General features: G+C 41.4%; 4 protein-coding genes across 5 annotated transcripts; all 4 read left to right on the forward strand.

Annotated features, from left to right (window-relative positions):
- The first annotated feature begins 1624 nt into the window (after positions 1 to 1624).
- On the forward strand, positions 1625 to 9151 carry LOC137912734 (1-aminocyclopropane-1-carboxylate synthase-like protein 1). Of its 2 annotated transcripts, none has more exons than XM_068756869.1 (15): positions 1625 to 2270; positions 2383 to 3104; positions 3209 to 3268; positions 4012 to 4082; positions 4166 to 4235; positions 4909 to 4975; positions 5361 to 5458; positions 5850 to 5927; positions 6337 to 6437; positions 7245 to 7334; positions 7432 to 7477; positions 7616 to 7757; positions 8060 to 8202; positions 8319 to 8472; positions 8769 to 9151. In XM_068756869.1, the coding sequence occupies exons 1-15, from the start codon at positions 1625 to 1627 to the stop codon at positions 9149 to 9151; spliced, it is 2871 nt and encodes a 956-aa protein (XP_068612970.1). The 2 variants fall into 2 exon arrangements, with proteins under 2 accessions (XP_068612970.1, XP_068612971.1); XM_068756870.1 differs by having other exon boundaries at positions 1625 to 2267.
- A 1200-nt stretch (positions 9152 to 10351) lies between these two features.
- Positions 10352 to 14025, forward strand: LOC137912735 (uncharacterized). The gene is made up of 4 exons (XM_068756871.1): positions 10352 to 10482; positions 10652 to 10850; positions 11944 to 12135; positions 12459 to 14025. Exons 2-4 carry the CDS (start codon positions 10664 to 10666, stop codon positions 12725 to 12727), a joined length of 648 nt encoding a protein of 215 aa, XP_068612972.1. The 5' UTR covers positions 10352 to 10482; positions 10652 to 10663; the 3' UTR covers positions 12728 to 14025.
- A 9409-nt stretch (positions 14026 to 23434) lies between these two features.
- Positions 23435 to 28588, forward strand: LOC137912720 (V(D)J recombination-activating protein 1-like). The gene is made up of 5 exons (XM_068756854.1): positions 23435 to 23467; positions 23994 to 23995; positions 24459 to 24794; positions 24882 to 25993; positions 26850 to 28588. The coding sequence occupies exons 3-5, from the start codon at positions 24466 to 24468 to the stop codon at positions 28586 to 28588; spliced, it is 3180 nt and encodes a 1059-aa protein (XP_068612955.1). The 5' UTR covers positions 23435 to 23467; positions 23994 to 23995; positions 24459 to 24465.
- A 4822-nt stretch (positions 28589 to 33410) lies between these two features.
- Positions 33411 to 35009, forward strand: LOC137912727 (V(D)J recombination-activating protein 2-like). The gene has a single exon (XM_068756861.1). It carries the CDS (start codon positions 33411 to 33413, stop codon positions 35007 to 35009), a length of 1599 nt encoding a protein of 532 aa, XP_068612962.1.
- The last annotated feature ends 37080 nt before the right edge of the window (positions 35010 to 72089 follow it).

Raw genomic sequence — 72089 nt, forward strand, 5'->3', positions numbered from 1 at the left:
TCACGCTGACATGGACACGCAAAATGCAAAGTAAACACGGGAAGACAAAGAGGAGAATAAAAGGCGAAACGAGCCAACACACAGTCTGACGGCGCGCTCCTTGATGGAGAGATGAGAACAAACTGCCCACAACAAGCCCCTTTCCTCCAGGAAGCGCGTCACCGTTTGAGCCGACTGGACTGTGGCGTTCGCTTGATTCGCAGCACCGTTTCCGTTTTATTTATTTTACGTTATTTTTTTTAAATGCACCAGGATCGTACATGAGGTGATGTCAATGTAACTGCAATTTGACTTTACCTTAGGCTAAGCAAACAATTGAAATACATGTATTTGTGACACCGCGTACACCGACGTTCCCTCTAAGGTGCGCTCGAGCGTAATTACGCACAGCTGATACGGTCTTCGCGCTGCGAAAATCTACGTTGCGCACAAAAAAAATAATCCAACCTAAATTGAAAATAAGATAAACACGTAAAGATTCATTCTGTGCTATTCTCCACTGTGCGTCAGTGAGTGTCCGGTGACTGGCTGCTCCGGCTAATGATGAGATTCACATGTTTTTACGCATCTAATAGACGCCATTGTAATCGGAGTTCCAGGACTCTCGCCGGACCACAGGACACACATCCTTTGCTTGTTGGTTTTATCTGTTTTATTTGTTGATTTTTATCACTTGTTTTTATGATATTTATTTTTATTGTGTACTTTGAGATTTGCTTTCAAATGTAAAGTGCCTTTAAAATAAAATGTATTATTATAATGTTGCTCAAAGTTGTCCAAGGGACTGCTCAGGGAGTTTGTGTGTTTGCTCAGACGCATGAAAAATTAGAGTGAACATTGGCGTACACCTATAAATGTATCGTTCGGGATAGTACAACATTTTACAATCTGTACATGAAAATATATTGAAGGCTGAACTACATTAAAAGTTTTTTTTATATGTTAATCAACATGTTTCTATTAAAGTTATTATAGTTTTGTTATTTTTTAAACCACTGGAGAATGCTTAGTTTATCGCTTACAAATCAATTCCGGGTTACCCCGACGAACAAAACCACACATATCCGGCAAGCGCCCAAGCGACATCATTTCTCCCTGCTGTGTGCTATCCCCATCTTCTGGAAATCTATCGTAACTACATGCACAAGCGATTCAACTCCACCAAAAGAGGGCGCCATTGCACAAAGTTGGTCCGACTCGGCCAGGATACAGACTGGTGCGGGTAAAATCCCACCTCGCCTTGAGCGCAGCTCCTCCTGTTGTCACGGACCAAAAGTTATCCCGGAATAAGGACAAGCACGCATGTGCCGTCAACCCGGATGTGATCATTTTGGCACAGGCGAGATGTCGCGGTTTGGAGGATGTTGTTAACAATCATTGATATATTTTGCCACAGATTGGATAAATGTTCCGCTATAATAAACACATTATAATCGGGGCCATGAGTTAACTGTTTGACGAAGATTCACGGTGAGAGAATATTAATTACGGAAAATGGCTTCGGGATATTTATTGTTTACGTGACTTTCCATTTGCTTCCTTAAAGTTCGGATGGCTGCGGGCGGGCATCGAACAACTTGCCTCCCCGTCTGGTGGAGAAATCCGCCCCTTTGAACGCAAGAGGATGGACTTCCGCGGCAGGAGACACGAGCGAGGCAGCAACTGGACCGACCCGGAGATCGTGGAGCTGCTCCAGCTGTGGTCCGACGAGTCCGTCCAGGTCGAGCTGGAGAGCTCGCTGCGCAACCAGCGCGTCTTCGACCGCATCGCGCACGTCCTGCGGGAGCGCGGCATCTACCGCACGGGCGACCAGTGCAGGGAGAAGATCAAAAAGATGAAGCTGGAGTACCGCCGCATCAAGGACAACCACAAGATGAGGTCTTGGAAGTTCTATGATGTGATGGACAGGGTGCTGGCGAACCGACCGGCTGTTACCTACTCGTCCCTGGGGGGGGCTGTCATAGCTCAGCAGCAGGTGCTGCAGAACCAGGGGCCCCCCGACGCCTTCCTGCAAGGAGGGGGCCCGGCGAGCTCCTTCGGCCCCTTTTCCTCAGGCGGGTTTCTGTTCGGTCAGCCGCCGAAGACGGGAGACCTGCTGGACATCAAATGTGAAGATGTCGGGGAGAGTCTGCCGAACTCAGGCGCTGCGCCCGAGATGTACTACGGCTCTGGAGATGAGCAGGAGGCCGCGGGGCCGTCTCTGCTGGGACCAGGGGAGGCTTCGGCTCGAGGAGAGAGCTCAACCACCGCAAGAATCTCCCCTTCAGGTTGCCAGTCCTTATTTTGCTTTTTTTTTTTTTTTTTTTTTATTAAAATGTTTCATTTTGCAAATATAAGGTGAGAAAAATGCATTCTCTTTTCTCTCTCCCCCCAAATCAACAGCTTTTAGTGACCTGAACCTCGCTGACTCGGCCACAGCTTCCACCCAGGACACGTCTGAGCAGCCCAGGAAGGGCCGTTGGAACCGCTTCGCCTCCGCCAGGCAGAGGAAGCACCATCAGGGGGGCAAAACGGCATGGAGCCGCAGGGGAGTGAAATGCTGCAGCCAGGGGCGCCTGGACAAAGCGCTGGCCAGCTTCCTGACGTGGCAGCAGTCGGCAGAGGAGCGACTGCTCTCCCTGGAGGAGGCCAGGCTGGAGAGAGAGTTGCAGACTGAGGAGCAGAGGGAGCAGCGGGAGGAGAGGAGGGCGGAGCGGGAGCGCCGGCACGAGCTCCACCTGTTCAGCATGCTCACGGAGGCGTTGGCTGCTGTCAGACGGGGCGCTCCGACCGCTGTGAAAGCACAGCCTGACCCCTCCTTCTCATCTCCTCCTCTGTCCCCTTCATCGGCACCCGATGCCAACCCCTCCCTATCGTCATTCTTCTCTCAGCCACCATCAGCAGTTGTAGCAGCAGAGGCCACTTCCAATCAGGAGTCATTAAAGGCAGTGGCGTGCACGCCTGTCGGCCAGAAGAGCTCTGAAGCGATGGGAGACGCAGAACCTGCTGGCCCCGGCGGGTACCTGTCCAACCGCGGCAACGGCATACTGCGGCAGGAACGCATTCTCCAGCAGGGCTTCTCTGTGTACGATAAAGACAGATATCACAGCACGGAGAACGCCGAGGTAAGCGCGTGTTCAAAGCGCGTGTTCAATCGGGCTGTTCGACATGTCACCGTTCTCTAATTGTACTACAAGCGCCTGCTGCTTTCTGTGTGTGTTTCTTTTAGGGTATAATCAACTTGGGCACCAGTGAGAACAAACTATGCTACGATCTTCTTCACAAACGGGTAAGATTAATGCAATATAAATCCTGCTACCAATGAAGGAAAGCTGAAAGAAGTGGGTTTAAATTAAAATTCAGGGAGAATCCAAACAGGAAAAAAAAAAAAAAGCAGTTTGCACTGAAAAAGATCAAAGAGGGCAGCGGCAGCTCAGCCCTGCGGACTTTGCTTGGGGCCCAGACCTTGTTTGAGACCACGTCATCACTTCAGCTGCTCCCCATCGCATGTGTATCAGCCCTTTGTGTGTGTGTGTGTGTGTGTGTGTGTGTGTGTATTTAGGCCCATTCTCATTATTTTAGTGGTTGATGATTTGCTTTGTCCGTTAAGAACTATGAATGTGAAATATAAATATGAATACAAAACTGAATAATAAATATGAGCTGGCAAAATAAGTTTCTTTCACAGTTCGTCTAAACTTTTATTCATGAGGATTTTTTTTTTTTTTTGAAATGGCTTAACGTTTTTATTTCAATTAAGTCACATGACGGTATTTAAAAACCATTCGTCTTACATTCAGTCTGTTTGGTGACCTCTGCCACGGTGATCGTTTATCTGTTTGTTTGGTTTTACTTTTTAGCAAGATAACTCAAAAATAATTGATGGATGGATGTCAATCCAGTTTTCTAAAGTAATAAATGTCGGACTATTTCTGGTGCAAATCACAATATGGTGAAACTGAAGCGGTTGACCGAGGCCAGTGCTCTCCCAGTGCGTTTCTATTTTTTTTATTTTTTTGTTTGTGTTTACAGCTGACCAAGCCTGACATGTTGCATGTTGAGCCATGCTTGTTGGAGTATGGAGACTGGAGGGGACAACTGTTGTGAGTAATAAATGAAATTTACCAAGTTGGATCACAGTTGCATCATAACCAGAACTGTAAATTTGCACTTTGCTCTTTTGCAGCCTGAGGGAGGAAGTTGCAAAATTCTTAACCTATTACTGCTGTTCTCCAAATCAGCTAAAAGCTGAAAATGTGAGTGAAGATGAACGCTGGCAATGTCTAATTCTAAACAGTCATTTGACTTTAAATCATATAAGACTTTGACACTATAGCATTTGATCTGATTGATCATACAGAGAGAACAATCTCTGCCTAGAGGAGAGTAAATCCAAGAATGTTACTTCTAAAAATGGATTTTACTCGAACAAGAATTCCGAAGCTTCATCGTGAGCATGATAAATAAGGAAGCACTTTACACACATCGTTCAACACGGTACCACCACCACCACATTTTTCAATAGATATCTTTGACTTGTGTTAAAAAAATAATAATAATCCTGTTCCCGTTATGATACTGAGGTCTGGCAAAAATTACGCTGATGTTGCCGCCGCACCCACTCTGGGTTAATCATTCATTTTTATTCCCCCGGTCACACCCGCAACATAAAAACAAAATAAAATCCAGCACCGATTGCATAACCGCCTACTCTCTGTGGCAGAGGTAAACATAAGTAAATGTATTTATGAAGTAAAGTGAGACGTAATCCAAATTCTAAAGCTGAACTAACCTCAGGGTAATAATGAAGTTACGGTGTGGCTATGTGGCTGGTACGTAATGAATTGCTGTCTGAGTAGTTGGATGAATTGGCTCTGTTCCCTGTTTAGGTCTTTCCCAACACTATTTTTTATGTGTACGTTTGTCCAGGTTGTGGTGGTGAATGGCTGTTCATCCCTCTTTTCATGCATCGCTGCTGTCATTTGTGATCCTGAAGGTATGCTAATTAAGCGCTGCTACCACCAAAAACACCAATTTATGTGAATTGGTTAAGCTGAATTGTCCACGGGTGTGAGTGTGTGCGTAAATTATTGTCTGTCTGTGTGTGTGTGTGTGTGTGTGTGGTCCTGCGATGAATTGACGACCTGTCCAGGGTGTAGCTGGGATAGGCTCCAGCATGACCTCCGTCCCCCGGTAATGGACAAAGCAGTCAGGAAAATGAATGGAAAAAAAAATCAACCCAAATTTTATTAGCAAGTTTTATTAGCAATGAGCTCGGGTGATGATTTTGTCATGAAAACGCTTCTGTGTGAAACATTAAGTGTAAGGAGGGGGGAGTGCAGTGAGATTTCATGTGGCCCTCTTGTTTGTTCATGTTGTAGATGCCTTGCTCATCTCCACTCCTTTCTACGGGGCTGTAACTCCTGACGTTCGTCTGTATAGTGGCGTGAGACTCTTTCACATTCCTCTTGACTCTGAGGTAGGAACTCAAAGCATGATTTACTTGCAGTTCTCACGTTGCTCTTGCGTGTAAAAAGCTTTATTCAATATGGCGTGGCTCGACGGGTCGGGGCATGGGTTGGAAACTGAAGGGTTACTGGTTTAAGTCCCGGCCCAGACAAAACGTGGAGTGGGGCCAGTCTACTTACAGAGCGCTGCCAAGGTGCCCTTGAGCAAGGCACTGATGCCCCCGTACCCTGCTAGGGTGTAAATGTAATTTCATTGCTGTGTGTGCCGTGTCCACCATTCAGTGACAGTAATAAAGCTTCTTATTTCACTCACTAATTGTATTAATTCAGTCTAAATATTATCATGCGCATCAAATCATGTTATACTGATCATTTGTTTTGCTTTTGTTGATTCATTTATAGACAGATGGCAAAGGGATTGGTCCATTCCACCTGACTGTATCAAAGCTAGAAGAAGGTCTGAAAAGGGCTAAACGGGAGGTAATTTGCAAAATCGTTTTTTGGGGGGGGGGGGGCAACAACCCTTCATCTTATGGATGCCAATGACTCCAGGTTTCATGACTGCCAGGGAGCATTGTCATTCATAAAGGAAATGCTAAGACTCCTGGGGTGTCTGATTGTCTTGGTGGTTTCGGTACCTTCTTTGTTTTCTGCTCCAACAAGAGTATAAGAGTCTAAACCCTCTAGCAGTCTCTCAGAACTGAAGAAGCCTCTAGGATGAGAGGTGAAACGTCTTCGATCTAACTTCAACGAGTCCAGTTGACTCTTCTTTGCTCTTCATGATGTGTGTAGGATGTTCTACTTGTGTGTTCTTTTTTTTTTTTCTTCTCTAAGACTTGATGACGGTGTTTCTTTTTGCATTAGATCAATTTGAAAACTGTCTTTTTAGGGATTGACCGTCCGAGGACTTGTACTGTTGAATCCACACAACCCTCTGGCTGACATCTATACGCAGGAGGAGATGGCTGGCTTTTTGGAGTTTGCTAAAAGGTATATGTTTACTTCACTGTTTCATCCTGCTGTAATCTGACAATGTAATCAATGCAATCTCATGACTCCTTGATGCACTTTGGCTTTATGCACGTCTCTTCAGACATTTCCTTGTGTGAAATTGGCGTTTGACACCTTAGAGCTCTGGCCCATGAGTGGAATATTAACTGTTAACTCTACTTTGTAATATGTTGACGTTTATGTGCCAATGATCTGCATCATCCATCATTTTCCAAATTATGCTGCCAGATTTATTTCCCCTAGAGACCCTTGCAGGCGCAGAGATCTTGCATCCATAAACCACAGTGGTTTTACACTGTTCAAGGAGTTATTGTTACATCAATGTTGCATTTGTTTTGTCATTGACAACCCTAAGCAATATGAAAATTGAGGATTCTTAATGTAGAACAGGGTGGGGGGGGGACTTACTTGATTGAGTTTGATATTTGCTGCTTCTGTAAAAACCATGTTCAGTCTGAATTGTAGCTTGAAATCCCCTGAGTGAGCATCAAGGTGCAGCATTTGTAACCAACTCTGGGCTTGAACCGGCACTGGTGCAGTACATTATTTGTATATTCTACACCTGGTAAAAAGGAAGTGTGCTGAAATCTTGGCTGATTTGTCATGTTTTTGCATGTTTCTTTTACATGCAGCCATACTTCAAACGTCACTCTAAGGTCCCTCTCCTCGTGCTTGAATTCTGGATGCTCAAGCACTTTGAGGAAAGGTTAAAGTAGGATGTTGCCCTTTCAAATGATTGGACTCTGACTTCAAATTATTATCTTTTTCTTAACTTCCTCCCGTTAGACATGAACTCCACGTCATCGTTGATGAAGTGTACATGCTGTCGGTGTTTGATGATTCGGTCACCTTTCACAGTGTCCTCAATATGGAAAGGTAATGCATGAGCCTATTGGCTTCATGACGACTCTGCTGCACCATTCATCATAACAATAACGACAGAAAACTGCTAACGATGTGCTGTGTTTCCCAGTTTGCCGGACCCGCAGAGGACCCATGTAATTTGGGGACTCTCCAAGGTACGTAGTTCTGGGCCTGGGACATTTGACCTTGCCGCTGATGGCACAGAGAAATGTAATTGTTCTTCCGGTAAGCGTGTTTTTTTTTTTTTTTTTAAACACAGATCTTCGTCAATGACTTCATTTTCTCATTTCTAGGACTTTGCAATGTCAGCAATCAGAGTTGGAACTCTGTACACTGAAAACAAGCGCGTTGTGGAGGCAATAGACTGCTTGGGTATATTCCATGGTATCCCTGGAACCACCCAGCACCAGGTAGCACAACTGTTTAAGGACAGAGGTATGGACCCATCAGATTTGCTTTTGCAACCACATTGCATCGGGATACTGAGCCTTACATTTAAGCACCTCTTCCAAAAAAACCAATCAGCTCTAGCCATTGTTTGATTAACTGTTAATTCACGAGGAGATATATTTGTATTTTAATTCAAGACCTTTTGCAGCTCAGCTCCGCTCAGGAAGCTAGCGACTCCTTTTTCAATATAACTGGTGTACAGCATGGGGCTCTGCACATTCCGCTGCACAAATAGCCAACGCTTCACTTGGACTCTTTCATTGCCTCTTCATCCTGTTCCGCACCAGAGTGGATCGACAAGGTGTTTTTGCCTGAGAATAGATCCAGACTGAAAGCTGCTCACAGCTACCTGACAGGTGAGCTGAAGAGCATGGGAGTCCCCTTCCTGAACAGGCCTGCTGCATTGTACGTCTGGGCTGACCTTAGAAAGGTACCGGGTCACAATCACTAAAATGCCAATATCTCAGTTATTGTTTGAGCATCACTAAAAGCAAATGAATTTGAGCTTGGAAGTGTCACCTGTAACTTTTTGTTTTGTTTTGATAGTACCTCAGAGAGCCTTCGTTTGAGGAGGAGTTGTCTCTGTGGAAGTGCTTCATCAGACACAAGGTGATTGTGAGCTGTGGTCAGGCCTTCTACTGCAGCACACCTGGCTGGTTCCGCTTTATCTTCGCGATACAGCAGGACCACCTTCAACTCGGTCAGTATTGAGTGTGACTACAAGGAAACCTGGTTTAATGACGAAATACGGGTAGAATTTGTTCCCGGACTGAGCTCGTGACTCAAATCACTCGTATGTCAAATCAAAATAATTTTAATCCAAATAATTTGGATGATAAGTAGACATTTTATACCGTAACTGTACCTTACTAGTATACTTGCATAAACTTAGACATAATAATTACACCTTTGGAAGGCTTAAATGGCCTATACAGTACGTACGCAAATATAAAAAATGTTTGACTATTCTGCTAATGTTTTGTGTGTTTCTTTCAGGCCTTAAGCGAATTAGGGAGACTCTGAAAGAAACTGAAGACAGCATTAAGGAGCACAGGAAATCAGTGAAAGCGAACAGCGGCGATTCAGACAATGCTATGGTTGTCAATTCAAAATCATCACCCGCGAGCAAGTCATCTGACCAGCTGACGGAGAAGGATAACATTGTTCCTGACACAGCCTCAGTGACCACTGAAGAGTTCGTGTTGCTGAGCAACCAAGTGGCAAAGCCCACAGAGAGCATGGAGTCTCTGGTCGGGATTCTCAGGAACCAGATCCGCTCCTCTGACTGGCTGGAGCAAAACACTCCAGAGCTGCCTGGGGGAGAGGACCCAGAGATTCTTGATGTCTTCAAGGATTTATTGCAAAGAGCTGCAAAGTAAATTTAGGATATGAAGGCTTCACATGAGATAGCTATCAAAAACGTATTGAAGGATGTTTGGGTGCTGTCTTCTCATCTCACAGCATTTACCTTTTATTGATCTGAAAGGATAAGTTAAGATAAATTATGACATTATGTTCATGTAGGTTTAGATAAATTGGGATACGCCTAGATCAGATGAGATTCAAGTAGCATGGGCGTATGTTTTTTCACTTGAAGCAGGTGCTGCGTTATTTTGTTTATTTTATTTATTACGTTTATTTTGTTTGGTTTTTGATGGCACTAATCACAGCTTCTGTCTGGGACTACTGCTGTCTGGCTGGTGGCTTATGGTCTGAACCATCGTGTTTGTATTATTTTAGTTTCATAAATTGCTTCCAAATCCCAGGTGTTTATCCAAATCCCTCTTCCTTTCCCTGTTAAAAATAAATAGGTCAACATATTCAATCTAAACAAGGATGGCATTTTAACTCCTTTTTTATTTTTATCAACTTCCATATGCTAAAACATCACCATCACGGACCCCCCCCAACACAGTTTATTAAATCAAGGTTTTAGTGAATGTTGAATGTTAATCAGGCAAAATCAGCCGCATTCTTTTTAAAGTACTTTATGTAACGAACCATAAATAAAGAATTTGATTATTGTATCTGTTTATAATGGTCTTTCTTACAGAGTAAATGTGAAACTAATATTTTCAACTGACATGCAATCAATTTCCATGTTCATATGTACTAAGAAGGCATTGCAGTGGAATTGTGTTAAAGCATTCATTCCATTTTCTGAACTGTGGGCAACTTTCCACAGCAACAGAGGAAAGTGATGGAGGAGGTATTTGTGACGAAGCGGAGAGACACCTGAGACAAAGTGGGTTTCCTCAAATGTCTTAAATAATGTCAACCTCCATACCCTTTGTGGTTTTTATATATAAAAACAACTCAGAGTGGTATATTTCTGTTATATTAAATGGTACTCTAAGACATCAAGCAATTCTAAGTAGTTTAACTCCAGTTTAATGTTGACACTCCTTTAATAAAGACAGTGAAACATCTGCTTCCTCTGATATTGAACAGGCGTTATCGGTGCTTTCACTTTGCACACAGTTTGTGTTGGTGGGTCTCAGTGGAGGAGAGCTTCCTGAAAAACTGCTGGCTGGGGAGTTTCCATAAAAGCAGAGGCGGAGAAACACTGATCCACGAGTGACTACGTGTGGTCGTGTGCAAGAGGCAAACTTCTGTTGTACAGAAGCAAACACAAAGGCGTTCCTGAGTAAGCCTGCCATTATTTGCACACAGACGAGCTTCACAGCTGTGCTCTTGTCCTGCAACAAAGGTAAGCTCGTACTTCAATTACAATTCTGCATTCTTAAGGATAATAGAACCAAATTTGAAAAAAACGAAACAAAGATTGGTTTTGGGGATGACATTGCGTCTGGTAATTCAAACTAAAATAATGTAATTTACATCTACGATTGTTCTCTCTGCCTCTTTCTCTCTCTCAGTGGTGCACAAACATGAAGGTGCTGGATCTGGGAGACTGCGTCAGCCGCTTTCGGTTTTCCCAGGCCTGTCTGGGCTTGGCAGGATGCCTCTGTGTGCTGTATGCAGTCTGGACACCATTCTGGCTGAAGGAGAGGGGGCTTTGGACAGACTGGAATAACACTAAAAGTGACCTGAAAAATCACAAAGCTGTCTTCAATGGTGAGATACGAGCCGAATCATCGATGCTGGTTTTTCCTCTTATCTAAAGCCATCACTCATGGCTGAGGGTAAAGGAATGAAAGGCATGGGCAGAAAGATGGACAGCGCTGAAATGAAAGTAAACTTAATGTTGCATGAATGTCTTCGCTGTGCTGTGCTGGGCTAATATCGGCAGGTTCGCTGAGAGATCAGCCTTAATGAAACTATTTTACATTCTCAACATCAGGAGGTGGAACATTTGAAAATACACTCCGGGGATAACAAAGAAAAAAGAAAAGCCTCCACCGTGTTGAGCTGGACAGTGGCTTGGGTGCATTCCGTGTCCTTGCCAATTTTGATTTTTCCTTATCGTAGGTGTGGATGAAAGGGATGGGGGGGACTTACTTGAATGAGTTTGATATTTGCTGCTTCTGTAAAAATGGTATGTTCAGTCTAAATTGTAACTTGAAATCCCCTGAGTGAGCATCAAGGTGCAGCATTTGTAAACAAGTCTGGGCTTGAACCGGCACTGGTGCAGTACATTCTTTGTATATTCTGCACCTGGTGAAAAGGAAGTGTGCTGAAATCTTGGCTGGTTTGTCATTTAAGTGCTTTTCCATGCTGTTTTTATTTCTTTTACACGCAGCCATACTTCAAACACGGATCTAAGGTCCCTCTCCTCGTGCTTGAATTCTGGATGCTCAAGCACTTTGAGTAAAGGATAAAGAAGGATGTTTGCCTTTCAAATGATTGGACTCTGACTTCAAACTGTGAAAGGAGTATTTAACAACACATTCAATGTTAGTCTTTATAAAAGAATAATTTTTTGCCTTGGGCACTATTTTGTCCTCTGTCAGTGTTAGTTGTATTATTATGAAAATACACTTTCTGAATGCATCTAATGTGTTAAATTATCTTAAGAAGCACGGGAAGTGCACAAGCCTTTGGTTTTACTCTGCCAGGGGCTTTTTCTAGGAGTGGGCCTCACTTTAACATGTTTCACTTTGCCACATTCTCTTAAAACCGACAGCATTGCCAATCCTGAGTGAATCAGCCACGGGCACATGTTTACCTTTCATATTATAGCCTTCGTTTTTGTGTCTGTGTTTTGCAGCCTTGGAAGCAGAGAGAGTGTTTGCGGTTCTTGCTTCCTTTCTGGCCCTGAGCACCGGGGCGCTGTGTGTGGTGTTCGCCCTCTGCTGGACGCGTGAGACGGTGCGCTCCTACTCCAACACTCGTGCTCTCCTCATGGCGGGACAGGCGCTCTACCCCTCCACCCTGCTGCTGCTCACCATGGGCTCCACAGGTAATGTCAGAGCAACACATTGTGTTTTTGTGTTTGGCTCTAATAATAAGTGGTTTGTCATTGTGGAAGTTTTTAAATAATATATTAATTCTTAATAAAGTGAAGAAACAATTACCCATTTCCATTTGCCCTCCATGCAGCCTTTGGTTTTTGTGGTTCAGGTAATTGTGTTGCTCATTTACCCCGCAGGGCTGTGATTTTTACAGTTCATATTGCATAAGCTTCAGATATACTCTACACACTAATTCAATTGAATGCCCCCCCCCCCCCCCCCCCCCCCCACAATTGTACTTGCTATAACTTGTTTTTGACTCTATCTACAGGTTTCTTCTTCCTCCTCAGTTGGTCTCTTTTCACTTATCAGCACCAGGAGGAAATCAGTCAAAACGTCTTCAGCCTTGGCTCTTCCTACTGGCTGGGGGCTTTAGGATGGGTTCTGCTATTGGTTGTGGAGGTAATAGTATTTATAGCTGAACAAGCTGTTGTGCCAGACATCCTGCCAGACTTAGAGAAGGCTGTGGAGTCATGGCGGATTTCATCTCGACTTAAAGCTGCTAAACACTCCTTTAGTGATTGTTATCACCCTGGGTAGAGCACAAAAATAATAAAAATGACGCAGCTCTGAAGAGCTATATGCCACCTTGAGAGGATTTCAGAAGTAACATGATGGAGAAAATGTATTTGAATGTGTATCAAACACATTATTGCATGCAGACTCAATTAGAACCCAATAATTCCATGCTGCTTTATAGATCTATTTGACCAGGCTGAATATTGATTGACTATGTTTGGAGAACAGTGTTGGCTTGACAATTTAAGATCTGAAAACCTGGAAAATGATTGTGCCTGAATGCTTCAGTGTTCTGAGCAGCTGATTGTACTTGTCATTTTCCAGTTTGCTTCCAATGTCGACTGAAATGAAATAAAAAACAAAAAACACTACAGACGGGCAAAGACGAGACCCACTGACTCAATTAAGACCAGATTTGTTTTTGTTTGTTTTTGTTTTCCTTTAACCAGCTTGGATCAGTCTCACATATTAAACTGATGCTGTATATTCATTAACTTATAATTTATTAATTAGTAGACTGATTAAAATTGTTGTTTCTCACATTGTATAAGGTATTAACTGGATTGCGATTTTCATGAAGACTGTTTTTCTGAGTTCTACTACTCTTGTCTTGCTCGTTTTTTTTGTGGATAGTTATTATTATTTTTTTACTAGTGAATATGAATGTGTTTTTGGGGTTGGCTTGAAACATTGCTGACCGGTTTGGATTGATGCAAAGGTTGGAATTCTGGTCCTGTGAGGGATTCTGTATCAGCTGGAATGATCCTTCCATCTATGCTGTAGCCGCTCATCCTGTGCAAGGTCATGGGGGTTGGGGGGTCGAGGGGGGGCTGGGGGGGTAAACCACCAGTTCACCTGTTTATGGTGGTTGGAGGAAGCGGAATAACCCAGCGGGGAACCCACACACACGGGGAGAACCTGCAAACCTCCCACAGATAAGCTGCAGACCCACAGGTGCTTTCGAAGTTTGTCCTTTGTTGTGTTTCTTTTGTAAAAAGTTCAAGATATTCTTAATCTTTCTCTGAAATGTTTTAACAAATGCTGCAATGCAGTGGACGAATGTTAAAAACGTGGAGAAGGCGAGTGAGATTGTTGTCGAGTACGAATAACACATATGCATTGTGCTTCAATGTTTTAATTTAAAACCTAATACACATCCTATTTGCTGATGGATAATTCATTGTGAAAATGATTCCACTGTTTTTAAATAATCCCTTATTACTAGTCAATATTTGGAGAGATTGCATAAGGTACAGCATGTTTACCTGAAGATACATTTGACTATGAGGGTCATTCAGACACTTTCATAGCTGAATAAAAGTCACTTTAATATCTGTGTCAATGTTTGTGTGAACGGCAAAAGTGTTCTGTGTTAGAATAAGAACAGTACGAGTTCATATTTTGTGCCAAAGCTCGAAGGCTTGGCACTTGGAAACCTTCACCTCATGCATTTTAAAGGATCCTCTTCCCAGCTCTGAACAGCATTTGGACCAACACACGACAGACTTGCTCCAAAGTCGTGATTTACTTTTCTCTCACACAGTCCCTGGAGGAGAGGAAGCACTCAAATGCAGGACTGCTTGCATTTATGCTCTCAACCTGCCAAAGCAGAGGAGAATTAAGTAGCTCTGGCTCTGTTAATTGGGCGTTAATCAGGTGTTGCTCTAATTAAAAGGCAGTTCCGTCCTGTTGGGCTCTGCTAATGAGTTTGTTATTAAATCCACAGAGAATTTTTGTCTCTTTTTCAATTTACCAACAGGGTGCTGCTAAACTACTGTGCAAATGAGGGTAATGACCTTGAAGGTCGACATGCCCCAGAATGCAATCCAGGAACGGAATTTTTCAAAAAGAATGTTACCACCCAAACTTCACATCCATTCCATCTACTGTATTTTGCCCTCTTGAGTCCAGCTGTGTCTTTCAGCAGTGACATATATTCCCCTCACTCCCCTGTTTTCATCTTTTTAATGAAACATCTTCAAAATCATCTATTAATTTTGAAAAAAAAAGCAAGTGGCCCTTGATATTTTATAAATAAAGTACATAAATGGATTTCTTCCTCTTCTTCAAAAGCTTTTATTTCCCCCAGGTTGAAGTTGTCTGGGCCAGTGAAAGGACAGCCTTCTGTGGCTACTGTTCTTTCACCTTCCAGTGAGAAGGAGACCAAAGGTTAAGAATGCCCCGGAGAAAGATGGACCAAATCAATGCGCAGATGGAAAGACAAAAAAAGATAGCGAGACGTTTAGGCACAAAGATGACAGATGAATGGTGGAAGATGTTATACACAGATAGACAGCTGGCCCGATGGACACAGAGAGATTGCGAGTACTGATTGTTGAAGGACATTTTCTACAGAGACATCAATCGGAATGTTGGCGGCGCCGTCGTTTCCTGCCTGTGACAGGCATCATGTGTCGAGCACAATCCAGGCTAACTGCTGCTCTTCCCGTCTATTAGAGAGCAATTATTCAGGCGTATCTGACTAATTAAGCCACTATGCTGTTCCAAAGTATCAAGCATGTGTTTCTCCCATCACCTGCGTTTCCGTGGTCATGTTAGTTGAGATACCAAAAAAATCAAAATAAAATAAAACTGTGCTGAAGCGTCCTTAATCTGATTTTTAATGTTGTAAATTTTATTTATGGAGGCAAAGAAAAAGAAAGGAAGAGCTGTAAAAACCTGTTGTTTACTACTTCTCCTTTTGGTGGCGCTGGTGTAACATCGACTGCTTTTTCTTTGCTCAGAAATCTGGAGAAACATGGGAGACACTGCTCCCATTTCTGAGCAATAACGCAAGATAGAATATCTGTGCATGCATGCGAATGTCTGTGTGTGTTGGGTTCGTATTTGCAAGTTAGATAAAGAGGGCTTGTGAACATATTTCAGCGGATTCTAAACCAGATTGTGTCAGACTACTTATGAACTGAGTTTCTTTTTAGTTTGATCCAGAAGCGTGATGCATTATGAGCTGAAGCAGGAGCACATAGTTTTTTTTATTTGTTTTATTAACAATGTGGTTTACATTATTCACTGTTAAATTGCTGACAGGATAATGCTGTCAGGTTCAAAGTGAAGGTACAGAGGAAAAACGCAGAGGACAAGACAGCAGGGGGTGGGGGACATAGAACAAAGGTGGAAAGAGGATTTTGGATGTCACATAACAGTTCTGTACTGCAATTTTTGGCATCATATTTTGTTGACATTTGTACCTTTCTTTCTCTTCCATGCCATTGCTTAGCACCGGTTCTCTATTGCCCTGCAATGCCCCTGATGTAGTAAAAGTCTCTAAGACATCTGACCACTGCAGCGTTGTGCACACCAATGTATTGCCATCAGAGCGCCATCTTCGAAAATGGAAAGGTCAGGCGGTGCAAATTCCGCAGCTTACGATCAAACATGGGAAGGAGAGCCGAGGAGAAAATATGGGGAGAGTGCTCCTCGTGTCCTTCAGTCATCTTTCTTGCGGGGATAGAGCGCATCTTGCCTGTGGAATCTGCAATGAGCCATTGCTCTTTGTGATTGGCATGCCACCCAGGCCACTATGGATAATTGCGTTTGTTCAGCAGAACTATGTACAAAGGAAATGGACCGAAAAGAAAGAGACAGTTTGGAGGAAGGAAAAACAAGTTTCTTGATTTTTCTGCACTTACATCCAACCGTTCGATATGAATGCGCATGTTCTTTTAGCTCAGTGGAATGCTCTCTGCTGCCTCTGCTAATAAAATAATATATATATATGTGTATATATCCTGTGTCTGTACCGTATCTACTCAACAGTACCTTCTCCGTGAGGGGTGTCGTCTCGGACATCTCAGTGCAGACAATGAAGCTGCAGTCCCATTCTTGTCAATCCATTCATTCCTGGCCAGCTGCAGCCGCTCCTTCCTCTTATCGCTGTGTGACCAAGGAAATTAAATTACAAATATAATCAGTTGGCAGCAGTTTCTTTAACAGGGCGCCTCTGTTTTGCATATTGAGTAGTGTGCTTGCTTTGGAGAGACACCGTGTGAAAGTTACTTATTGGCCTATTTACAATAATGGGCTCTGCTCCACAAGAGGAGTCAAACACACCTTTTCACAACAATGGCATGAAAAAGTGAATCATGATGCGACTTGTGAAAAAAAATAACATAAAGAGACGTAAAGACATGGAGCAATCTTGAGAGAAGATTCTTGCACTCACTTGACACATTATGTTTTATAATGAGAATCCATGCGCTATTATGCACCTTTAAATGGGGGGAAAATTCCTGAATTCATAACATAACATGCCTGCACTGGTGTGTAAGCATGGATAAATAGTGAGCACAATATCAGCCTGTCTATATTCTGTTAAGTTTATTTTCACTCTAATACTGAGATTGGCCTGAAAATGTGATTTTGACATCCATGGTTCCATTCCATTATTGGATCGATGTTGTGAATCGGCACAGACATTTACATTTGAATTTAAGATTCAAAATATTTGTCAAGATGCCTCTAAAAATATATTTATTTAAAATCAACTAATAAAACATATTTATTATTTTTTTTATTTTATGTCCTTGTCACTAGTATTTTGAGTTTAGTGTTAACAAGGAAATGTTACCTTAGCTGTAGACATGGTAAACAGGTACTCTTAAAGTTAGTATATTTGCTGTGCTTATTGTTGTTTATTATAGAACACAAGGTAAACACATACATGGGGCCTAGCTTTCCCTCTTACCATCCAATCGTACCTCTCAAGCATGCAGTCATGAGGCTGATTGAGATATCAGGTGGTAACAGATTGGTCACATCTATTGATTAGCACAGCAGATGTGATTCTCTCTGTAGCTATTTAGTTCTATAAAATACCAAATACGTGTCCCTGCGATAAACTGACAACCTGTCCAGGTTGTACCCCGCCTCCCGGCCAATGCCAGCTGGGATAGGCTCCAGTGTAAGTCCGTGACCCGGATTCAAATCTGTGGCTGAAGACACAGATTGTCTTGCCTTTCTGAAAATGAATGAATGAATAAAATACTAAATACCAATGTTATGCTTTGCCTTAATAGATATGCTATCATCAGAGACCATGATTTATAAAAATCCCAAAATCCTGAATTAATTTTTCAACATCGAGTAACTTAAAAGAGTGATTGAGGGAAGGGTTTTGGACGCAAAACCATTCACTTACTCAGCAGTGCCAGTTCACATGATGTAGACAACTTCCTCTTCGGTGAAAATTTATTCCAAACACGTTGGACCATCTGACAGAATAAACAGTCCCTCTCCCTCTCCCTCTCTCCCTGCCTCTCCAGCAGGACACCCACAAAAAAGCAAAGGGATGAAAACCTGTGCATGTACGAATGACGCATATCCCACAGGAACCAGAAGGGAAGGGAAGAGTAAGGGGAGTGTGAATAGAAGAATATGATTTTTTTTTTATCATTCTTATTATGTGAAAGCCATCACAGGCCTCCCTTGGCCCTTTCATTATTCCCTATTCAGTTCCCCTTTCCATCTGCTTATGCAGAAACTGTTTCAATTGCTTGTACAGGCAGACAGGGAAATGCAAATAAAACTGTATCAATGCTTTCCAATCTTTCCGGGCCCCAAGCACTCACCAAAGCAGGTGGATGGGTATTTATTTGTGAACCTTATGCATTCTGTGTTACCCTCCTGTCCAACAGCAGGGACCAGTCCCTTCCCGAGGCACGTCTGTGTTCTGTTGCAGTGACGAGACACCATCTGCACCCTGACTAAGACTCAACTGTCTGATTTATTCTCAGTACAGTCCAATCCACAGATCATTTATGACACTGAGAATTCTCTAAAAAAGAAGGGACTCAACCAAACTAGTTTTCCTCAACCAATTACTAAAAGCGTTTGCTCCCATGCCAGTGGGGCATTAAAAAAATGTCTTCCCTCTGGATTGTTTGAATCATTGCACATCGCCACTCAGGGTCTGGCTCCTGTAATTATTTCTCTCTCCAACTAGACCGGCTGCCAAATGACAATAATCTTCCTCCCCAAGCCCCTACCTACCCAGAGCATCCTTCACATCCTTCACATCCCCTCCCTTCAACTCCTATAATTACTATACTCTAAAAGTCACTCTAAATCAGCTCTAAATCTTTGCATGTTACTGGGCCCATTGTTTCCTTGTCTGAGCTCTGGCAGAGCCAGAACAGAAATGGCCACTGGTGTCCTGGCGTTTCCTGTAATGGACTCTGTATAGTGGAACGACATGGATATAATAATAAGCTGATCTATGTCTGGGAAAAGTTGTGTTTGGTGGGAAGCTAAGACCATGGACAGTCGGGGGGGGGGTTAGAATTGACAGACAACAGCACTGCTCTTTTCACCCTCCTTGACACATAGTGGGACAAAATCCTCTATTACATCTTTCCCCAGAGATTACAATTTGCACATTACATTCATAGCATGGGACTGATGGAGGGAGCAAGGAAGGGAAAGAAGGAACATGATTAGTTGAGAGAGAAATCGTGGTATTTAGGATTATAATGCAGTATCACTCTTAATTTGAGAACTGTGTGCATGCAAGACACTTATTAAGGTGTTAAACAACTGTCTAAGATGTACCGCCATCCAAAATCCTGAATGTTTGGAATATTTAGGAGTCGTTTTTGAACGATTATCCTTCAGCTGACAGACATTCTGTGTAAACCAGCACCAGGCAGGCAATACGGGAAAAGCTGGCTAATGCCTGATTAAACACAACACGATCCAAATCCAGGGAGCGGATGTTTATATGATTGGAAGTCCCTCAGCATCAATGGGCCGACTCCTCAATCAGGGAAAGCTGCCTTTAATTAACACATAATTAAATAGTATTGTTATTCTGATTGAAGACACTGGTCTTGATTCTCTGCTTTACTCGAGAGCACCTGAATCGGGATTAGGGTTTCATTTCATTTTGTTTACTTTTTTGAGATCCAAACTGCGCAAATATTCACTGATATATCTACATGTGATTGACATATGCACAACTCATCTTGCTTTTACAATAGGATTTGTTGAGTGGAGTTTTTAAAATAAATTAATAAAAAAAAGACAGGTGCTTACATGAGTCACCGCAACACAGAGACCAATGCAACTGGCCCAAATACAAAATAACTCTGCATTGCCTCAGGGAGTTAGAAGACAAGATTTTAAATAAATGAAAGTCATCCAAAGGCAAGTGAGATCCAATAAATTGAAGATTTGGATTGCTGAGCATGAAAGCTATTGTGGTGTCAGTCCGTCCGTCAGTAGGTTGTAGGGGTTGTTTTTGGTAGCAACTGTATTTGTGTGTCTGTGTGTGTGTGTGGGTGTGTGTGTGTGTCCTGTCTGTTAAAGCCCCATCAGTCAGGATGAGTCAAAAACGTAGCTGAACCCGTGGCTATCATCGTGTGATTGTTATACAAATGCTAACCTGTGCTCAGAGAGAGAGAGAGAGAGAGAGAGAGAGAGAGAGAGAGAGAGAGAGAGCAAGCAATTAATCACCTCATTGGAATTACACCTAACTGATTATTGACAAAACCTGAGGTGAGGCTGAGCGAAGAGGGGAAAGACGATGGGAAACAGGACGTGAGCGTGGGAGGCAGGGCAGAGGAAGGAGTGTGGATGTGAGTAGTAGGATAAGAGGTTTGTTCTGGCAGGTAGCTTTGACAAATAGCTCAGTGCTGACGCCTACCTCTTTGAGTATTGATCTGTCAAATCATGTCTTGCGGATGAAGGATAAAAGAAGAGGTGAACAACGGGAGGCGACTCGCTGACTGGATGGGGCTTCATTTAAGAAGTTGCTGAATATGTCAGGAAAATGCAATTAAAAATGAGCATACTGAATGCTCAATGTACTGCATAAACATCCTGCAAAAAACAGGTGCAGCATGCCCTCTTTACCCCGAATGGAATTACAACGTTCATCTTGACATTTTGAAGCACGTTGTCGCAACTTTGTTCAGTCTATTTGAATGTGAACAATGCTGACATGTCCTTACTCGTAAGGAAGATATTGATGCTGCTGTGGTCCTCATCCAATGACCATTTGGGCAATTGACACTTTCTCTTAAGCTGCCCGCTGACTTGAGCTGTCAGAGGGTCTTTTCTGTAACTCTGGCTTACATAGTTCTGCTTCGAAGGCTTGATCTCTTACGCCCCCCCGTTTCCTTGTCATAGCTCACAATCTGCCTTAAGCCCATTTGTGTTGTCCACTTTGAACTAAGCCTGTTATTCTGTGCTACTCTACAGACAAGCACTGCATCCTCCATCTGTCTGTCCCCTCTTGGCACGTTCTCTTCCATTCTTTTTCTCTGTCCATCGCTCTGTGTTAAGACATAGAGATAAACATAATCATTCTGGTGTGTTAGTAGCGCTACTTGATATATGTTTGGTCTGTTTCCCTTGCGTCACTCAAACACCTGCACTTTTGAACACAGCACCAAAACCCCTCCCAAATGTCTCTTCTCCTCACATGCACTCTCTTTGCCATGCTTCCACTCATCCTTCTTGCTGCACACACCTGCAACACATTCAGCTATGAAAACATTGCTCACCGATGTTGAGTGGATTCATCACATTAGAAGAAATAACCCCCCCTCCTTGTGCACGGTGTCAGCTCACTGGTGCATTGCAAAACTCCTGTGTATGTCCTCCTGAACCACAACCTTTGTCCCCTAGGATCCGCTCCTCACATTCATAACACCCCGCTTCCTACCAGGTGGCTGTCGCCACAAGTCCTCTTTCCCATAAATCAGCCTGTCTTTGAGTTTGATCAATAACAAGTCAATTAGCAGGTGCTGCGAGATGAGGGTCTCAGAGGGTCACTGCTTGTTTGTCAGGTAGACACCTGCAGCTTCGTCTCTGTCTGCAGCGGAACCGTGTTTGTCTTTTCCTAGGAAACATCTGAGTATAGCTGGCTATCATTAATCTAAATATCAGCTATAAATAGGCTTGGAAACATCTTACGATGATCCATCATTTGCTTCTAGTGTCGGATATGTAATGTATCAAGCGTTGCATACTTGAAATCTCCCATCTGTGTCTGATTGATTTCAGTAGAGCGCATTTTGCTATTCTTTACTCATCAATATTTCTTGTACATAACAAACAAACAAAAAAAAAAACATGCCTTGGCTGTCTGAGGTCACAATGACCATATGTGACAGATATGGACCAGCACTAATCTTGCTCCCCTGTTAGGCCAACAGGAGAGGACTGGGCCCAAGTGTTTTTTGGAGCCCACCGACTGTGCATCTAATGACTTGGCAAGCAAATGCAGCTCAACAGCAACAGGCTCCTGCAGAGAAAACACCAGATAAGCCCCCTGGAAAATTACAAACAAGAATGATCTTGGGAAAATACTCCCCATATACCTACTCAGACATGTCATCAAATGATTCTGTCTAATTAAAACTTATTCTGATGACATGGAGACAGCATTTGGATAAATAGATTACCGGTACACATTCTGATGTTGCAAAGACAGCTGCAGATGAGAAGAATATTTGATGCCCACTTATCAAATCGGTCATTGCCAGATGAACACTGTGGTTCAAACAGCCATCACTGTTAATTGGTATCCAGGCAATACAAGTGCATTAATGACTTTTATCATTTTGAGTCAAAGCCCCATAAATTCCTGAGCGATGAATTGATGTGTCACAATGACACGGTAATTAGCATAACAATAATAACATCCTGTGTCATAACCATTTTTCTTCTTCCCTTCTTTAATCTTCTTCTAGCTACCGGTATGTCTTTTTCATATTTCATGTTGCCTGTTCACTTATAGCTACTAACGCATGTTTCTCTATCTCTGTTGATTGCGCGCACACACTCCCACACCCACACACACACACACACACATCTAACAAACCTACCTTCCTTCTTACAGATATCACTGGTGTTGTTTTGCCTTAATGTCAGCATCAGACATCATGTTTGTTTACATAACATAATATAATGTTATATTAAAAAACACACACAAAAAAAGTCAATAAACAATATATATATATATATAGTATATATTTGGCTTTGAGGTACTATTTATAAATAGTGACCATGCTTAACATTTCAAGTATTACAGTTACACATTGAAACTGGGCAGGCTGCTACGACACAAACATGTGAATCAACTTTCATATTAATCTCCATATTTGTTAGATATGACTTTTGATCTGACTGAGTTTGGTCAAAGGCGAAACTGTAATGCCACATTTCTGAAAATATTTGTCTGTGAGTTCAAGAAGGTGCATTAATCTATGAGCCATTGTCCCTCTGCTTTAGTAACCTTTCCCTTCCGTTGGTGTCATAAACACTATTTGTCTTTCTGTCAGAGAGAGGACACCTGGATAAAGTGAGCAGGCAGACGGATATGACAGAGGAGAGATAAAGGTGAAATGTTTCAAGCTCAGAATCATTGTGGTGTGGTACAGAGTTGTCTTCATGTCATTGAATTCTGCACACATATATGTTTGCAACTGTGCTTCACAGCTGACCTTGTTTAAAAAAAAAAAAAAAAAAATCAGCTGCCTGTATCAGGTGCCATGAGGAGGTGACTGTTGGGATCCCGCTGTAGGAAGGGTATAAGTACACAAGACACAAGGAGACAGACAGCGATTCCACAATAGAGTAACAACTCCTGCCAACAGATTCTCCAGTTTGTGACTGACACAGACGCATATAATATATAGGCAGTGTTTAGTGCTTGGCTGCGGGGCATCCCTTGTGCTCACATGCAAAGAAGACCCCCCCCCCCCAGGGGAGCTGACGCCAGCTGAGACTCAAAATAAGGTAAGAGCACAGCTGATACACATGCACAGAGGCTCAGCTGCTTGTCTCAAAGGAGAGTTCAGCATGTGAAGAACAGAACACAGAGAGCAAGGAAATGAAGGAAACTGTCAGATCCAAACCTCCCAGAGAGAATACCTAGTGAGAGGACTGAAAAATGGATCGCCGGGAGATGTGTGCAATGGTAGGACTGTTTAACCACTTTATTGTCTGAATGAATTGCAGTAGAACCAGACAGCATAGGAGCAGATGAAATAAGGCCTGCAGCAGAAGCAGCATCATTGATCTTACCTGCACTAGATCGTGAGGAAGATGACTCTTTGTTGTGCTTGGAACGCCTCTTCATGATCTTTCTTCAATATGCTGTTTTCTTTACCCTTATTTTTGGTCAATATCTATGTATTATGAAAATAAGTTTCCTCTGTCTCTGATTTTTATCCCCCCCCCCCCCCTGATTTTAAAATGTCACTTATCGGATAAAGGGGCTCCAACTCTCTCTGACTAATATAAATGATTGGCAGCCTTTCAGGGGTAAGGTTGCCCATTTAGCAAACTCGCTGTGTCAAAGAAGTCTCAATGTTCCCCTGAGTTATGGGATTGGAGATGAGAGAAAAGAAGATTTTTGTGTCATATCGATCCCCCAATGCTTTGTCTCATGCATTTTACAGATGATCTAAATGCCACTTATGGTATAATACAGGGCTCTAGGTCAGAGCTCACCCCTCTCTACTCAGTGGGATTTCAGGATACTCAGTGTATAAATTCATCAGGAATCAAGTAAAGCTGTTAGACTGTGGCCATGATGGGCTTAACGCCGAGATGGAACTTGGTGCATCTGAGCATTTGGACCTTCAATTTTTTCTCTATAACCATTAATATTTATCTCGTGGACAGTTTAGTTTATTTTCATACTATTGCAATTGATCAGATTTAAATCTCTTCTCTCCTCTCCTCTCCTCTCCTCTCCTCTCCTCTCCAGGGTGGATGGTCTAAGTCACATCATGGAGGAGCAGAGCCTTCATGACCCTAGATCCTTCATGCCGGCAGAGTTGCACCATCGTCATTCTAAGTATTCCCAGTGGAAGTTTAAACTGTTTAGGGTGAGGTCCATGGAGAAGGCACCTCTGCCTATTGAGACACAGATGGAGAAAGAAACCTTCTTTGGGATTTCACACCCTGCAGCTCCAAATATAGACTCAGATAACGGTGTGGGTCAAGGGAGTATTATGAAATTGGGTCTAGGGGGAAAAAGTAAGGACAATGTGGAGGGTCCGGGCCGCAGGGTAGATATGAAACTAAAGGAAATGGACAGCCACATGAACCACCTCAGGTGATTAAAAGTTACTATTCTATATTCCATATTCAGTTCATAATTTGTATTTCTTTCTAATAATTTGATTGCCTTTGCTCTATGAAGGTGCTTGTGCCGTCTGTGCGGACTGGCTTTGAGAAAAGTCAAAGGACCAGTGCACGATGTTCACGGGAATCTAGATGAGGCAAGCAAATTAACTCTGCGCAAAATGGGCTGCAGGCTAACATGTTGGCCAGAGGTGATCCTGAAAGTCTTCAAAGTGGAAGTGACCCAAGACACAGAATCTATCCACCCGCTTTCCTTTTGCCATCGATGCTGGATGGTTGCCATACGGGGTGGCGGCATCTGCAGCTTCACCAGAACAAGAGTCCCCGAATGGAAATCCCATTCGTCCCACTGCCACCTTTGCTTTCCCAGGAAACATTCATTTCAGCAGATTGGGAGGAAGAGACGAAAAACCACGCCCGGTGCCCAGATGCTGGCAAAAATCGGTCGGTGGGCCCACGGTGACAATACTGCTGTCGGTGAGAGGAGGGCTCTGGGAAATCCTGTGCTCACGGCCACAAGGAAATCTAACAACCAGAAAGTGCAGGGGCTGAGGGACATCTTACATTGCTGCGAGGACCATCTCAGTACCAAGTTGATCTCTGAGAAGCTCCCTGCAGACTTCCTGTTTTCCTTCACCTGCATGGTATGTGGCCATCTACTCTCTGATCCAGTCCAGTCTCCCTGTGGGCACCTCTTCTGCCGCAACTGTATTACCAAATATTTCTTTGTTCTGGGACCCCAATGCCCGGCCTGCAACCTGCATTGTACTCTTGATACTCTCACCTCACCTGTCAAAGCATTTTTTCTCACCCTACAATCCCTACCTCTTCTCTGCCCCAGAAGTGGCTGCGGCAAGCAGATAAGGCTAGAATCATTTACATCTCATTGTCTGGATCACGAGCAAGATGGACAGGACACAAACAAGCAGCCATTAGAATTTGACAAGCACTTCCTAATCAATAAAGGGGGAAGGCCCCGCCAGCACTTGTTATCCCTCAGCCGTCGTGCCCAGAAGCATCGACTGAGGGATTTGAAGGACCAGGTGAAGACGTTTGCAGACAGAAGGGAAGGTGGCGACTTAAAGTCAGTGTGCATGACTTTGTTTTTGCTTGCTTTGAGATCTGGGAATGAACACCGGTTGGCAGATGAGCTGGAAGCAACGATGCAAGGTAACAGACTATTATAAGGCTTTTGTTCAATCAAAAATAACCCTGCACAGCAAAGACAGGAGGACGCAAACAAATTAAAATTACGATTGTATTTACTCGTCAATTTTTCCACTTCCATTTTCCTCCAGCGGTGAGGAATGCAGTCGTCTCATAAATAAGAATGAGTTGAAAAGTTCAGAAGAAATGCTCTTTGTGATTTTTGTTGCAAAGCAATTACTTATTGCCCCACTTTGTTTTATTGAGCCACCATTCACACTAAAATAAAGCTTCTTTTTCCTTTTCCCACTCCCCTTCTCCCTCTTAGTCTGCGTGTTTGTCTCACACTCCCTTTAATGCACAACAACAACTCTTGAAGGGACTGTTAGAATCAAAACATCAGCAGCTCCTGTATCTGTAAATTACACCGACAGCACCCTCCTCCACTCTGGGGGTGTGTGTGGGGGGGGGGGGGGGAGCCAGCTGGTGTCTGTTTTCATCTGCAGCCAATACGTCACTTTTGCCAGCTTCACTGATTCACCCTCTGCCCTCTTATAACATTTGGAAATTAGGAAATATTGGATTTTGTAATCATGGGCTTGTGCGTTTTTTTTTTTTGACAATGATACATTCAGATTTGGGGTGTTCATTTTGTGCTTCTCTCGGTCTGGTCCAAATGTGTGATATCACATGAGAAAGTGTTAGAAATTGCAGCCTTTCTTTCTTTTCTTTTTTTAAGCATTGGAAATGGACCTCACAGCTTAGTGTTAAATAATTCGCATCATGTCTAAATCCTTTTTCCACGCTTTGCTATTGTATTTTTCGGCATCTTGTTTTTCCTCTCATTGAAACGCTTAATTTTTTTTCTCCATCTCTACAGGCAGAGGCTCTGGGTTGCATCCGGCTGTGTGCTTGGCAATTCGGGTCAACACTTTCCTGAGCTGCAGCCAGTACCACAAGATGTACCGAACTGTCAAAGCCACCAGCGGCCGCCAGATCTTTCAGCCCTTGCACGCCCTGAGAGCTGTAGAAAAAGAGCTTCTTCCTGGCTTTCACTGGTTTGAATGGCAGCCAGCTCTCAAGAATGTGTCTCCATCTTGCAACGTCGGCATTATTAATGGTCTCTCTGGTTGGGATTCCTCAGTGGATGACTCCCCAGCTGACACCATCACTCGCCGCTTTCGCTATGATGTGGCACTGGTGTCAGCATTAAAGGATATGGAGGAGGACATTGTGGAGGGACTGAGAGAGAATGGAATTGAAGACAGCACTAGCCACTTCACTGTCATGATCAAAGAGTCCTGTGATGGCATGGGCGATGTCAGTGAGAAGCACGGTGGAGGACCGGCTGTCCCTGAGAAGGCTGTGCGTTTCTCTTTCACCGTCATGTCTGTCACTTTTAGAGCAGACCGCAAGGAGGAAGAAGTCACCATCTTTGCAGAGTCAAAGCCAAATTCAGAACTGTCCTGTAAGCCCCTTTGCCTGATGTCTGTGGATGAATCAGACCACGAGACACTCACAGCCATCTTGCATCCTGTAATTGCAGAGCGCAATGCAATGAAAGAGAGCAGATTAATCCTGTCCATTGGCGGACTTCCTCGCTCCTTCCGGTTTCATTTCAGGGGTACGGGATATGATGAGAAGATGGTGCGTGAAATGGAGGGCCTCGAGGCATCTGGCTCCACCTACATTTGCACCCTCTGCGATGCCATTCGTGCAGAGGCCTCTGAAAACATGGTGCTGCATTGTATCACCCGGAGTCATGAAGAGAACCTCGAGTGTTATGAAATCTGGAGAACCAACCCATTTTCTGAGTCTGCCGATGAGTTGCGAGATAGAGTCAAAGGGGTCTCTGCCAAGCCCTTCATGGAGACCCATCCCACAATGGATGCATTACACTGTGACATTGGCAACGCCACTGAGTTCTACAAAATATTCCAAGATGAGATTGGGGAGGTGTACCAAAAGGTCAATCCCAGCCGGGAGGAGAGGCGTAGCTGGAGATCAGCCCTAGATAAACAGCTGAGGAAGAAGATGAAGCTTAAGCCAGTAATGAGGATGAATGGGAACTACGCCCGCCGGCTAATGAACCTGGAGGCTGTGGAGGCGGTGTGTGAGCTGGTGGCCTCAGAGGAGAGGAGGGAGGCCCTGAGGGAACTGATGAGAATCTACCTCCAGATGAAGCCAGTGTGGCGCGCCACCTGCCCGGCCAAGGAGTGCCCCGACCAGCTGTGCCGATACAGCTTTAACTCCCAGAGCTTTGCAGAGGTCCTCGCCACAAAGTTCAAATATAGATACAATGGAAAGATAACCAATTACCTGCACAAGACTCTGGCTCATGTGCCTGAAATCATAGACAGAGATGGATCCATAGGGGCCTGGGCCAGTGAGGGGAACGAGTCAGCAAACAAGCTGTTCAGGCGTTTCCGGAAGATGAATGCACGTCAGTCGAAGACCTTTGAGTTAGAGGACGTGCTAAAGCACCACTGGCTCTACACTTCCAAATACCTGCAGAAATTTATGGAAGCTCACAAAGACTCTGCCAAAGCTCTGCAGGCCACCATCGACCCAGTAGACAACCAATATGAGGACGCATCTCTAGAAGATAGAGACGTTTGATTTTCCTTTTAATGTGAACAAAGCTGTTTTTTTTCATTTCAGGATAATTGTGTAATAATTGCTTTGATCAGCAAAATTTGATTTGCATTAATTCATTATTACAGATGTTCTTTTATACGAATTGCTCATAGATTTCAAAACATTATGCACTTGAACAGTTGCATAAGGTCAAAGTTGCAGTTTTTTTAGGTCAAATAGTATTGTTGCACGATGTGTTTAAAGAAGTGCTTTAATGTGCAATGCCTTATTGTTTGGAATATTACAAATGAATACATTTGCCTTGGCCTGATTGTTAGCTGTTAGATTATTGCAGTGTAAAGATGAGACAGTAGGAATATAGAAGTAACAGAGATTTCTTTCCTTCTGCTCTGAGCAGAATGTTGTTTTTTTCACAGATGAAATATGGAGCAGTTTATTGTATTGCAAGAATATGACATATTTACGAATATATGGTGAGGATATTTATGGCAGCAGATGAAAGCGCTGTAAGTCATGTGGAGGAAATTGTGTTAAAAAGACCACATTTTCTGCCTCTGTATTAATATATCATTTGAGCAGAAGCAAAATGCAATCACAGAGACACAAATGCTCTTTGTTTCATGAGTGCCCTCTGAAAAAGATTACTTTAGTGCTTTATCTTGGGATCCCTAAGGTGCAGAATGGATGCCAGGTCACTTTGAACCAATTTTTATATCTTAGTTTTTTCACAGTAGAGAAAAGATTATACTTATTTGAATTATTCACATAAAATAAAACATATACTGACCTTTTTGTTGATGTCATAAAAATACAGTACGGTCCATTAAGGAGCCTAATACCCCATGGACTCTCCAGCAGCGGGGACGGATGTGTCTTAAGTTCTGTATAAAAACGGTCTCTTTTCTCTGCTGATATTTCTTCCTTTCCATGGCTGACAGAGGAGAGGGATGAGCAGGAGCTGGAAACACCAAATATAAACAGATTTTTTGTTGTTGTTGCAATTTTCTATATTTGATTGATTGATTATATATTTTTTTCTGCCCTTACAATTTGAAAACGTGACAGGCAATTTTGTTTCCTTATTCAATTGAATACTTGATTTTATTTTACTGTCATAAATATAACCATATGACAGCTGTGAAATATATTACATTTGATAATTGTCACTGTCCTACAATGGCATCATGTTTTTCTGTGTATTATATTGCGCCTTGTCCAATATTTGTTTTATAAGCATAATGAATTGCATTTCCAAAGTAATGGATGATGGATGGTTCACTTGCTCACTTTTCATCATGCCTTTTCTAGTGATTTGGACATCCACCATTTTTCCTGAGATATATTTGTTGTTTTTTAAATATTTCATAATATTCAGATATTTGTTTTAATTTTTGCAAAAATGAGCAAATTGTCATTGCTTCCACTTAATAATAAATAGTCACAATCTGTTTAAATCTGCCTTGTTTGAATATCTTTGACAATCAAGTGTATTGATAATTAATTTCTAGAACATAATACAGGTACATCTGAAAACACCTTTGAAATCATGACTTTTAAGACAGTGTTCTATAGTTACTGAAAAATGAATTTTAAAACACTGCAGAGGCATATGCGTGCATGTATAAATACAACTTAACTTACATTATAAACTGATATATATAGCTGATGGCAGTTGTAGACAGTAGAAATACTGTCATCTTAAAAATATAAAGATTTCTCACAACGTAAAAAGCTTGTGAAAACAAATAAGCAATAAACGGGCAAGACAGAAGAATTTAAGGAGCATAAACAGCAAAACGATATTACCATTTATTTGTTCTTTGGAGTTTCTATTGTAGGATTGCATTTTATTCTACTTTGGCTTGGTTTTAATCTACACTAAAACTGGAGAAAGAGGGATTTAGGGGGATTTTTGGCTTTGGTTTTTATTTCTTTTATTTTTATTGTTTTACTTACAACTTTCACCATTAAAGGTCCAGAGCATGGAAACAAGGAAAAAAAAGAAATCTCTAATGGCATAAAATTTCATGATGTGTGAAGGCCAGGTGAAAGGTTTAAATGTCAAGCCACAAATTGACTTCTCACAATGTTTTGTTTTAAATAGGTCGATTTTAGCATTCTCGCTGTTATGATCACCGATAAATGCTTGGGTTTTTAGCAGGACTGTTGCCACGTCAACAATGATTCTGTAAAATAAAATTCCAAAATTGGTGTTGTAGACGATCAGCTGCCGGTGACCACCATGCCACATAAATATTAACTAGGGTTGAGATAAAGTGGCACCCAGTGCTAATCACCACAACGAGAATGATTAGTGTAGCATTAAAGAGTGTTAAGCACCACAGCTATGATCATCACAACATCAGCGCCGTCACTGCATCATCCATCAAAACCACCCTTCAGGGTGGCAACAGTCAGCTAGTGATACATTGCAAGGGACAGAAACAGGTGTTACCATAGATACTAATTACTTTGTTCTATCAATTATGTACAAATCCCTGCATGGCCCGGGGTCTGCCACGCACTGCTGTGCCTTCTATTCATACTCTGCATCTCCCCAGCTGTGGCTGCACATATAGCGCTATACTTTTCACCGGCGCTTTGAGGGGACGCCTTGAGCTGACTAGAAATGTTTATTTATCCAAGCCTGAGTTTATAGCAATGGAACAAAGATTTAAAGGAAGAAAACTCCCATTGTGCACATCCCACTGACATCTGAATTCATGCCTTATATCTTCTCCAGTAACACGACTGAATTGTTTTCTCTTCACTCGGCCCTGTAAGCATCACTTTAGACACACAGGTGCGCTGCTATTTTGTGTTTCAAGCCGTAACGGTTTTCCAGGCACTTGTGGTTTCTGTCTTTGTTTTGCACAGTTCCCAAGTTTTCTCTCAGCTGCTCAATGCACAAAAACATTATGCTAATGAGTTGGTAGACATCTGCTTCTCGCTCAGTTTTTTTCTCTAGGTGTTTTGGCATGTGTGCGTCACTCATATAGGGGATTTGCTTTTATCTACAGTAGGTCAAATAAATAATAAAAAAAGAGAGGCATGATGATTTTTAATCTTTGCCAGCTGCTAAAATGCATTCATTATGATGATGTGATGTATTTATCTTATCCTTTTTTTAACTATCACCCCCGTGAAATAGCATCACACTGTTATAGTGCATTAAGCTCAGTATTGTGTGAATTAACAACTCATTTTCAGCACAGCACATAATTCACCACCGAAGTAGAGTGTTTATTTCGAAGGCATTGTGTAACTTGTTGCCATATTTGTTCAAATTAACAAATATGGCAGCTTTTACAGTTGACGAGAGGAGCAAACTGACAGTGTGTAAAATGTCTTAACAAGTTCTATCCATGACAGGAATAATGAAAAGATAGATAGGAAAGAAAGTTTTAAAGTCAAGGCCAAACATGAGAAACACATCAGCTACAGAAACAAAGCTCTTTGTTAATGCTACTCTCGGGAAAACACCTGCAACAGTAAATGCTGCACATGAGAGGCACACTGATATTAATCATGATAGTGTGAGAGGGAGCATTTGAAAAGATCGCTATATATTACATTTTCATTAAAGTAATATTATTACATTTTAATTTACCCAATGTTTAATTTTACATGGATATATATAACATTTCTTCAGAAGCTAAAATAACTTATTCAAAACCATTTTTTAATGTATTTCCTTCATAAGGTGGGTCATGTCTTTAGTGGCAATAGTGAACTCCAAATGTATAATGAATTATAGGATTGCTAAACAGAGATTCTACCTATGTTTTACCTTCATTGGCATTGCTGACATGCAGCAGTATTAATGAAGCCACTCACTAAATGCATTCAGGCAGCACACCTGCTAGCGAGCAGCAGTCACAGACTGTTAACCTCAAGATCTGGAAGTGTTTCTGAGTCAACGAAGCTTTGCAAACTACATCGACATCTGCCTTTGTCAAAGTCAGTCGACATAAAAGGATTTGAACTGATCTCGCTCTGGCCCTCGTTGTAAGGTAAGCGAACTAAATATTATTCATTCATCTTGATCAAAGGAACAACTAACAGTTCTCTGACTGCATTAAAAAGAATTCTGATACTGTTCATCCAAACTGACTTAGATTAAGAAAGTCTACATGTAACAATCATTTTAGTGACTCATGCTGTATCACTGCTGTTAAAGTCAATGAACCTGTTCTACATTTTATACGAGTCATCTGAAGTAATGAACAAACAATTGATGCTCCCTGTCTCACTCAGAATAAACAGTTTAAAAATGGAATATGAGTTGAGAAATGTTGTTGTCTTAGATCATCCTTTTAAAAGTGTCATGTCAAAAATAGCTAATGAACAATGTCCATGCTGTGCCTGTTCAATAGTTCATGTTGTAACAGATTTGTGTTGTCCATGCTCAAAATAGATAAAATGAATGAGCCTTACAAGATTCTAGTTGTTCAAAAATAATAAATAAAACTCCAATAATAATAATCATCATCATCAATGGCAGTGATATTAGAAATAAAGTACTTGTAAAAGTATTACCAGTCATAGTTCTTTTAATTTATTTTGGTCACTTATTTTCTCTTTTCTTATTTATGTTTGTCTCATGTATGTGCATGCGTGCATGGTTGCGTGTGTGAAAAATGACTGTTTAAATATTGTAATTTCTAAAATACAGTCATCTTTCATGAATTTGAAGAGGAAGAAAAAACCCCTGATTATGCTTCTCCAGGTGTTGCTGTGATAAACAGGAAGTAAAGCTTTAATGCTCCTGAATGAAAACTATCAACAGCTGTGTCTTATATTGCGTTTCTGTGTTGATTTTGATGCAGGCACCTGCCGGAAAATGGCCCTGCAACCATTAACTCCAGTGAACTGTGCAAGCCTTTTCCAGCCTGGCTGCTCTCTGCTACAGCTGGACGGTGAGGTCCTCTTGTTTGGTCAGAAAGGCTGGCCTAGACGTACATGTCCAACAGGAGTGTTTGGGGTTCGGATCCAACACGGTCAGATGAAGCTCCGGGCCATCTCTTTCTCGAATGATTCGTGCTACCTTCCTCCGTTGCGATGTCCAGCTGTTTGCCGTCTCGACCCACATGAAGGGCTTCCAGAGAGTTATGTCATCCACGGTGGGCGTACACCGAACAATGAAATCTCATCGAGCCTGTATGTGCTGACAGTGGATAGCCGAGGCTGTAATCGTAAACTGACCTTGTGCTGCAAAGAAAAGGAGCTGGTTGGAGAAGTGCCAGTTGCCAGGTATGGCCATTCACTGAGTATTGTTCAGAGCCATGGGAAGACTGCTTATGTTTTATTTGGGGGTAGATCCTACTTGCCAATGGGAGAACGAACCACTGAAAACTGGAACAGAGTCTTTGACTGTCCTCCTCAGGTGTTCCTATTTGACTTGGAGTTTGGTTGCTCCTCTTCGCATATGTTACCTGATCTCAGCCTTGGACAGTCCTTCCATTTGGCTCTCGCTCGAGAAGATTGTGTCTACTTTCTCGGAGGTCACTCGCTTTCCTCTGACTCTCGCCCACCTCGACTATTTCGTCTGCGTGTTGAGCTTCTACAGGGTAGTCCCCTGCTCTCTTGTGAGTCTCTAGACACTGGCATTTCCATTTCCAGTGCCATAATCACTCGTACAGGTCCTACACACGAATATATCATCTTAGGTGGGTATCAGTTTGATTCTCAGAAGAGGCTTGAGTGCAACACTGTTACTCTTGATGAGAAAGGGATCCATATTGAGCACTTGGAACCACCTATGTGGATCGCAGATATCATTCACAGTCGCACCTGGTTTGGTGGCAGTGCCGGGGAAGGAAGCATCCTGCTTGGAGTACCTACTGAGGGAAGGTCATCCCAAACAGATGTGCATTACTTTTACCAGGTGAGCTTCCAGACAGAAGAAGGAAACAAAGAGGTAGATGGAAGCCAGGGCTGCAGCCAGGAATCGAAAGATTATGATAACTCCACTCCTCTTGAAGATTCTGAGGAGCTCTACTTTGGCCGTGAGCCACATGAGCTGGAAGACAGTGATGGAGAAGAGGATACTTACAATGAAGAGGATGAGGAGGATGAATCACAAACCAGCTACTGGATCAAATGCTGCCTGGGCTGTCAGGTGGACCCCAACACATGGCAGCCACACTACTCCTCAGAGCTCCTCTGCCCAGCCATGATCTTCTGTTCCAGGGGGGAGGAGGGACACTGGGTCCATGCCCAGTGCATGGACCTGTCTGAGAACCTTCTGGTCAGACTATCTCAAGGAAGCAAGAAGTACTTCTGCCTGGATCATGGAGGCCTTCCATACCAGGAAATGACACCACCTCGAAAGGTCATGTCTCTGAAGCGTACCCCCATGAAAGTCAAGGACAGGAAAACTCCTCCCACGATTAAGATGACACCAGCCAAAAAAAGCTTTTACAGGAGACTTTTTGACTGATTTTGTTTTTATTTGCAAATAAATGGTCAGTATTAAGGATGTTTACTGAGAGAATTTCATTTATTTTGTGAATAAATGATTCATTAAAAGCAAATGATTTGTTCTAAATGTGAAACTATTTTTAAGAGGAAAAAAACTGAAATCAAACAAGAAAGCTTTGTATTTTTAGAAGGTGTTTAAGATCAGTAAATAAATTGTTGTTGAAGAATGTTTAATATCTCCATTTGGGGATTCATAAAGTGATCTATCTATCTAATATGCCAATATTTACTCAGTGAAGTCAACAATAAATAGTCTCCCTTAAATTATAATTTTTTAAATTAGCAAATCTTGCTTCAATATCAGCAATAGCAACTTCAGAAGTTCATGATATGATATTGTGCATGTAGCTTGTTCTGTGGCCCTTGAATTAAAAACTCAATACATGCAGCACGATTTTGAAAACTATTCCAAGTCAACTGGAACCACAAGGTGGGACACATTGGCTTTTTCCAAACTATAAATCCACACTTAAATCTTCTTAGCTAATGAATTGGAACAGGTGACATATTTCTACCTCTTCAAAGTCTGCCTTAGAAAACGTTTCTATTCTGTCCATCATCCCAAAACAAGGTGAACAGACTTAACACAATCCAGACACAATATGTTTCCTCAAACACATTTGGTAAAATAAATCACTAGCATGCAAAGAATCTTCGAATACATGGTGTTGAATCCCTGCACTGCTTATCGGTCCTTTGTTCTGAATCCCTGTTCTCCTTTCTTCTGGATCCTATTGTTCTTTAATTCCCTGCTCCCCTACATGTGTTTCTCCCGTGTTGCCCTCCCTATTTGAAGGTGAGCAGCGAGGTTTGCTTCCCTTTGGAGAATGGCGGAATGCCAGGAATGCCGCCTGCCTCAGATCCCTCCTCTGGCACCGAACCAATGCTGGTGGGAAGCCTGGCGTCTTTCTGCGGCTCCTTCCTGAGCTCTCTATGTCTGCTTTATTTAACTGTGTCCAGGGCGGTGCCACAGTTCATGGGTTATAACTGTTTCATGTTGGGCACGCAAACACAATCTATTTTCTAAGCTGATAAGGTCTGCCCTTACCCTGTCGGTCCCTTCTCCCAGTAGGGAATACTGTGAATACACAACAATGCCACCGTGAAACCTACGCTGTTCCAACAGAGGGACCGAGGGACAGAGCAGTCAAAACAAAGGAGAAAGATGTGACAGGAAAGTGGTTGGAGAATGCCTGTGGATCAGGCTGTCGGTGGCTCGTGGATCACCTGCAGCACTTCGGATACTTGATGGATTAAAACCTTCCCACTCCTTCACCTGTCCTCGTGCTTTTCCTCCTTGTCTCTGTCTCTTCCAGTTTATCTTTTGATTATTGCAGTGATTCTCGATTTTCTTTAAACAAATGGCCCGAGTGTTTCAGCGCAGAGGAGTTTACTTCAAATGTGTATACTGAAGCATGAACAGGACTGCAGGCGATGCCAGCTATTGATTATACCATGATTTTGATGAGATGGCTCCCTGTTGCAATCAATATCATACATCAGTGAACTGCACAGTGAAACCGATGGCCCCAGATAGGATCCCATATTTTGCCTCCAATTAATTAAACTGTTGATTATTTTTTTTTTTAAAGATTAAAAGGCAGCTGAGTGAGCATAGAATCCCTTAGTACGAAAAACAGTTCAGCATGAGAGGCTCACAGCGGACACTGAATGCAACAGCTTCAGTCAATAAGACCACTTGATCATTATGATTAAATTTGATGGGTTGCTAGACACAGCACGATAAAAGTATGATAACAGATATTCCTTTCACATGGCTCTCTTTCACTGAGAGTCTTATCTTATTGTAATGAAATATGGCGCTGCTTCTACGACAGGGAGTAGCTGAGGGAAATCAAGCTACACCTCCGGAGGTAAGGTATTATTTACAGGTTATACAAGTGATCCTATTTAATACAAATACTTGAATCTTTTTTTCAATGCAGCAGTCTTGATTAACTCAATGCTTATTGTCCAAACAAACAATGTTAGTAATTATGCTTGTGAACTCAGTGGAGCAATGACTAAGTGGAGATGAAAACAGTGCTCAAAAGAAAGTGAATACTGATACCATACCTGCAAGTATGCTCAGAATACAATTGGATAGATAAATAAGTAGAAAATATAAATGACAATATTGATGTTATTCATAGTCACAAAGGAATACATCTCAATAACCTCAGATTAGTTCAAATGTTCAATAAAATTAAGCTTTAGTTTAATACCGACTGCAAAACTAACATCCCATCATGTATATTTTTCCTCTTGCTATTAGTACATTGATTGTGATGTTATTAAATCTTAAACATGAAAAACCTTATTAATTAGCAATCTGAGATTGATCAGCCCTCAGAAAAGAGGGACGCTGTCCTGCAGCATCTGTTTGCTATTTTGACCAAAGACTGTCCCAGATATTTCATATAAATGTCTGGCAACTGCGTTAACTTGTGGAAAAAAGGGTATAATATGTTACCTTTAAGGGATGTGTCAAGAGAGGCTAAGTAATGACATTTGTGTTATTTTAACATAATTTTGGTTAATTATGTGTTCAGATATTCATGAATTTTAATTAATACTAATCTTTTTCTGATTATGCTGGAATTAGAGTGTTAGACTTTTGCCATGCTTTATTGCTGTGAGCTTTGAGACAGCCGCAATGGTCTTTCACAGAGAATGGCTCTTATAATCAACTTTCTGACTGTAAATGACATTCACTGAGTTTTAACACTTTGTCCAAAGAAATGGCTGGAAAAACGCACTAAAGGTCATATACTTCTTAATACATGGAAGCACAGTTCTTTAGCAAGCCCTTGAAATCCATTTATGCGTCAACCTTTAATTTAGCAGGATATAAATAATATTCATTGCATATTAGGTGCATGATTAAGGAGGACATTTCCTATTAAATAGTCTATATTAACACTCTTATGCCTCATCAACATGCAAACTGAGCAGCTGTCCCTGTTGTCAGCACCAAGGCTACAGCTTTCAACATTTTGCTTTCACTGCACGGAAAACGCCGACCTCGATGCCTGACTTAAATCCCTGGCATTATTCATTTTATTATGTGTGTGTTTATAGCTCACACATGTTCTGTGTAATGACCTGCTCAATCAGCAGTATGTGTGTGATTTGATGTTGATTTGACACAGTGGAGTGGTGGGCGAGGACTGTGGAGTGGTGGGAGTCATCGCTGTGAGCCCTGCCAAGTGGTACAGCAGTGATTTGGCAGGTGGTTCAGTTGCCACTCAGACATGCCGACTGTGAACTCCCACCTTGATTAGCGTGGGTAATTATAAATATGCTGCTGTAAGCGCAAAATCAGAGTGAGAGGAAGCATTTGTGTCCCTTTGACTGAGCGGCCTGGAATTGCCTCTGCCGCTTGATCAATGACTGCTCAGCATATGTCATTTGGATGGAAGTGGCTGTTTTTTTTAGGTGGTACTTTGCATCTCAATATCTTAAGACACATACTTTCACATGATTCCAGAAGCACAAAAATGTAGGTTTTGAGTTTGTGAACAAATAAACGAACAGACAGCAAACCTATAAGGGGGAGAAAAAAGGTCACCACCCTAAAAAACAAAACAAACCCCCCCCCCCCCCCAAAGAAAAACATTAGGTTCTTACCTAATATCAAAAAATACAATAAATGTAGAGGAAAAGTCCACACAAATTTTTATGTAGATGTCAAAACTAACAATGCTGATGGATCACTGTGGCTTGTGGTTCAACTCTCTCTCTCTTGTGGTCAATTTATTGATCCTTTTGAAAATAAATAAATTATAAGATGGAGAATTTTCTCAGCAAACGTTCCTTCAAGAATAAAATAAACAATTAAAATATACAAAAAGGTATTCAAACAATGTCCCATAAAAAATATTGTTCCTGCCATCAGATGTTTATGATGTCGGTGTTGGGCTGTGTTTTCTGCAGTGTACTTTTTATTTAGTGTATTTCACAACATTCATTCATAGAAGTTGTCGCATTTATTGTGTCATGCTGATTATGGTGCAATGTTATGCAGCTAAAGTGCCTCTTAAAATGCTACCATCCTGTTTGACTGCCAATGAAAAGGAAATGTTCTCACACAATTAGACAAGAAGGGCCTTTTTTGCCCTTTAAGGGTCTTTTCCGAGTATGCAAACAAGCGCTTTCAAAGGCATCACTAACGGGGCTAATTAAGCCTTTAATTGTATACTTGGCACGACTGCCGGCTCTGCTAATGCTACAGTCATGTAGTGTAATGTCTAGTTTGTGAGTTAACCTCAGTGGTCAACTTATTACACAAATGAGTGAAAACAGAAAGAAGGACAAGCTGTTTAATTGTGATCAACATCATGTCTGTGACGGCACAGCCAAGAAGGCGGAATTTGCATATTTAATAGTCCCACCTCCTTAAATTGATTGAAATGCTCTTTTATGAAGAGTACTGGGGAGTACATACTGTAATTGTACACCCTGGCTTGTCTTTGACAGCTGCCTTCTGCTCTTCACTCTCGGTCTGCTCTGGCCTTCGCAATTTCTGGGATGTTTTTTGTTTGCCTGCTGTCATGATTTTTTCTGTTCCCCCACCCTCCTTGCTCTCTTCTGTCTGTTGCAGCCGCTTTAGCGGTAATTACAACTTGCCCAGGTCTTCGAATACAGATTCAATGTCATCTGTGATGTCTCTCGTATGCCTGCCACCACACCGCTCCTCCTCCAGTTATTGTCTCGGAGTCGGGCTCATTTTCCTTAGCTGTTGATGTGACCCGCTGCATGCTCTTTTAACGTGATCTGTATTCTGTGCACTCGGTGAAGCTCAGTGTTTGATAATGCTAATAAGGCCTTTCATTTTGATGGGATTTTTCTCTCACGCTTCTGGAGTCTGTGCTTTCTCTGCTCTTGATGTGGGCGGAGCTAAGAGACAGGTTGCGTCAAACAAAAGTTGCCGTGTCTGCCATGTCTCTGCACCTCTCCACTGCTAAAGATTGCAGCGTCCACCGGTTAAGCATTCTAGATGGTGAAATAATGATTGTTTTCATGCACGGTTTCCTGGTGATACAATTCAATTACACTGACAAGCGAGCCTTTCAGAAACAACTGAAGCCTGATTTTAATTGAACAGCAAGTCAACTCTCATTTCCACTAATTTGATTGTCACGCTCCTGAATTGCATCTGATGATCACAGAAAACAATCCCAATGAGATAATCATTTGCAGTGCAATGCTGCACTTATTTTAATCTTGAGAAATACAAGAGATTTGCCATGCAGGTAAGAGAACCTGTCATTACAAATTAGGCAGAGCAAGTGGAGCGTCTAACACGAAGAAGGGAAAATGCTAGAAAAGGGTGAAATGGTTTTGTCTTGTCACATCTCTCCGTGTGCCTGTTTGAAAGTCGTTAAGTGTCCTCCGACGGCAGCTTTCGTGGCCATGCCAACGTCCTGAGAGTGACTTAGAGTGAAAGCATTTTCATTGCTGTGCACACATTATGTGCCCATAATGCTTTCATCTGTCTTATCGCATGAGAGAAGAAAACAACGCGACCCGTCCTTCCCTTGTCATTTTGTTTTGTTCTCGGTGGCGATGCCCGGCCAGGAAGAGGAAGACGAATGTTGCATTGACTCACTGGCTTCTGTCACCTGACACAGCAGTAACAGACCTTCACTGCTATAGGAGCTCTGAGGACAGAGACAAAATGTCACAGCAATAATGAAACCTGACAACCGAGGGTTTATGATGATGATCATGACAATAATTAAACTAAGTAGCAGCGCCACAACTTTCTGATTTCCTTGGTTTAAATCAGTTTGATGCTGAAAGGCCCATGCAACACAATAATAACGGTAATTATAATAAATGCAAATGTATCTTACTCTCTATCAAAATAAAACAAAAATATTAATAAATATGTATTTATTTGCTTTATGTACTATTTGATGCAAGAACTGTTCACCATAGTAGGACAATTGGATGCTAACCAAGTGGCCGAGTTAATTTTTTATGTGTTGTTGAACTTTTGCACCCAGATTTGTGGCATTAATCATGAATCAACCAGAGCTTACAGTGCTGACCTTGGAGAGGGTGGAGACCTGGTGAGTTAGGAAACAGAAGTCTATGTGACAATTTCATTTTTGACTAAACTGTGGGGAGTTATTTTCCAATTAGTGATGGAACTAACTAGCCCACTAATCGACATTTAGCAAGCCACTAGCCAGCAGTAGAGAAATCCAAAGATGGCGCTCATCCATGTTCAACACAGACAAGGATGGCTTGGATGTTTTGAATAAAAAGTAGAGCCACCTGGTACAGTTTGTGGAAATTTGGAAAATTAATTGATTCACATTCAATATGCTTGATCAAAGCAGGCTTTTAATTACATTTTGAATCATAAACTAAATTGAATGCAGGAAGAAACATGTGTCTGTGTGTGTGTTTTGGGGAAAGGTTCTCATTGTGCTCGATTGTCAGATTTGTTTGTAGCCCAGTGGGTGAACACGCAGCACTGTAATTTATTTCTTTTCGTGACAATCTGCATCTCTGTTCTATTCTCTAGAAACAAACGCTTGAAAAGGCTGAGAGTTTATTGGAAATAGTATTTGTTTGCCAATCTTTCATTTGTGTTAGTACCTTCTTCACAACATGGCTTCACAATGACTTCTTCAGAGCTGCTTTTATTTCGAGTCTTTTCTGTAGGAGTTTGGAAAGACTTTCTTTTCTGTAGTTTTATGTGCCGTTGTTGTTGTTGTTTTATGCACCGAGAGTTATGTTTAACTGTACAATATTTTTGTTGCTGAGAGAAGAGTGGAAATTAAATTAAATAAAGTTTGCGTGAGAGGATTTGCCTCGACTTCATGTTGCAGAAAATTGGAACAAATTTTTCTGCACGCAGGTCAGTTTACTTGACTTAAAACATGAATAAGAATTTGTGTAATCAATCTGAATTCATGCACGTTCAATGTCTACTTGTATCACCTCGCATTTAATTGGTGGATGACACAGAGGAAATGTCATGAGCCTGCACTTTGTTTCTGTGTTGTGCACCTCTGATTACATTTCTCCTCTCATGCCACGCAGGGGCAGCTGGAGACAAACCAGCAACGGGTCACACCTGAAAGCCCTTTGCCTCTCATCAGCAGCCACACGATACACTCAGATCCGACCTCATGCTCCCTGCCAGATGATGATGTCTCCTGTTTCCTTCCCTCCTGTGACCTCCCGCATTTCTTCAGCCCTCAGTAGTTTTTGTGTTCCTGCTGGTTCCTCTTCAGAGCGTGTTCGTTAATTAATTGTTGACGCCTCTTTGTTTTAGGCTGTGTATTTATATTGCATTGCATTTTGGGGTCCACGCTCTAGTTCAGCTGTCACAGGTAGAACAAAAAAAAACAATACTTCACTGCATCAACACTATTTATTGGTAAAAGGTGTCACTCTGAATTGGACGGAGACAGTTACTGGTGATCACCTACACTTCTGACTACATTTATTCATGCAATTTTTCTTTCATATTTAAAGCAACAAATTAATTAGGAAAGATCCAAATCAATTTTTAATCGTTTTTCATCATGCTTACATGGGAGAGCCCGGTGTCGTGCATGCTCCTGTTTTTGTTGGTGAGCTTTAGGAACACTACATGGGTAAATACGCTTTAGTGGTGCAGGAGTCCTGTAGCACTAAAGCACAGCTTAATCACCCCCCCCCCCCCCCAGGTGATGCTGCTGCTGCGTGTGGTGGCAGAGAATTAAGGGCCATGACCACAGCCTTTCAGTTGGTGCTACCCCAGGAGAGATGAGGGTTGAGATAACAGGGCACCCCTCGTTCTTTTCTACCTTCGATGCTGGGTGCAGGTGCACTGTTAGTGGGGCACCAACAGAAACATCCAGCTGATAAGGCTCAGAGAAGAGACATGGGGCCTCCATCATGCACAGCTGTTGGTAGCCTTCTTTCCTCAAAGCACCAGGTTCACCGTAAAATGCCATCTCCCTAAATATCTTTTGCGTATAGATAACACAAGCACCCCCCCCCCCCCCCCCCCACACACACACACACACACAAACACAAAAGATGACATGTAGAAAACGCATAATGATTAAATTGAATATAACAGACTTTAGATATTATAATTAGTGCCATGATTTCTGTTAGGCCCTGGACATGCATGTAGCGAAAAAGCACAGCAGCTAAATGTCCTATCACTGAGAAATAGCGGCCCTTGGCTTGTCTCAATTTTTTATTTGCCACACTGACATTTCAGGCCTTGATGGAAGGCAGAGTAATTTCACGGGCAGATGGAATCCAGAGCAACAGATGATTCACTTTACTTCGTCCGCTCTCTCTTTGCTGTTATGGTCCGAATCCGCTACCAGATCCTTTGTTTTATTTTACAGATTTTATTTTTATTTTTTTCCTCAGAAGTACCAATTCTTCATTAAACTACAGCTATCAGAAGGCATATCTCACCAACCCAAAATCCAGCTCAGTGTATTTGGCCTTTAAATAGTAATTTCATAATGTTTATCACATGAATTCACAAAACAACATGCTGGACTGCATCCTGGCCGTGTCTTATGCACTGTACTATTGTTAAGGATTTGTTTTCATCCTAATATTTTCCAGTTTTCTAAGTGACTGCTGAACTAAAATATATTTAATTTATTCATGTTGAACGAGCAATTAAAAATAAATAAATAAGCAGAGCAAACAAAACATGATGCTTTTCAGGATTTGGTTTACCATGTTTACAGCCTTCAGTCTCAGCTTACATTGGTAAACACATTTCACACACACTGCAGTCCCACTTGTCTCCCCCCCCCCCCCACACACACACACCCTCCGCAAAAGCCAAAACATGTTTTATAGCTGTTGATGATTTTAATAGTTCCCAAGATAATGTGTCAGATGTAAAGTGATGAGAGAGATCACAGAGATCATCCTATGGGAATGTTCTCTTCAAGAGATGAAAGAACAGATTTGTGCAGATAGAGACAGACAGGCTGTTATAAGGTAGAGCGTAGAAGCAGCACGGTGGAGCACACACACACACACACACACACACACACAGTCAGATCAGCATGGCCTTTCATTTCACTTTTCTCCTGGCCTATTTACAATTTAAGGAGAAACATTAGTGCAACATACCTTGCATTCTTCACTTGAGTCACCGTTGACCTTGATCGCAGCGCTGCACACTATTTGCTGTATCTCAGGTTTACCAACTTCATGTGACGCCGGGGCCGAGCTATTTTCAATCAAATGTTAATGAGTAACGTTACTTAACATAACACATTAACACATTGTGTGTGCGGTCAGTTATGGTATGTTGACGTCGCGTTTGTACACAGAGACTATGTCAAGAGCCTCTCAGTAAGATAAAGACTCACAACATTTGTGTTGTTTTCTTCGACATCAAAGTCAGATAATCTGGGGAGAAAGAACACTTCCAATTAGTGTTGGAAATAAAATATCAAGCATTATGTCCCGATAAAGGAATGTCAATATATGCCTCTGCTGCGAGTGTTACCAACCTCAGAATTTAGTCTCTGATGTGAGGACCTGAGTCAGAGCCCGGAATAATTCTTCATTGAGGCACATCTAGACATCAACTTGCTAATCACAAGAAATGGACAGTAGACCAGTGGGAATCTGCCCTTTGCTTCTTTGACTTTCAAATTTAGGATGAGTTTGACCAGAGACCATGCATGAATTTGTTTCTTCTGGCAGATGGGTCAATGTATTTGTCCTCCTGCGGGTGTCACTGTTACCTCATCCTACGGTCCCATTGCTCTAATGAGTTATGGTGTTGGCTGAACATAGACCACCAAATTTCTGCAACACATAACATAACTTTAGACACACAGCCTGGACACACACACACACACACACACACTCCACTGGACACACTTCCAGTAGGTCGGACTCAGGAGCAGAGCCCGGAGTGGAACTTGAGCTTTACTTTCACTTCCTAGACAAATGGAGGAAGACAGGCAGAGCATTTGATTTAAAATATGGCAGAAGTAGTCAGAACATTTCATAGCTTTGAAGACAGATGAGAAGACAGACCTGTTGGTGGGAGTGAGCGTTGTGTTATCGGTCATAATGACCTGTGCCATGTAACTCTGAGCTTTGAATAAATGGATTTAGGTGGTATTGATTCATCAGTATATCCTTGTTGATATATGAATATATGTGAATCTAGAAGCTATGCGTTGATTAATTTCCTTCCACTGGGCCTCTCTCAAAACATGTGTGTACTGTGTGGAGGAGGCAGCTCTGATTTATGCTGGATCGTAATACTGCGGTTATAAAAACAGATGGCGCAGCGAGAGGAGGAGGAAGACAGACAGAGATGTGGAACAGCATACGGACTTGAATGTAGGGTGTGTTTTTAGGAGTTACCATGCACCTTTGCTGCAGACAGTCACCTTGCAGGTACTCAGGATGGCACCATCTGTGAGGGTTTGCCTCGGGCTCCAGACAGTCCTCTGTAGTCGAGACTGGATTTTGTGGCAGATCAGTAGGCTTTATGGGGACAAACAGTCTGCCACCATGCACTTCTATGTTTGAGGTAGAACACACAATTTATACTCCTTTCTCCTGTGCCTGCTTGATTCCTGACAAATACAGAAACCGCAGTGAGACAAGCTACAAGGGGGGAAGGTGTTTTAAGTTGAAGTCAGATTGAAATTATTCTGCTCTTCCTAGGTGGCAAAAATACAATCGTTTCTTGCTCTTGTTTGATGACTTAAAAATGCAGAATTTTAAGGAGCTTTATGTTTTTTTTATTTTTATTTCCAGGACCTAATCCTATACATTCAAAGACCTTGGACCTTTAAGTATAAGGCAACCACACTGTTTCTGCTACAAGCAGAAACATTTGCTGTTCCCTGCTGTGAGTGTGTATTGCACGACTGAGATAACTGCTGCAAATGCTGCAGCAAAATCTGCTCTTTAGGTCGAGCTGTTTGACAAAAATTCCATCTGGAGTAAAAAGGTTTTCCAATATCAAAACCACAGCTAAATTTGCTGCATTTACAAAAAGCATTATTGCTTGGTTTCAATCACAGGTAAGTAAAGATCGAAATCATATAATGAACATAGATATTAATTGTAGTAAAAGTAACCAATTCCATTATTTTATTTATAGCATTTCCTAGTTCTTATTTGCACACGACAATCTGACACATGTCATAACACATATAATCTACTCTGTGGAGACAGCTGGGAGACTAAGAGATATTGAAGGATGCATTGAAAAATATTGTATTTTTCATTCAACAGATTTGCTCATGTTTAAGTTAATGACGCAGCTGTCACCATCTCCATTAATATTCTCATCTCACAGTCTTCTTCTTCTCCCTCCTCTTTCAACTTGTCCCGACAGGGGTCGTCACAGCAAATCAACCTCTTAGTCGACTGCCTGCTTAATTCTGGCAAAGTTTTATGCCGGATGACATTGCTGACACAACCCTCATGCATTTATCTGGGCTTGGGACACTACCCATGCTACCTATGAGGCTGCTAAGTAATCTGTCATGTATAGACACCTTCGAGTCTATTTTTGACAAAGAGGCCCAAAGGTTTAAAGGCAATAAAAATGTCTTTGGAGGGGGCGGACGTGTTTCTTCTCTGCAACTTATCCTATCCTATCCTAAAGACGCATAGCAGCCTGTTAGTGCGCATGTGCCGATTTTCCCACTGGGATCAATAAAGTATTCTGATTGTGATTGTGAAACCTGGTGGTGTCGATTATAGTTTTTCCTCCACAGACTCTTTAACAAGCAGCTGGGAAGGAATACATGAACTTCTTTAAAACCGAGGAGCTGTTATATCATCCTTATCAGTAACTGGAAATTTCATGCATCTAGACAAGTTCACCTGTCACTCATTGTATATACATGTGGGTTAACTGAAAATTAAATCAGGAATGCTCATACAGCTTATAGCTTCTCCTCTGCTGCTGACATTGGAATTTGCATAGTCGCTTTATTTAGATACCTTTCACATCAGTGCGAACCACACACACCGGTCATATTTTTACCTCCACCCAGTATTCAGCAGCAATCCCTGTTACTATTGTGCTGCTGTGAGATAACACCTGCGTATAAACCCAGATTGAAGGTTAAAGAAAAAATGAGAGCAGGTAATATACTGGGGTAGTAAAGTAGGCAGCTCCTATTAGATAATTGAATTGGGCTCACCACGCAACTTCTGGTAGGCTGTAACAGCCTCGCTCCCACCCACTTCAAACCATAAACACAACCTTAGACGTGTAGAATGCAAGAATAAAAAAAGCTAATTCCCATTAACTAGAAATCGCTTACTGTTCCAAACAGCAATGGTGATCTGACTATGAGAGACTTTTCATGATGGCTTTATGCAACAATTTCAGAGAACAAAAATGTCTTCCCTTTCTAGGCTTCTTGAATCATTTTGACCCTCTCATTTCTCCTCTTGGTTTTCAGTTTTTTTCTTTTGCAATAATTCACCATCATAGTCCGTTGCTGAATTTGTGACCAGTGTTCCAGCCCAATAATACAAGACATCCAGCAAACTGCAGCAATAAAAAACCAGCAGGACTGCCTTAAAATGCCGCATTCCCCTTCCACACCAGAGATTCAGTCTAATGTGACACTGTTGAAAGTTCATCGCACTTTTCCTCTCACAAGTGGGGGGCTGACTTGTCAGCCTTAATCTCTGGCCTTTGTCCCCAGTGGCTCTCTGCAGGCTCAGGACAGTCAGCACTTGCATCTGTTGGACCAACATGGGGAGATTTGACATGATGGTGAGGCTCCTTTAGGTTCAATCACCCTGCTTTTCCCTGGGAGGCCCCATACAGGTGCCGCACAGAGCACATTAGGAATGCGGTGTATATGGAGGTCAAGCATTCCTTTCATTTTTAATAACCATCTGGTGTCTGGGTATCTCGAACTTATAATATTTATGAAGCTTGTATCTGATGCAGCCAGGATATAAAATGCAATAAATGCTGCTATATTTCCTCTGGACTAATTAGTCCACGTCATGGCTATCAGTGTGACCCCGGTGAATGAGACTTTCAGGGCCGGCAAGCATGCTGAAGACAAAAGGATATTGTGATATAGCTCCTTGCATAATGTGGTCCTCCCCAATCCCTTCCCAGCACATGCTTCACGGTGGCTAACGGCGAACTAAAAAAAAAGAGAAGAAGCAATTTTGTGTTTGGTTTACGATTGGAGTCTAAAGGCTGAGCGATATGTATCACCAGAGGAACATTTTGTGCTGTGAAACCTCACAGCAGCCATAGCAGACAGGAAATGAGACAGGGTTTTTCATTTCCCTGCTGCTATCTTCACTCACAAACTAAATCAGGACCCCTTCGCTACTGGGCCCCCGATTGCATCCACGTACTATTCACATTGTGAAAGTAAGACGGCAGTTCTATAATCACGAATGTAATCTACATCATGCATTTCATATTCATGGTAAATGCTGAAAAGCAACAGGGTCAAGAGCTTAGAGGGGGGGAAACAGGGCCAGTGAGATAATTGATTTCACTTTCTGGATTGGTACTGGTGGGAATAAGGGAGAAGGATGCAAATCTGAAACTTAGTTTACCATCAGTTCTTTCATGCTGCTGTTACACATGTTCTCCTTGGCTCAGGCATTGCCCAGTCTCAGCAGACTCACCGGCTTTATCGTTTAAACAGCCCTTCTGCCTCATCGGTCAACAGATTCATCAGCCGCCACCACCACCCCAGTGTCTAGACTACAATGGGAGATTTATTTTTGCTGTTTCTCAGGACAAATACTTAGTATGAACCACAAAAGAATCTTACATACCAATTATCACACGTCATCTTCAGCAATAAACAATTATCTTCATTCACGTCTCTCCCCTGACTTAATGGTTTTACAGCTGCTTAAATATTTGGTTAATCTCCGTTGGTCTCATTAGTGTTGTATTCAGATCAGAGTAGATCTGTGATCATAATGACACAATTAGCAATCAGACAGTAAACACTGTGAAGTATTTTGCTGTAAAAGAGCGATATTTCCCCCCAGAAATGAACAGGAATCAAATATTTACCTTTACACAATCTGATGGAAAGACAGCGACACCAAACAAAATTATGATTATGATTGTTTTTATTTATTTTTTGCTTTGCATAAGTAGTTCCTCCAAAGTTGTAATTAACAAGACCATGTTCTAATCATTATTATCTAATACTATTTTTAACCACATTCATGTCGCTGCTTCCGGACAACTGACATAACAGCCACCATTTGGCCTTGACATGTTGCCTAAAGTATTTGATAAAAGCAGGAAGTTGGCATCAGGGCACATTCTGAAAGAAAAGGGGACTCAAAGTGAAATGCTGATTGAAAAGAGGAGAAAATCAATCAAGCGAGCTTCTCTGATTGACAGCTTGCCAAGGTGTTTTCCGTGATGGTGTCAAGAACAGTACAATTGCACACCCTGTCCTTCCTCTCTCTTTCAGTTCCCCCTCTCTTTCTGTCTCATCCATCACTTGCCTCTTCACCCATCATCACACTGTCATCTCCTCCTAAATGTCTCACCAAACTCTCTCTCACTCTTCACTCCATTGTTCCTTCTCCTCAACTATCACTTGTACACCCTCCCAGTTGCTTTCTTATTTCCTGCACGGAGATGCATTCATCGCCAGCCATTTAAAGCTATAGACTGACATTCCTTTAATCTCCTTGTTCTGTAACCTTCAGAGTAAAAGAAAGAGTCGCTTCAATTGTATTAACTTTGAGCAGCTACCCCAGCCCTTTCACATGCACTTTCTCATTACTCAACTGCAATGATGTAGCGTTTTTGTGTTATTTGCTTTCATTTCAGATACATTACAGTGACAGGAAGGACAAAAAAAAAAGAGTGGATGGAAAAGGCAATATGCCGCCTCTACAGATGCATTTGGAGTCCCGGCAATGCAACAAGAGGGCGCAAAGTGCATCCAGGATAGCTGAGATATGCATGGCTTGGCCATTCATGCCAACATCTACAAAAATAATTGTATCACTAATGGTGGCATTGGAAGCAGAATGAGTTGCTTTTCTCATAAGATTGTGGCTCATTTGTCCTACAAAGGGCAAACGTTTTCGTTTCAATGACCTAGTTCCAACTTTTTGAGTGATTGTCTCAACTTTCCATCTTTGTAAAGGTAACAGGGGGAAATGGATTAAGGCATTTTTTCAGAATTTCATATCACTGAGGCCCTGCAGAGCTATTTGTTACTCTGGAACACAACTGACATATTATTAAAATCTGTGTAATGTCTGTTTGTTGATGATAGATTCCGCTGCAGCAAAGATGCAAACTCCCAAATGAATTAATTGTGATACCATAGCTCCCTTGTAGACACTTTCTGACTGATAGTGAGCGCTCCAGTCTGATCATCTTTACAGTCCACTATGCTTCCATTTAGAGATATATTTCATGGCCAAATCGTGGCTGGTAAAGTAAGCCATTCTTTGTTGAGTGGTAGCAATTCAACTCAGTACAACATAGTGGTGAGTGTGAAAGGTATGATGAAGAGGAATGATTGCTGAGACAGAAAACAAAGAAAAGTGTCAAGGGTGAGTGGAGGTGAAAAAGTCGAGGGGAGAATGTGCAGTAAGAAAGAAAGACAGAAAGAAAGAAAGAAAATGCCACTCCTGCTGTCGGTAATTGGAGGAGTGATGTGCCAACACAGTCTTTCTACCTGAGGGTACGATACCACAGGAGTCCAGACACCTGAACTACTTTACAGCCCTCCTGTACACCAGCAGGCTTCCTCTGGCAAGAGGTTGTAAAGGATGAGAGAGCAGGACAGAATTCTTCTCAGAAAAATACTCTTTACTGCTCTTTTCTGTCCATTTTCTGCACAATACAATCATCTGTTCAGAGAGGAACATTGCTGAAGGGCTTTGTGGCCAAAGCCTACCAAGCTTGAGAAGCATGTATATTATTATACTTGTATGAATGCCATGCCCCATTTGCCTTTTTTAGTGTTTTGTGTCATGATTTTTCCTACATAAATGAATGGAAGTTAATGAAGCTAAAATAAGAATTTGTGAAAATAGTATTGATTATGAATTGATAGAAATGCTGTATATTGATTACACTACAGAGCCTCAATATAACTTTTGTTGTAACGTGACAACATACATACATGTCGTACTTATCTTGGTGGTTCTCATGGACTGGCCTGTTGAGTGTTTGATGCAGGTTTTTATGGGTACTCCAAGTTCTAAATTTGACCAAGTCATCTTATCAGCATTGTGACTCACTGTCAATTCCGGTGCATCATTTTCGGAAGTCATTGTCAACAATTACGTTACATGGGATGACAGCAAATATTCAAAACATAGGATGTAAGTGGGTAAGAAATGGCATCTGTATAATTAATCTATTGTTGTACATCTGTGGGAGGCATAAATGTCTTCAGTCTTACATAAGAACAGAAGACCACTTTTTTCCTGCTCACAGGCCTGATATGGATTGCGCATACAGAGTGTGTTGGAAGCTGGAAGACTGGGATAGCCACTCATCTCCATCATTGTAAATATATAAAACATTTATTTTTCAGTCAATAGCAGCACTTTACTTATCTGGATTGTCCTGAACTGTTCAAGGAATTGATCTTTTAAATATCCAAAAACAGTCTGGGGGGCTTCTGTGCATTTGCCCTTGCCAAGCCCCAAATTGCACTTGCAATTCATTAATGAATGGAGTGGTTGCACTTTTTCAGTTGCCTTTTACTGATAGCTGGGGTATATGCAAGCAGATGGGTGACAGAAGGTAAAGATCAACAATGGGTTTGGGCTCCTGTGACAGATTCCGAAACAACCAAAACATGGCCTTGAAAAGATATAACTCTGTAGCTTACATGCAAAAAAAACAATAGTAAAAAATGCTGAATCAAATCCAAACTGACTTTTGCACTTGTATTTTTGTTTTGGTGTTTAATTGAACACTTGTGTTTTTTCATAGAGTTGTTTACTACTTGATGGTAACTTACATTATTTATTTCTCCTCATTCAGTGTCCAGGAATTGTAAAGCTTGCACCCAAGGCTACATGTTCCATTTTCTATTGGAATGGTGTTGTTTTTTTCTCAAGCATCTGTATTCATTGATTTGGCTTCGATAGGTATTTATACTCTAAAATGCGACGGCTGAAAACTTTAGGACCAAGAATTATCCTTGAGGGTTTCAGTGAAACTCGAACAGCTAATATGTTCATGTGATTTTACAATATTTGATTGTTTTTAAAGAGAAGATTGGTTTTCTGATTGTTTTCAGTGAAGGGCAGCATTCCCCTAATGCAGACAGGCAGACAAGGTATGAGGCTAGTTCTGACTCCCCCACCCCTCCTCTTTATTTTTTGACTTTTTATACTTCTTATGAGGACCTTAGGTCGGGGGGGGGGGGGGGGGGGGGCAACAACCCAGAAAAATTTAACTTCAGTTTTGTCTCACACATTAAATTAGATTTCGCAAAGTCCTGAGTCCATTTTCTGCTGGCCTAGTTTCTCCTTCTGATCCCCTTATCTTTCCCCTTGTTGATAACAGAATGTAAATCAAACAAAACAGTAGAGAATGCCAGACAATTTATGGCTCCCTGAGGAGAAAACAAAACTTTCAAATATGTCTGCTTGACTTTTGTGAGAATCAAACATCCTGCTTTCTGGGCAGACCTTCAGAATAATCCAAATGCCAGAGAGGGCTCATAACTAATATGAGAATATTGTCTGTGGGGCTAACCATGTTATTTGTTTGGTGTGTGTGTGTATCTCTAGTCATAGGAGAACACTATCAAACACTAAAGGGCAGCTGTGGCTCATTTGGTAGAGCAGGTCTTCCATTGACCAATAGGTCAGTGGTTTGAATCCCGGCTCTGACTTTCCACATGTTGAAGTGTCCTTGGGCAAGACACTGAACCTCAAATTGCTCCCAGTGGGCCTGTCAGCGCCCTGCATGGCAGCAGTTGCCCACTGGAGTGTGGATATGGATGTGTGTGTGGGAGGCTTTGTGAAATGCTTTGGGCACCAATAAAGGTGTAGAAAGCACTATATAATTGCAGTCCATTTACCATTTAAAGTTTTAAAAGACAAGTTAACTTGAACATTTCTTGATGGCAACATTGTGATTTTTACTCTATTTATTTGACAGATATTGCTTGAGAGAAAGAGAAGAATAAGAAACTTTTTTCAAACATGACATGCTTTTTGAAGAAATTGTTATAATTACCACATTAAAACCCTTTTAATGACACTTATTCCTTCACAACTATGGAAATGTCAGGAATATATGAATATTAAAATCATTTCCACTTTACAAGCTGGATACCAGAGGTTTCTTAGATGATTTGAAACTTCATTCACACTGTATGTGAACTGAATGGTTGCCTGGAGCGACTTATGTTTTTTCTTCTTTATGATGCAATAATTGACTAATGTTACTTATTCTCCGGAGTGACGTATACTCAGAAAAATATGGTGTATACTAACTATTGTAGCAACAGGAAGTCTGATACTTGAGGAACAAGAAAAGTAGATGTTATTGACCAACTTGACCATTCTTCCAGAAGGGCTTTTGTGAGGTCAGGCACTGATATTGGATGAGAAGATCTGGCTCTAATTAGTGTCTGCTCTAATTAATCTCAAAGGTGTTCTACTGGGTTGAGGTCAGAACTCTGTGCAGGCCAGTCAAGGTCAGCAACACTAAACCCGCTCATCCATGTCTTTATGAAACTTGCTTTGTGCACTGGTGCACATTCATGTGCACATCTCTAGATACCAATAACAATTTAGAACCTTTTGATGATGATCCTGATCACCATGTGGATGGTGTAAATCTAATTATGAGGGGGATGAGCTGCTTGGCGGAGGTCTGTGATCTCTGAGTGCTTTTCTAGTTAATAACTTGGTTTGGGGATATACATTCTAAAGAAAACCTAATTATAATGCAACCTCTTACATGCATTCATAGCGACACAAACAAGAACGCTGACACACATGCTCTTGAAAAATGTTTGCATGTTCGTCCACAAATGACCACAAACACGCAGCTCTGATGGATGCAGCAACTGTTGGCTTGATAAATGTCTGTGAGGTAGAGGGGGAACAGAAAGCTTTCAATGGGTCACACAGTGGCGAAAGCCAAAACTTGTTTTCATCTTTTTCATTCCGTTCCAAAAAGACTCCCCACCAGCTTTTGTAAGGCCAATTCAAACCGTGTGCTACACTGTCATTTTTGCCTGTGTGATAACACGTCAGTGGGGCAGTTTGGAACAAAATTGAGTCAAAATTGAAGAACGAATGGCTGAGTGACTTCTTGAGGTTTCCTGGATTGAGGATTTTAAGGACAAGCAGCCCAACTCTGTGTTTTTTCCGCTACATGTTATCGCAGAGAGACAGAGCGGTAAAAAGGCATATGCTAACGAGTTTGAGACTGTCTAGAAGGGTGATCAATCTCTGAATCACTACCTTTAAGATCACACTGGAGGGCATAATGTAATTTTACCTGCCTCATCAGCTAATGTAGCACAAATCCATTTTCCCCCAAACAGGAAGGACCACATACATTACCATGATTACCGTGCATCATGGAGCAGGAACAACTAATGAGACTAAATGTAATTACTGCCCAACTCAGATTACAAAACAAAATAAACTCCGCACTCCCATTTGGGATCCGAATGCCAGGATGAGAATAAACCTTCCCCACATCACCACTCAAGGTGCAATTGGCTTTCCTGCCACTATTTAGATTGGGACTCAGGCTCTTCATTATGATTCCCATTAGCTGATGGCTCGACCACAATATTCCTCTTGACATTGATGAACTGATTAAAAAACAGAATTATAGGAGGTGTTGAGTTATTGACATTCTTACGGTATACACAGACATTTTCCACTCAGTTTGCCGAACTGCTTAGTCAGAAGGGATTTAAATATAAATAAGATAAATGCCCCCAAAACTCTTTCAAAACCCATCAACCTGTTTCACTGGAAAATAAATGTGTTTCTGCTTTCTGAGGAGAAGTGAAAACAGAAAAAACAGCTGCAATGCCTTTATCTCTTCCACTCATCCCATCTCTATTTTACATTCCCCTCATACAAGGTGACCTTGACACATCTGGAGTTTTATAGCAGGCTGTGAAGGTTAAAGTAGTGACATGTAAGACTGGTGTGCTCTGATTTTTTCTCATCCTCTCATTGCAGGCTCTTCTTTCGACCTTTAGTAAACAAACCTCTTTTGCCATTTCGTGACATCCAGGATTATGTCTGATGTAATGTCTCCAAAGTGAGATGAAAAATTAAGAGATAAGAAAGTAAGGAGTATGTCATCCTGAGGGAGCCAAGCCATCTCTGAGGCTTAGTCTCACAAGACAAGAGTTGCGTTTCTCATGAGGACAAACCCTCTAGCTTTTCACTGAGACGGTTTATCCTGAAAATATTTATTTATTTAGTATCGTCATTTATTTATGTTACTCACCATTTAATGTACTGACGAGGAGACAGCGGACTTGATGATCATGCGAGGTTATAAATAATGAATTAGAAATAAGCAAATAAAATCACAAAATAAATAAATAATCTTATCGGATCCAACAGCTGCGTTGATACCCAGACACCCCCCATTGCCATGAATGTTAAAGAAAAAGCCCTGGTCATGCAGTTAAGCTGCTTATAAATATTTGTAATTAAAATTGGAGGCGGAAGGTAGAAAGACAGGCATCTTTATCACTGGAGACACTGCTGCTGGAGGTGTCTTTGATGCCCGGAATGGCCTTTTTTTTAAAAATCTAACAGAGCGAATACTCCAATCCATTTGTCCCACTCAGCAGCTTTTTAACCCTAGCTCTCTCACCTCATGTCTTGAATAGTTCATCACTCATTTGTTTTGCATTTTCATCTCTTCCTGCAAGACCTTGGAAATCTGTTGAGCCTCAATCTTAAATTATTCATGAACTATTAAAATAATCACTCTTCTGTTACAGGACGTGACACATTTTCTTGCACATTGGTGAACAATGGCACTTTTTTGGACTATATATATTTAATGGATTAAGTGACCAGACGCAATCCAAAAAGGGTCACTCATCATGCCAATATCACAGAGTGAGCTCTTTAACTCTCTTCTGCATTTTGTGACCTTCAGCTCATTGCTTTGGCTGTAAATCCGATTTGTTAGTTTGTTTCCCTCCCACTCCTTGCATCAGCATCCTTTCTAGTCTCAAGAATTAGCTGTTTCCAGTGAAAAAGCAAACAAACTGCAAAACTGCATAATGGCAAAACCACCACAGTTAGCAACTGACTGGTGTACAAAATGAAACATTGTGCAGCTGAAGCACTAAGTTAAGAAGAATGGGAATATTCGATTTCCATTTGTTTGGGTAGCCCGTGGATCCTATAATGCTCTATCTGTTGGACGTGTGAATGGACAGGTGTTTGCTAATGCTTACCATAATATAATATGAGATGGTCTATTTAATAAAAAGTGCTGCTTCACCAAAAATGCCACAACAGATTTGGAGTAATTCACATATTTTTTTTCTACAATGAAATGCTCCATTGTACACCGTGCAAACAGTTGACACCAGTTGTTGGGAAAATTCATCCATCCATCCATGTTTTTGTAGCTGAGACGATCGCACTCGTCTCGCCTACAGCTGCTTACTGTTTACGGGTCTGCTTGAGCCTATGATCCCAGCTGGCTATGGGCGCAAGCCGAGTTACACGCCAGATGAAACGCCAGCTCATCACGGGGTCGCATGAAAAATGAACAACCATTATACGCTCACACTCCAATTAGGAATTGGAATGATCTGCTTGGCGGAGGTCTGCGCTCTCTGAGTGATTTTCTAGTAGTTTTAATCCATTTAGCCTTTTATTCAAAAGTTGAAATGTATTACATCTTACCAAAAGCTGCCGTAGTTGCAGCACATAGTCACATCTTTGGTGTTGATTATTGCAAATTTTATATTTATTCCAAGCACTAATATTGATTAATAACTTCCTGACAGAAATGGCATTCAAAGGCACAGCTTTCCTGGCTTCAGCATAGGAATAATGCTACACGTTGGTTTGTGTGATGTTATGCAAGCAAACAAGAGAGGGAGGGAGGGACAAAGAGGGATGGCGAGAGAAAGAGAAGGCATAAATATCAACGCCCCAGAGGAAGGAGGCTGGCTCTGTGCCAGCATTTTTACTCGTTAGAACCATTACTTGAAAGCAGCAAGCCGTGCCTTAGCCAGGGCAGCCATGCCCATGTTTCGGAACGGAGATGAGCTGATGTTTGCATCCCCCCCCCAAAGGGTTTAAAAAAGCTGTAGTGAGGAGTGCAAGTGACAAACCTATCACAGAATATTGTTTTCTTTAGCCTTCCAATGGCTGTCTAGCAAATACTGTTGAAAGATGACGTGCATTTGAGCATTTGTTCATCAGTGACAAGTGATCAAGAGAGAAAGATATGGATGAGATGGCTGGATATAATATTGCCGGTGCAATACATTATGCCTGTAGACACGTGCCACGTTTGAAACATTGCCATCAACGGGAAAGCCTTGCTGCTTGTCAACCATGATTAATGTGAAGTCCCTCAAAAACAGGGGAAATACATAAAAAAAAGTTTCAAGCAAAAGGTTACCCAAAGCACAGTCGCAGTGAATGAGGAGATTGCTGGATTTCATGCAGGTTTTTTTTCCCCATCTGTCCCCAATCATTCCAGATGCTTTGTCTCGCAAGAATTATGAGGCCTTTCTCTCATGAGGAAATTGCTTTTATAGCAACCTCATCGTGCTCTTCAGGCTCCTTAGCAGCCAACCAGAGTGTGTGTGTGTGTGAGCACTACAGGCTTGCTGACACAACTAAATATGGTGCCACTCCTCTTGGACCTAACACAAAGTGATAGCACGTCCTGTCACGCAGTCGCTCCCCTCTAATTTGTTTGTGTCATCCCTGTGCACCTGCTCATGTCATTTTATGTTGGAGACTGAAGCATGAGAGGCAGCTGGTTTATTATTCATCTTATTTGATATCTTTATTAACATTGGTGCTTGCCTGCATTGTTTAGCTGTGACATTGAGGTGATTGATATTGTGTCATATTTTCCTGTTGCAAAATTAATGGGTGACTCAAAGTAAAGGAAATGGAAGATGAAAATTATGATGGGGGGGGGGGGGGGGGCATTTGCAGAAGAGTGCAGGGTTATCATCTGTCTATGCAGTGACCTTTCAGGAAAAATGTGTTTGGTGGCTGTCGTTAAACCCCTATCTTTATTCCTTCTTTTTCTTTTTTTTATTCATTTTTTATTATTATTTTTAACTGAACCATAAATCGGGTGGCGCAGTCTTCTTTATGTTAACACCTCAGTGGTTTGACCTTAAGGAGAATGATTGAAAGAAACATGTCTGGGAGAGACATAAAATCAAATAAAGCCCTTACTATAAGCCCAGGGAGATAGTTTGGAGTTTTAACATGAAATGAAGAGGGATTCAACACTAAATATCTCTGACTATTACATGTTCCATCCACAGTTCAAATGCCTGCAATGTGGATGAATTGGTAAAACAAAATTGGTGATTGGTGCGAATTTAAGCATGCAGGATTGCTTGCCTGGTGACCTGCCTAGAGTGTGCCCCATCGCACCTCCATGTCATGTGATCGGCTGCAGCTCCCCCACAACCCTGATGGGTGGATGGATTGACCAAAGATAATATTCAGTAGGGAGCCCGGTATATACATTGGAGTGTTTGGAGATTGTTCTGCAGCCCCCTGCTGACAAATATTCAAACAAAACATACTTCTGTATGCCGAGTCCCCTGTGAACCCTTTATCAAGCTGAAAACGGTTATATTAGTTTCCTCTATAATCCTCTCCATTGGGCTGTTATTGTTTGAATTAATTTGTGTGTATGCTTGGCCTCCTGTCAGCCAACTAAAGTTATGCTGCAGTGTGTATGTGCATGTGTGTGGGAGATAGAAAAAGAGAGAGAGAGAGAGAGCGCAAGTGGACCACAGGCAGAACTATCGATTGGTCTCGTCAAGGCTCATGGATATAGATGAGAGCTACAAAGCCACCATTAATTACAAATCACTTCTGCCATGAAAGTCGATTAGAGCGAAAAGCAGCAAAAAGTCTGTATCAAACAAAGCAAAGTGATTGGGCGTACATATTTCTCATCCAAAAAACATCTTTGCGTTGGCAGGGCTTCTTACTCTGCCCTTCATCTCCGGTGCTTTTACGTTATTGCTATGCTTGTTTAATTAAAGCTGTGAGTATTTGTTGGCACGCATACCGGTAATTAAATGTATGGACAAATGAAAGCAGATGAATGTTTTATCTTATCACTGAGCACATATTCAATACCTCAGGGTGCATGATGAAATGTGGTCCATAATGGTGCATATATTTAGCTTCCTTTGAGCCATATGTAACGTGCACTAAAAGTAGTGGGGCACCATCATGATGCAGTCATGAGCAGGTGCGGGATTTCCGACGATCCGCAGGCAGGTTCACAGACGGCCCTTGTCAGCACCACTTGAGAGCGTCCCGGCTGTCTCAGGCAGGTTGCAGCAGAGCCGTGCTTTGCATTTAAATGGCAGAGAACACTCTTCAAGCGTGAATAATCTCTTCACTACCTAGTTTTTCATTCGACAATGTAAAAAAAAAGAGAGTAAAAAACCCTGTTCCTGTCCCTTTACCTTAAACTATAAATACATGCACCTTATGCTCACTGGGCCTCGCCCACACTTTTTGTGTTCCTCAGTTATCACTTCGCTCTGCTCTCCGTCTTCCACCTTTCTCACAGTTTTATAGTATTTTTTTGGAAATAGACAGCTGTCCATGATTGATGTTTGGTGTGTAGCTGTGTATGTAAGCGATTACAAGTCATCCGTGGAGTTTTACTCTTGCTGGGTCTGACAGGCAAGCCTGGGCACTCAACGCTCTGCACTAGCTGTCTTCGACTCTATAAGGCTGATTTCAAATACAACCATATCAGAGGCGATGCACTGCAGTGGCTTGAAGCAAGCAGGCTAAACAGCTCAACAGCTTTCTCTCTCTTTCTCTCCTGCAATCTCTGAGCCTCGTCTTGCTTTAGCTCTGCTTTGTTGTGACAAAGCAGAACGAGTCATGGCTTGAATACCAACATGAGAATTTCTTGACAGTCGCTCTTTATTTGTCTGCTATCGCCCTGATAAGATGATTTTCACTGCTCTGGTTTGTTTTGTTTCGGCAGAGATGGCCTGCATGTTTAAGCTCATCCTCGCGCTCTCATTTTGTCTTTCCATCGCTTGAATTTCTCCTATATAGCAAACCCCTCTGCAAACACATTTCCAAGTGCACGAGAGAGTTGGACTGCATAAGATGATTATGGGAAGATGCCACGCAAAGGGGAAATGTGTCCAGCCAAGCTCACACAGAACAATGTGTTAGGAAATAATGGTGCGTGAATGACTGTATACAATTGTTAAGACTTGCTACTTCATCTTACAATAAAACAGGATAAAAATTCACTCTGTCCATTATTCTGTTGCTACTCTGTTTCCTTCCTATTAACATACTTGAGAGGGACATGTAGAGGCTATTATTGTGTTGGTGACTGGTGACATAACTCCGTGCAATGTGAAATAATAATTAATGTACCACAGACAATTGCTGCTTTCAAAATTAACATGCCAGAGCGCATCTGGGGAGAAACTCAAAGATGACTCATAGGGAGATTAAACTGGGCCAAGACATAATTCTGCATAAGCCTTTATTAAAATCATTGCCATGCAATGTTGCTCAAGCCCTCTCTGGTCTCTGCGATATGTGGGGGACTCAGTAAAACACTAAAACAGGTGAGCAGCACCCTGAAAATGGGAGGAATTTTGCTTGATAAGTCTGCACAATAGTCCATTAAATTACTCTGGGTCACAAAACAAAAGGGCTGTGAGAGAAGTTTGAAAAGCACTCTTGTGGATGGATAGAAATGTGGAGCACACTTGATAACAGTGCCAGAGACATTACACACTGGGCTGCTGAATGGGACTGAGACTTGATATTTTGGCATGCATCGTGCTCAGAATAAAGCCGATATTTTCGGAGCGCTGGCTTTCACCTTGTGTTTCCTTCCAGGACTGGAATGGGAGTTAATTGTTCCCAGGATGGTGTCAGGTGGCAGAATTGATCAGAGTTAAAATAATCATTCTCTGTGACATTACCTCTTTAGGAGAAAAGACATCTGTTTATGTGACATTTGACAGAGCAAAAGCGCATCTTTCGATTGTTTGAATCCCAAAATCAATAGCTCATAGTCGCTCTAACCTTTCTATCAAGGTATTCCGACTGAGCCTATCAACACTTGCCACTTTGTGACATACTTGATTCCATTCATGGAATTATATTCTAACAGGTAATTATTTATTTGCATTGTAAATGTTTGCAATTTGATTATCAAATAGAGTTGGAATATTTTCAAAAAGCGATCTGATTGATTGAAAAATGAGATTCTTGCGCATGTCATTATACTATTATATCAGTACTATCATAAAAGATTAATAATACTTATATTGTCCTTAGTGTTCTGGCCAAAATACTTTATTCATTCATTTTCTAAACCCTCCATCCATCCAGGTCGCGGGTCGTGCTGGAGCCTATCCCAGCAGACTGCGGGTTAGAGGCAGGATACACCCTGGACAAGCCGCCAGTTCACTCATTCAAACACACGGAGGTTGGATTTGAACCTGTGACCTTCTTTCTGTAAATCAACAGCACCACCTAATGTGTTACTGTCTGCCCACCCTGAAATACTTTACATTAAGCTAATTATATTCTAGTCTTCAACAGAATAAATTAAACATTTTTAACACATTAAACTGAAAAATCTTCATACGACTGCTGCTACTACTACTGTACTATTGGCTTGTCCAGTGAGGCATCGCCACAGCAAATCAGCCTTCTCCACTTCACCCTGTCCTTTGCATCGTCCTCCCTCACTACTTCCATGTATCTTCTCCTGGGTCAACCTCTAGCCCTGTTCCCTGGCAGTTCCATCCTCAGCATCCTTCTACCGATATAGTCCCTGTCTCTCCTCTGGACATGTCCAAACATCAAAGTCTGGACTCTCTGAACTTATCTCCAAATCTCCTCTTATTGTCTCATTTCTAATCCTATCCAACCTGGTCACTCCCAAGGAGAACCTCAGCATCTTCATCTCCGCCACTTCTAGCTCCGCCTCCTGTCTTTTCCTCAGAGCCACTGTCTCTAAGCCATGCATCATGGCTGTCCTCACCACTGTCTTGTGATCCTTTCTGAAAAATGCCTCCCATTAATCATTTTTAATTAATTAACGCCTGTTTTTTTCTGGCGTATTTCTGCTCCCGTACTTTGATTAGTCTCAGTCGTGCAAATTAAATTCTCTTCAATCTACACCTCATCGCCAATGATCACTGTTGCGTTTTGCCCCTCAGTTTATCACTTATTCAAGAACTCTGCCTAATGAAATTAGATTTGAACATTGAGTTCCTGAAAACTGTAATGTGCAGAATAAGAGGAGCAGTTCTGTAGACCATTATTTAAGGACCTTTCCTCTCACCTCCAAAATTACATTTTACATAGATTAGTTGGACTGCACAATTTTGGGCTGTCTTTGATACCACTGTGCCTTAGGTATCTACAGTGAAGACGATGAGTAAGATTTTATCCGAAGAATGAGAATTGTGATTGAAAATATAGAAAAGTACTCCGTTTGCAAAAAAAGAAAGTCTTGTGAGAGACACAATGAAATCCTCGACTGGTGGGCAATCTGAGGAAAAGTTTACAGGCGTTACCATCTGCTGCGTTTCACCCTGTTGTTTAGAGAGTACGACGGCTGGAGAGAAAATATGTGTATGAAATAATAGTACATTCAGATATGATGCTGGAAAGCCATCCTCATTTAGTTTAGATTTCCACACTGTGAGCTTCTCAGAACAGGTGGTAAAAATCATTAAGCCATAAAAAGCAGCTAAAGCTAGGTGCTGTTGTTTTAAATACTCTGAAAATATTTTGTAACTTCACATTTAAATAGCTGAATAATCATTCATGAAAATGAAGTAACTGCAATCTTAACGCCAATGCCCAACCATTCCCTCTCACTCCATTTAAGGCCCATAAAAAATATGGATAGAAACACTAAGATGCAAGACTGCAATCTATCCACATTCAATTACGTGCAATGGAAATGTTTTAATTCCTTCAGAGTGCATTCCTCTTTATCTTTTTTAATGAGATGAATTCAATAAGCGACAAACTTACAAGTACCTTGTACCATGTAAATGCTGCCTTGACATGTGTATTAACAGCATCAGCTTACTTATTGGCAAGAGCCACATCCACTATGAGACACAAATATGCTTCCAAAACACAATGGGGATGAGCAATACTGCAGAGCAAGACCTGGCATTGCAGAAAGAATGGCTGGCAGTCCTCATTCATCATGTTGATTGGAAGATCAATTCACATTTGTGCTTTCCTTGGCTTCCCTTTTGGCATATTTCACGGCTTGTGCTGTGAGGCAAATCTTCAAGTTTAGCATCTTGCCTTCATACAAACATTGAACTCAACCGATAAACCAAGGAGCTCTTTATTATGGGTAAAGTTTTAGAATGCATTAAAGGGACATTATCAAAGCCTGAGGATGTGCAAAGCTTTGCTGCAGTACCCTTCAGACCTTTCAGAGGGCAGTGCAGTTCTATGAAGCAACCGTGCACTACCGAAAGGGAGGAAGAAATATTGGTTTCCTGGAATTCTATCTCTCATTAGGTTCCATGTTGCAACTGAATTACTTGCTGCATCTATTAGTTCTTTCTGTATCGTGCGCACATCAAACACAGGTAAGGTGCATTGCTTGATGAATACAGTCTGAAGTCTGACCTTATTCTCAGTTCCATTTTGCTGTGGCCCATTCGTGTGGAGATATTTGTTCTTCTGTATTTGAAACATTATAGTTGCAAAAGTTTAAACTAAAGAGACTGCACGGTGCATTTTTGTCTCTCTTTCAGCACTGGCAAATCGTGGTATTCGGAATCCAAATCTCCATTCACTTGCTAATGCTTTCACGGCTTATTAACTTATTTATTCTGCATGGTGCTATGGAAGCTGACAGAGCAAGCTTAAGTTCATGTCCCCAGGCGCTGCCCTTGTCCACTTTGCTCCCTTTCTTGTCAAGGAGACGTAATTCAATGTGATCAGCAATCATCTGTGGGGTTAAAGTGCAACAAGTATACTGACTTCTTTTATTCAACCGATAACCTTGAACTCAACATCTGAATGATGATCTTGTGTTTGCCAAATTAATTGTGATCAACTCTTCTGCGTTTGAGGTTATTTCCGATATTGTAAACACATACAAATCTAATCTAATTTTCTAATCGTATCCTTGTTTTGGAGAATTAAAAAAAGATTTTGTGCATAGGGGCGATGGTGGCACAGGTTGTTGAGCAGGTCGCGCTATGATCAAGAGGTTGGCGGTTAGATTCCTGGCTCCGGCACTTGTGTACACTGTCGATGTGTCCTTGGGCAAGGCACTTCACTCACATTGCCTGTGTAAATGTAGTAACCAAGTGACTGTCGGTGGTGGTCAGGAGGCGCAGATTGGCAGCCTCGCTCCTTTACCACCACCAAGTGTGGAGTGAATGAATAATGCACTATGAGTTGAGCGCTCTGAGTTTGAGTTTCTCAAAGAAAAGCGCAATATAAGCCCAAAGCATTATTTATTATTATTATAAAAAACAAGCAGAAGGTGGGGACTAAACGAGACAGCAGCCAAGAGGCAGGTAAACATATTCTGCACCATATGCATCTCTGTGCATTTGGGCTTATTCTGTCTTCTTTTCATTGAGAGCTTTAGATAACAGCTGGACTCCACCATAAAGAAAAGTCCAGCTGATGTATTGAGATTTTAATTGTGGCAAGTTATTTAGTAGTCTTCTTTCAGCAGTGGGCCTGCCTGCCGTCCGTCTTTGCCTCGCTTGCAGTTGATAATAATCAATTGAGGGACAGACCTGCCAGCTATTGACTGAAAAGAGATGAATGGCATTGCTCCCCAAATGGTCTTTTTGAATTTTGACAGGCAGGAAGAAGGCTTTTCACTAACACATTGAAGGTATTACGGAGTGCTGATGCAGGGCTATGAGGGGACTGAAATACATAAAGGTTCAGACTGCAGGAACTCGTCTGGTGCCAGTTCAAATCTCTGCATATTACTTCAATTGAATACTTTTGCAGCTGTATTGTATCTATTCTGCACAAGAGCTGAATCAATGATGGACTGAACTTGCAATGGTAAGCATGTGGAGCAAATGTCAGCATGTGGAAATCCTCATCTTGCACCTAGTCAGGGAGGCTTCCACACAATGGATGTGATCTCGTTCTTATCATGCATGTCTGCGCCAACATTTCCTTTTTGTCGAGACAATACGAGTCAAGTTGAAATGCTGCTGTCTCCTTCATTCATATACAAGTTCCCCCCGCCCCTCCTGTTTGATTCCATTTGAACTTTTGAAAATCCAAACAAATGCTTCCAGAACATATGTTTCTACATGTCATGCTTCAGTTGTCTTTGAAATGATATAGCAGGAATTATGTAAATGCATATCGGCTTCAATCAGAATCCCTGCCTCCCTTGTATCTGCTGTTCTTTGTTGAATCTCATGAGGATCTTGTTATAATGCGTGACAAGCCGGAGACTGGCATTTACACCTGCCTGTCATGGATGGCTACTCTATGCTGCTGTATGTAAATCCAGTAGTCGAGAAAAATTACATATTGGTAACCCCGATGGGGATTAAATGTTTTTTGAATGGATTAATATTTTTACTTTACTGCATCCACTACCTCAGTGTACAGGAAGCAGAATAGCTGACAAGTTCACAGACTGAAAAATGTGTTGGCTGCACAGATACAAATCTGCTTAATTTTTACTGGTTGTAAATTTAGGTTGAAAGGCAAAAAATAAAATTTTAGATAGGTCTTAATATCTTCACACAAACCTTCGACATTTTACATTTGTACATTTTCTCCGTGTAAAATCTCTCATTATTTTCCCTAATGTCCCTAATGTTTCTACAGCTGGTTCAATCAGCATTAGCAGATATTTTGTAAGATCCTTGCAGATTTTAATCTCAATAATTTTCTGAGGCTCTTTATTCAATGTGTTCATCAGCTTGCCCATAACTTAATTTGTCTGTAATCTGGTGATTTATGAATGAAGTCCATGCACCGTTCTTCCCGAACAAACACATCAATAATTTGTTGATAGGAGTTTCCCTTATATTCCTTCCGTTTTAAAAATAAAATACACAGATTAAGTTACAGCTAGCGATTGTAGCTATTCGCTACAATCTAGAGAATATAACGTGTGGGTGGTGTATGTTTCTTTTCAATCAACTAAAACTTTCTCTCACAAAATGAGACTTGTATACATTTTACTTAATTTTTAAACTTTATTCTTACCTAAATTGTGCTGGGATTACAATGAAAAGTTTCTTAATTTTTAGATATGTCTTTGTTACCCTTAAAAATATATATTTGAGATGAACAAACAGTTCCAACAAGGATCTTGTCAATGGTAATGTTTGCTCCCAAGAAATGACCCACAGTTAAAGGAAAATATCCATCCATTCATCTTTTTCCAGATTTAATTCCTGAGAGAATCTATGGAAAAATGAAATTAAACATGAACAACAAGCAAACATATTTTTGCTCTTAAACGTATGGACAGAAGGAAAACTGTGTGCAGGTTAACAATAAATCTCACTATTTTCCAGATGGTAGCAGCCGTCTCAGAGATGTAATATGTTTAAATACTTAAATCCACAACTTTCACATTCAACCAATATTTTCACTTGAAGGCTTCGTGGTGGGTTTCTGAGTATACCAATTTGCTGGAGAAGGGGCCATGCAGAGAAAGGGAAAGAAATGTAACTCATGTCTATACTTTTCAAATGTATCTGAGCCAATTATACATCTGACACGTGTCTATATTGCCTGACAGAGACATTCAATAGTATATATCACTGAGTTTGAACTCCTGTTTGAATTGCTACATGTCTTCATTATTAGGGAGTGATTATTTCAGCTCACCTTGTTGAAAATGAATCATACAAATCACACCTGTATTCAACATTTGATCCTCACCATGGGAATTGTGCCTGAGGTCCCTTATGATGATTCTGCAGACAGTCAAACACACGCAGCACCTTGCCTGGGTATTATTGTCACACATATGTAATTGCACGTCTAAACCAAATTTTTCTACGCGACCCTAATTAGTTTTGTCGCTTCTGGGCGATAGCTTACTAATTTTCTTCTGTCAATATTGACAGTATCACTGTAACCTACTCAGAGACAGTTGCTGTGCATGAAGTTGGAAAAAACAACTCTCAGAAAGCAAGATACCAAAGCGAAAGGTCTCCCATGTATTTTCAAAGGAAACAATATCTAAGTATGCATATTCTCCCCTGAAGCAATGTGTGTCCTCTGCTTGTTGTTTTTATGACAGTTTGTGAAATTGTGAGAGGCGTAATCAGGCTGCAGTGTGCTATTTTTTTCCCCCCCAAGGCTAATGAGTAAGAATTCACTGGTGCTGCAAGACAATTAGTTCCAAATGCAAAAGACTCATTTAAAAAAAATATATGCATAGACAAGGTTTCCAGGCCTTTTATAGCAATTGTGCTGTCCTCCCTTTTAATCTCTAATGCAAAAGGCAAATATTAATCAAAGTTCACAGTGACTTTCTGCATTTTATTATACCGAATGAACTGCAGAAATCAGTCATGCATGAAATGGCTTTTATTTTCACAGTACGCGGCAGCATGTGTGTGTGTATTAAGGTGAACACAAGTTGAAAATTGCATATTAGACTAAGGCATAGAGTTTAATGCAGATGTACATGAGATACAAAACAAAATCAACAGTTAAGCAGTTAATGGGAACAATAAATTTGGTAATATGTATAGAACGAGATGTTTTCCTGCAGGGCAGAGCTGCACATATCCCCAGACGCTAATTTCTGTCATGATCCATTTCATGGGAAATAATTACTTGCTTAATGCAATTTAATCCCGACTCTTGAATCCGCCTCTGACAAGAGGCACATGCCAGCCAACATCACACTGGCGCTGCTGCTGCTTCATTATATGCAAAGTACATAACAATAACTGGGTTAAATGAACAGAGAGCTACACATGGAAGCAAAGACGATCTCATATTTGGGGCATGCCTGAACCAAAAGAACTGGAATTAATGCTGGAATCATTAAAATGCGTTCAGAATTCTCCAGCGCTGAACGCTGCTGCTAACCATCTTCCATAACGCTCCTTGTGAAGAAGCATTGTGCAAGTTCCACTTTTTTTTTTACATATACAAAACCTTCCCTTCTTGTGCTTTGTTACATTGATTTAATGACTTGTTTAGATTAGGAAAATTAGAATGACATATGAAACGCAATCTGCTCGTACATATGATTGTGATGATTTTCAACAAAGCCATGGCTGCATTTTGTTCTGTAAAACCAATATGACAAGAGAAAGTATAACAATGGCTGCAGTTTTCAAAAATGCTTCTTTTTGCACATGCACATGCCAACCAGGTAATATATATATATATATATTTTTTCTTTAGTGAATAATACCCCAGGAATTTAATTTAGACATTGCTCCTTGCTGTGTTGCAAGGTTCCAGACCCCTGGAGTGTAAGACTCATTAACACCACCATGAAATCCTCCTTTGTGGTTTAGATCCGTGTTTCAGAAGCAGTTGAATGAATTGCCATTAGCTTCGGTTCATGTTTGATTTCATCTTTTTGTTCATCCGACCAACGTTAGCTGCACTTTCATTTAGTGTTAATTAGCAAGTGCTTAACTAAAACAAGCATTGCTGCTTTTGAACATTATATAATCATCACAATTTGTAATTGTGAGGTGGAATCACAGAACCGCTGTGGTTGTAGACTCAAGCTTTATCTCTCGATGCATTTTAAAACATACTTTAAAAAAATGCTATTACATATTAAAAAAAGATTTTAAAGCAGGCCACAGATAAGCAGCTCCCTGACTCTAATATTGGGAAATGATTCACTCAACTCTTTGAAACATATTTACTTCAAGGCTTGGACTTTTTTTTTAATCCAATGCCTTTATACTCACTCCCATTTATCCTTTTCAGCCTCTGATCAAAACCGCTCCCCTTTTTTGGCTCTAACTCCGCAGTGAAATATGAATACCCTTATACAACTTTGGAATATCAGGGGTAATTGCTTCTTGAAAGCTCACCCTATTTTTCTTTTTGTTGTTGAGAAACATGTAAATGGTTTATTATTTTTTTAATCACGTGACCAAAGCCGTGTGACACTCAGCTGTTGCTTTGCGTTGCTGACAACAGAGAGCAGAGAGATCCATGTGGACGTCATTTAGGGCTTCAACAGTGCCAGCTGCATGCTGGCAAAGAGAGACCAGTATCAGGCCTATTGGGAAGTTAAGCTGTGCTGATAAAGCAGATGAATCAGGTTCTGGTGTGCTCATTTGTGCCGTTGTGCAGAGGGGCTGTGCATGACTGTACACTGAGATGGTCAAAGGAGCAGGGTAGATAATGTTATTCCTTCCCTATTTGCTGCTTTTGCATGTTCATTTCCAGTGCAATTACCCTGCTGGTGTGCATAGGAAGCACGGGTAAATGAATTAGGCAATGACATGCTGTCGAGTGGGACTGGATGTGGGAAAGTGTAGCAGTCTCTAAACATTTTAATGAGGGAGACGTTTTGCTGAAGATAGGACTCTGCTAATGGAATTTGAACTTGATTATAGGAGAGCAGACACACACACATTCAGGACAGTCCTGATCTATTTGCAGTATTTATCATCAAGGCACTGGCACTGGCATTCTCCATCTGTATAACTGTGAGTGTTATTTTATGACACACCCAATCATACTATGGTAATCCTGTGAACTATATTGCAGTTAATTTGTTGCAGTGGACACAATATAAGAAATATTCCGGATGGCTCACTGTATCTGTTGATTGTCCGCAAGTTCTTTTTATAAGTTTATAAGACCAGGACGATGTAACCCGTTAAAACACACACACACACACACACACACACACACGCACGCACAATAAAATATAAAACTATAACAAGAGAAGGAAAGATATGAACAGGCATACCTTTTAAGATTATTAGCATGTTATGCTATTGATATTGGCTACAACAATAAATATTTTTGGATATTATTGTAAGAAAAGGGGGCGGTTCCAAATAAGCGTTTCCTTCAATGTACCCCCCCCCCCCCTTTTGATTTATCAGGGTTATGAAGCCTTTGAACTATTTTCATTTGTCTCTGTCTCACTGAAAACTGAACCAATAATAAAATTCATTCATTTATTCAAAAATACAATATTCTGATGACTGGATGAGGCTGTGATAAAACACGCAGAGAAAATACAATGTCTCTATTGATTTACTTTTTTCTTCTTGTATTCACACACATTTGTTGTGCCCGGCTTGAATTATAGCTTCACTCCACCATTTCTGCTGGTAGGCCTATTACTCCATATAATCCTTCTTGCCTGTGTCCTTCTCCCAAAATCAGATTATGAACATAATGAACACAAAAAATCTGCTCCCCATTTCCTCTGTGAGCCTCTCGGTGGAATGCAGTAGGCCTGCATGCAAGTTTTCACATTGATTTAGATACAAAAACCAAGATTCAATAATTTAATTGAGAATTATTAGACAGTGGGTTTATCTTATTATTCAAATTAAATTAATAATACGGAAATGAGCAGTAGTGAACAATGACTCCAAATGATATTATATTTATTTATTTACAATTTATTTATTATATATTTATCCCATCACGGTAACAATGGCAGAGTAAAATAGACTGACACAAGCCGTCTGGTGAAACCACACGGGTTAATCTGGGTCTCGGCCCATCACACATACCAAACACACATTTATAAGGATGCTCAAACAGGGGGCTACGGAATATATTCCTCATGTAGATGCAGATAACCTGACCTATGTTATATTGTACAGTACATGAATATACATTACAACGTCCTGGTGTAGCTCACCTACACTGAAATTGCTGGGAGGTATTGTCCAAGCAGAACGTCGATTTGTGTATTGATTTACTTTCTTTACATGTGTCTTATCTATATTAATTTTCCTCCCCTGTCAATGAACAGGGGTATTTGCTTCAGCATGTACTGACACAGCCTCAGGGATGCTGTGATTAATGCATTACACTTAGCTTGTTCTCCACACTCTCTAGACATGTTTTTTTGAGAGGCGCAATCACATCATTCAAATTCATTTAATAATACATCATATGAGCATACTGCATTATAGGTGCTTTGAGACTGCAGCTATCCATTCCACCTAAAATATTTAATAATAAATTCAAACCTGTGAATGCAGGGAGTCTAACCGACTTGGTGTGGAGGTGGTGCAGGGAAAGTGGGGAGGGCAGAACACTGGATGGCATGCATCATTGAAGATGACAAAATGATGATGATGCATCATGATGCAAAAATTGTTTAGAAGACCTTATTTTATATGTATGAAACTGGGTTTTCGAGGAGGAGATAGACAGAGAGATCCATCAGTGCACTGTAAAATGCAGAACTACTATTTCAGTATGAATATTTAGTATTGTTTTCCCATGCAGTTTGCCACAATAGAACTCTACAAAACTTGTGATTTTCAAGCAATGACATTCTTCTCCCTTCGGTTTGAATGCTTTAATTACAAACGTCATTCCCTGATCTGAATCTTTCCTTGAAGTAGCGTCTCAACAAGCCTGATAGTTTCCAGATAAATAGATTGTCATAATACCTTCTCTCGTGGTGCAAACACTTGAATATATTCTGCAAAAACTCATCAACAAGCATGAGCAAGTTGACATTGGGAGAGAGTAGGAACAATAGTGTTTACAAGCACTCAATTAGCGAGATTAGGCAGCATCTCCAAGGTCACCAAACAAAGGCATGCTCATGTAGAATAATCCCTCTGAATCAACTCGTAATTGCCTCATGAATGTC

This window comes from Brachionichthys hirsutus, unplaced genomic scaffold, assembly GCF_040956055.1.
Source record: "Brachionichthys hirsutus isolate HB-005 unplaced genomic scaffold, CSIRO-AGI_Bhir_v1 contig_1405, whole genome shotgun sequence".
Taxonomy (NCBI): Eukaryota; Metazoa; Chordata; class Actinopteri; order Lophiiformes; family Brachionichthyidae; genus Brachionichthys; species Brachionichthys hirsutus.

Bases quoted from the DNA above. Each gene is read 5' to 3' on its own strand.
- LOC137912720 (XM_068756854.1), top strand. From the start codon at position 24,466: ATGGAGGAGCAGAGCCTTCATGACCCTAGATCCTTCATGCCGGCAGAG. The intron at 24,795-24,881 runs GTGATTAAAAGT...TGCTCTATGAAG, and splicing joins AGCCACATGAACCACCTCAG to GTGCTTGTGCCGTCTGTGCG. The intron at 25,994-26,849 runs GTAACAGACTAT...CCATCTCTACAG, and splicing joins GCTGGAAGCAACGATGCAAG to GCAGAGGCTCTGGGTTGCAT.
- LOC137912727 (XM_068756861.1), top strand. From the start codon at position 33,411: ATGGCCCTGCAACCATTAACTCCAGTGAACTGTGCAAGCCTTTTCCAG.
- LOC137912734 (XM_068756869.1), top strand. From the start codon at position 1,625: ATGGACTTCCGCGGCAGGAGACACGAGCGAGGCAGCAACTGGACCGAC. The intron at 6,438-7,244 runs GTATATGTTTAC...TCCTCCCGTTAG, and splicing joins TTTTTGGAGTTTGCTAAAAG to ACATGAACTCCACGTCATCG. The intron at 7,478-7,615 runs GTACGTAGTTCT...TCTCATTTCTAG, and splicing joins TAATTTGGGGACTCTCCAAG to GACTTTGCAATGTCAGCAAT.
- LOC137912735 (XM_068756871.1), top strand. From the start codon at position 10,664: ATGAAGGTGCTGGATCTGGGAGACTGCGTCAGCCGCTTTCGGTTTTCC. The intron at 10,851-11,943 runs GTGAGATACGAG...TGTGTTTTGCAG, and splicing joins TCACAAAGCTGTCTTCAATG to CCTTGGAAGCAGAGAGAGTG. The intron at 12,136-12,458 runs GTAATGTCAGAG...CTCTATCTACAG, and splicing joins GCTCACCATGGGCTCCACAG to GTTTCTTCTTCCTCCTCAGT.